Raw genomic sequence first — 72,089 nt, 5'->3', positions numbered from 1 at the left:
ATAATGTGATGTTTAGTTCAACTGCCACACCAATATCAATGTACCTTTCCAACCTATCCACGCACCTCTTTTCATATTGCATCAACTTCAAAGCTTCATATGTCATATCAAAATATTTTAAATAAAAATAATTAAATTAATATTCGTTTGATCAAATCAAATAACTAACGCAAGTCACATTTTTTTCTATAAATATTTAACACGTTTACACATTTAAAAAATTCATTCGAGATTTTAAATTCAAATAATATGATATAAGCTACTTCATTGGGTGAATAATGCCCTTTATATCTGCCTTCCTATATATATCAAGGAAAAAACATTTTCTTAATCTCATTTTTAATTAGGTCATTTCATGTTTTTATCAATTTAAAATATTTTTATTATTCAATGAAACATATAATAATTCAATTTAAAATAATCATGTAATTTCACAACTCAAAATAAACCGCTAACAATATTAAAGATTCAAATTAGATATATTTTTAAATCTTTTATTTTTTTCAAAATAATATTTTAAAACTATATTTACAAAGTTGTTTTTTAAAATATATTATTTTAAAATAATATTTGCGAAGGAGTTGGAAGATGAAAGAGAGAAGAATTGTGGTGGTAAGAGCACTTGTAAGTATTAAAGACACTAACGTTGATACGAACACAAAAATATATATAATTTTTAAAATATAAGATTTGAGACATGAATCTATATATTATATAATTATAAATTATATAAATTGATAATAAAAATTTATGTGTATAATTATGTTTTAATTTTTTTTTGAAATATAAAGATATATTTTTATGCTGATTTAAAAGGATTTATTTATTTTTTATAATTATAATAAAATTTATATAATAAATTTAAATTTTTTAAAAAATAATATATATTTTTTCAAATTATATTAAAATGTATTAAAATATCAGAAACTTAATAAATATTTTTAAATTAAACATTATATATCGTTATTTAAAAGAAGTATATATGACTCTAGTAAGCGTGATCAACGAAATCAAACAAACCTTGATCTGCACAGTAATCTAAATAGACTTAAATGAACCATTTTGTAAAATAATTATTTTCTAAAACACATCCACATATTATAAATTTTTATTTATTTATATATTTAATTATTGTTTTAATTTTATTTATACAACTTAAATTTTTTATTAATTTGTTTAAAGAGAGATTAGAATAAAGTGTTACCCGACATAAAAGCAGATTAGATAAAGAAATATATAATTGAGGTATTTGAAATGATAATGATGAATTTTGACAGCTTTATCCACGTGCAGTTTCCCTGGGGTCTTGCAGGGAGGCAATGGAAAATAATTGGAAAGGCAAGTAAAAAGGCATGCCTCAACTCCATTCCAACAGCTACCTACTCTCACTACCTCAAAACCTGCATTACCTAATTCCACCAAAACGACATGCCCCTCATTTAGGTCAAAAATTACTAATAATATATGCAAGTTTTCTCAAGTCAAATAAAACTACTCATTTTTTATACACACCAACAACAACTTTCATTACTAAAGAACATGATTCATAAGATAAGGGTTCATACTTTTCCCTAGGGAGATGCTACAGGTTGAACAAATACTAGGAGAGTTTTAAGAGTGATGTTTTAATTATTGGTTGAAGAATTTGTTATCTATTTTTCAAATTCATATTTTAGAAACATCCGTTTTCAGGAAATTGATTGAGATTTTTTATGAGAATTTCAGGATTCTAATCATCGTTTTTTTTGGAAATTAATCATTAAAAGATCGACTTCTCAAGTGTTATATTACTTAAAAAATATATCTAGGTATTGATTATGAGGAAATCAAACTTTTAAATTTATTGAACTTATTTTTAGGTGTCTGACTGAGATTCTTCTTTATGAGAATTTGAGGAATCGATCAACTAATTTGTGATTTTTAGAAACATTTTTCCAATATCCTAGAAAAAAATTTTCCTTAAAAAGAAAATAAATAAATAAATGATTTACTTATTTGTGATTGATTTAAGTATACATGATAACCCATAAATATCTTTAAACCAAAAGGTGAAAATTCATTATTATTACTGTTTTAATATTTAAAAAATTGTCTCCTCCTATTTGCATTCGATAAGTAGATAATAGGCATATCATTAATTTTTTTTATTATTTTAAATATTAATTAAATATGAATTTTCAAAATAAAAAACTATAGAAAATTAAACATATTATTATTAAATATTCCATGTTAAAAGAATACATGTTTCTTTCTTCAATGTCAAGTATAACAAAATTATAATTGCATAAATAATAAATAAAAAATAAAAAAGTAAAATAACAAAATAACAAAATAAAAATTGAATAAAAATTAAATAATAATAGAAATGAGATAAAAATGTCTAACATGTTGATTTAATGAAATTTAGGATTGTAATCTAAAAAAGAGAGTTATAATTACATAAATATAAAATCAAAGTATCAAATAAAAATTAATAAATATCAAATAATGATAAAAATAGTGAAAATAATGGAATATGTTGATTTAGTGAAATTGAGGATTACAATTCATGAAATGGAATACATTATTTGGACAAAAACACACACAAAAAAAATGATGTGTAATAAAAGTTGTGATAAATTTTTTTTAGCAAAAAAAATATTTTTCAAATGAAATAAAATTAGGGATCAAAAGAAGATAAAGAATATAAACTTGTTATATTATCCAAGATTTACGGGGGAACATTTTAAATTGAAAATCAAGCATTCTAATGTGTAAAAACAAATAGTAAATAAAATATTAAAAAACAGTATAAATAATCTAATGTTTTATAAACTATTTTATTTAATAAAATTAAAGTTTATATTTTCTGAAATGTTTTATAACAAAAATATGTTATCTGTGTACAAAATTTGAAATTTTCAAAAGAAATAATTGAATTATTTCAAATTAGATAAATTTAAATTCCACTAAAAAAAGTAATCATTTAAAATTTTGAATATTATCAAATTTATGAGCTTTTTCTTCTAATTTTCTTCTGAATTCGATTTTGTTTATGGTGTTGTCAACTTAACTAATATTAACATATTAATGTACTGTTAAAGATGACTACTTCTCATTGAAACCGGAAAATTTATGTTTTGAATGATATTAAATTAGATTTTTTAACAACATTTGGGTGGATTATTTTTTGTTGATGTTTGCAACACTTATTTACTATCATCAACGCTGTTATTATTTTTTTAATACTAACTCTGAGAAATTTAAGTCAACATTAACTAGACTTGTTTCTTTATAACCTAATTGAAAAAGAAATCAATCAACATTAATTTAAAAGGTAGAAAAAAACCTTCAACCAACAATGTTAGAAATATAATTTTAATGAATATTAATCTAAATAATTATAATTCGACATAAAAAAAAATCTCAATTGTCAGAAAAAAAATCGTCATATTAATTGAAAAAAATATATTCACGAGTTTTAACCCAAAAAAGTAATATAAACCAAATTAATTAAAACAAATATCAATACTTTAACAATTGCTTGATATTTAATATTAATGAAAATACTTTATCTATAAATTGTAAGGATCGAGAAAAATAGTTTTAGAATATAAGTAGTATAACTAATCTGAAATCTGAATATTTTATTATTAAATTTAAAAGAGCATATAAATAGAAATTCCAAGTTTTATTTTAAAAGAATTATCATCTCTCTAAAAACTCCATTTTTTTTTCTCTGCTTTCTATCTAAGATTCTAACATCCTTGCTTATCAATTTGACGATCAGAGTTTGCCATTGGACTTCTGGCAGTGAACTCTACAAGATTGTCTGATCAAAATCTCATATAGAGTAAGTTCATTCTTGGCTCCTTATTCTTTGAGTTAATTTTGATTTGGTTAGGTTTGTCTTTAGTTTAAGCTTGCATGTGATGCTTTTATCTTCAAAAATAGTCTCTGTTAGCTCATGGTCCTAGTGATATAGTATAGTTAGATTTTTTTAACAGGACTCTGTGGTGCAGGTTAGGCTACCCTTGAGCTTCTGGTAGTTTGGAGCTCTTAGGGAGCATCTGCTCAAGTTCAGGTAAAGGAAGCTAGTTTTAAATTTTCAATAGAACCTTAGACTAGAAGATATGAAAATATGGGGGTGACGTGGTCATCAATCTCAAAATTTTTCTTGCAGGATTGTCTCTTTTAAGAGTAAAGTAATATATTAAATGAAATGGTTGATTTTAAATATTATATAGTGATTTTTAAGGTGAATAAGTTGATGAAAGTGTTGTGATTGAGAATTGAAAGTGGTTGAATGATAATATAAATGAGTTGAATTGTATTTGTATAGTTTGTTAAATTACTTAAAATATGATGTTTGATGAGAATTTGTTGTTTGACTTTGGATGATGTTTGATTTAGAAAGCATACATGAGTAAGAATTGCCATTTTTTTAATGTGTAGATTATTAAAATTATGAGTTGAATGATAATTGATTTAGGAATATAATAAGATTATGCAGATTTCTATGCATATCTCGCTCAGACAAACTAATTCTCACTTAAGCAATAATAGAATGGAAAGATAGGGTGCTCTCGGGTCCATTTTCGCCCAAACGAGAAGGAATCTCGCTTAGGCGAAAATGGGATAAATTTTGGGGTTGTTCTCGGATTTACTCTCGCTCAAGCGAGACGATTTTCGCTCAAGCTAGACACTTTGTAAAAAAAGTAATTATTTTTGCTTTTGAAAGCCTAGTTTATTATTGCTTATTGTTTTTTCAGTGAAAATTCTAAATTTTATTTAAAAATATGACTAAAGAAGCTTAACTATATGTTTAAGTGAATTTTGAGATATGTTTGGATTGTTTAGAAAAGTTTAAAATATGATGTGGTTGAATGGTGTATTGATGTGTTACACGAGATATGGAATGATGTGAAAGTATAATCAAGACATAGTTTCAGGAAAGAAAATACCGTGTTAAGATTTCTTAGGATGTGCATTAACTAGGAATTTGTTTAGAATGAGATATCCTGACTTTTCTGAGATAATGGAATCATATAGATGAAGTTATTCATGTGGTGAGAGTCGAAGAAGGTTCATATGAATGGGTAAGTTGTTTGAAAGATAACTAACTGGACTTGTTATATGAGTCAACCCTGTCATACTAGGAGATAGGTGATATTGAGATTATTTATGCACATAGCTGTGTGGACTTCACAGGGAGATAGTATGATAGGTGCAAATCTCTAAGTCTAAGTTAATGCATAAGTCTTTCGGAAGTAGAGTCAAATGTCTATGTGTTGTGAGTCAATAAAATTTTGACATGAGAAAGATGAACTGTGAATTTTGATAGACACTTGATGGTTATATGCTTATGTGGAAATGCATGAGAATTGATGACTTTATGTGAATATTTAAAGTTATATTTATATTATAAGTTTTAAAAATAGCTAGTTTACCATTTGCTTTGTTTTGTGGTTATTTTTTTTAATATGTGATGATCGTGTATTTACATGAGTGCAAATGATGTTACAAGTGATAGAGTTCCTCAGTGAGAAGCTGGATGATGAAAATGTTTTTTTTTTAATATTTATTTTAATTTTATGTAAATATTTAAAGTCTTATGAAGATGGATATATTTTGAAACACTATATGAAATAGTTGTAAACATATTTATATTATGTTTATATATTTATTTTATTTTGATATTTCATGATGTACCGGGACGACCGAGTCACCTATGATGAGTCGACCAGGAACTTGATCATTCAACCAATCAACCACGATAAGAAGGTCACATGACGACATATGACCGACCGATCCATGGTGACGAGCCATAGGTTGACCAAGTCAGTAGGGTTAATCCATAGTTAAGAGCTGTTTAGCACAACCCTAAACATGAACCAAGCTCCTAATACGACCCATCAACAAAGGCCCATTAAGGTAATATAATAACACACATTCCAAGGAGAAAGGTACGTCATTATCTACAGTACTTTGATATCCCAGTGCTGACACCCTGACTGACTTGAGCGTTGGAGTGCCTTCTGCAGGTACCACTCCCGCCTGTGGAGCCAGACGACCGAGAGGAGGAAGGAGAAACAGGAAGCTTGGAGCGTCAGTGACTGACCGAAGGTAGAGCCATAAGGACTCGTTCTCTAGGCCCCAGACCCGTTCGAGAACAATTGGTGCCCACCGTGGGGCCGAGAGAAGATAGCGAGAAGAAGCAACAGTAGATGGTATCAACTCGAAGTATGACAAGTGAGAGGATTTCAGAGGCGGATCAAACGACAATGCTAATGGCACTCCAGAAAGAGCTGGCCGAGATGAAGAAGGCGCATGAAGAAGCCACAAAGATGAATGAAGAAGAGATCAATAACCTCCGAAAGGAGAACCAGGAGATGAAAAAGTTGATGGAGGGAGGATCGTCCCTAGCTCCGACCAACTAGGTCGATAGGTCTTTTTCCACCTCTGCCGGCCCTCAAACTGAGAGAGAGCCGAAGAACAAGAACCTCACTTTGGAGATGGATGGTGAATCCCATTCCAACAAATCGTTGAATACGACCAGTACTGCAGTTATCGATCGTCGTCACCTTTTCACTTACTTCGTCACAGAGGCTTCTCTGCTGGACAAGTGGAAGGGGTTTAATAGTGATTGTTATGATGGAACGATCGATCCTGATAAACACATGGATACGTACACCACTAATATGAGTCTGTATACGATCGATGACACAATCTTATGCCGAGTCTTTCCAACTTCTTTGAAGGGAGGAGCTTTGAGCTGGTTCACGAAGCTCCCTCCCAACTCCATTGACAGTTTTGAGACGCTGGTAGCCAAATTCGACGTCCAATTCGCTACCAGTCGACCTCACCACTTGACATTCATCGCCCTGGTTAGCATTCGCCAGGAGAAGGGGGAATCCCTGAGGAAGTTCATCGACCGGTTCGGGAAGGTCGCTATGAGTATTCGGAACCTCAGTCCTGAGGTGGCGATACATCATATGTCGACGATCCTCAGACCGGACCCTTTCACGGACAACTTGTGTATGCAACCTGCAACAAGCTTGGATGAACTTAGGCGCCAAGCCGCCAAGTTCATGCAGTTGGAAGAGTTGCGTGAATTCCGCAACCAGGCTCGGGCAAAGGCGAGCGGTGAGAAGAAGGACGAGAAGGATTCTGTAGGAAGCCCTGAGCGCGGAGCTGATACCGCCATCCAGAAGGGCTTTAAGTCCTGATGGTGCCGACCATAGCAAGAAGTTTCGGTATCATCAGAATACCGATCATTTGATCGAGGAATGCCAAGCCTTGAAGGACAAAATAGAATAGCTGATCTAGGTTGGGCATTTGCACCGCTTTGTACATGGTGGTCGCGCCACCTTCCCCGTGCAAAGAAGAAGCACCAAGGGAGAGAGATCGCACCCCTCCAGGACCGAGGAAGGACGATCGACGCCGAGAGCGCCGCAGGAGGAGGGACGAACCTCGCAGGGATGACTAGAGAAGAGGCTGCGAGGTTATAAACACCATCGTCGATGGGTTCGCCGGGGGTGGAAGCTCGAACAGTGCGCGAAAGAAGCACCTACGCGCTGTTCACCAGGTGAATTCAATGGTCGTTCGGCCAAGGATGCCACACATAACGTTCACAGACGAGGACTTCAAGGGCGTCGACCCATCGCAAGACGAACCGATGGTGATATCGGTCGACATCGATAACTTCACCATCATGAAGACCTTGGTTGATCAAGGTAGCTCGGTGGACATCCTTTATTGGAAAACCTTCAAAACTATGAGGATTCCAATAAAAGAGATGACACCCTATGACGACCATGTGGTCGGTTTCTCGGGCGAACGAGTAAGCACGAAGGGGTACATTGAGTTGTACACGGCCTTCAGCCTAAACAAGGCGAATAAAACTTTGAAGATCAGGTATTTGGTTATTGATGCCAATATCTCTTATAACATCCTGTTAGGGCGGTCGTCCCTCAACAAGCTCGGGGCGATCGTCTCCACCCCGCACCTTGCAATGAAGTTCCCCTCCTTGTCGACATTTTGACCATTCACGTGGATCAGAAGATAGCAAAGGAATGTTATGCATAAAGCCTACGATTGGAACCCACTCGGCAGAAGGTCACCGACAACCATTCACCCAGGAGTAAGATGCTTGGACGAGGAAGGTCCCCTCGAAGGCATGTGCAACCGGCTGAACATGCGGTCGCAATGGTCGACCTGGACCCGCGAGAGGTCGAACCAAAACTTGAAGCAAAGGACGAGCTGCGCCACATTCCCCTCATTGATGAAGAAAGGTATACGAGCATCGGCATAGCCATGGTGGCCGCTGACGCTGAACTCATACACCAGGCTTTGAAGAAAAACGTTGACCTCTTCGCCTGGACGACCGCTGAAGTGCTAAGGGTTAACCCTGAGGTCATCACCCATAGACTATTGGTCTACAAGGAGGCACGCCTAGTTGCACAGAAGAAGAGGAATCACGGTGAAGAGAAAAGGCTCGCGGCTAGGGCAGAGGCCGACAAGCTCCTAAAGGCAGGGTTCATTCGAGAGACCCAATACACAACCTGGTTGGCCAACGTGGTCATGGTTACCAAGTCCAACGACAAGTGGCGGATGTGCGTGGACTACAAGGACCTAAACTAGGCGTGCCCAAAAGATTCATACCCTTTGCCTAACATCGATCGACTCGTTGACGGAGCGATTGGGCACAAAGTATTGAGCTTCCTGGACGCTTATTCTGGCTACAACCAGATAAGCATGTACCCCAGGGACAAAGAGAAAACAACCTTCACGATCGACGGTGCAAACTACTTCTATGAGGTAATGTCGTTCGGTCTGAAGAATGCGTGGGCGACCTACCAGCGCTTGATGAACAAAATCTTCAAAGGAATGATCGGTCGAAGCATAGAGGTTTACGTGGACAACATTGTGGTCAATTATGACTCGTGCAACCAACACATCAAGGACCTATAAGAAGTCTTCGACGCTTTGAGAAGGACCAACATGCGCCTCAACCTCGAAAAGTGCGGGTTTGGGGTTGAGGGGGGCAAGTTCCTGGGCTTCATGCTAACCCATAGAGGGATCGAGGCCAACCCTGATAATTGTAAAGCCATCACCGAGATGAGAAGCCCACAAAATCTGAAGGAAATACAACAGTTGCTCGGTCGGTTGACAACGTTGTCTAGGTTCGTCCCTCACCTTGCCAAACGAATGAGACCTACGGCGCAAATGCTTCGCAAAACTGCAAAGTTCAGCTAGAATGAGGCATGCAAAAACATCTTCACCTAGCTCAAATTGTCATCACCGACCGTCATCCAGAAGCCAAGGCAGGATCTACCGATCATAGTGTACCTGGCAGTCTCTGAAGAGGCGGTCAACGCCGCCTTGGTACAAGAAATTGTTAAAGAGGAGCGCCTAGTGTACTTCGTCAGCCGCATGCTCCATGTTGTCGAGACAAGGTACCAGATGATAGAAAAAGTTGCACTAGCTCTAGTGTTGACAGCAAAAAGGATACGGTCGTACTTTCAAAACCACACCATTACGGTAAAAACCAACTACCCTATATATAAAATATTGTCTAAACCCGATCTTGCATGGCGAATGATAGGGTGGTTGGTCGAGTTATCAGAATTTGACATCAAGTACGAGCCAAGAGGTGCCATCAAATCTCAATGCCTGACAGACTTCTCGACAGAGCTAGCACCGCAACCTGACGTCCCCACCACATGGACGCTTTACGTCAATGAGTCGTCGAACAAAACCTCGTGCGGTGCAGGAGTCGTCCTGGAGGGACTAGGAGATCTGCTGGTTGAACAAGCATTGCAGTTTTCCTTTAAGGCAACAGACAATCAAGCCGAATATGAAGCCATCCTGGCCGGCCTCAATTTAGCTCATGATCTCGGGGCGCGCGAGGTTGTGTGCAGGAGCGACTCACAACTGGTCATCGCCCAGATCATAGGTGAATTCGAGGTTAAGGAGCCTCTCCTCCAACATTACTACCACACAGTCAACAACTCGGTCGCCAAGTTCGATAAGGTCACCATCAAACACATACCCCGACAAGACAATGAACGAACGGATGCACTGTATTGTCTTGCGTCCTCAAAAAAGCAAAGCCATCACCACTCGGTCATTCAAATCCGTTTGAAGCAGCCAAGCGTGGGGGAGGCCGAATGCCTGGCCATCACCGAAGTTGACACTTGGATGAGCCTAATCATCCAATACCTAGAGCATGGAACGTGCAAACCAGGCGATGAAAATGCCATCAGATTGCAGTGCGCCCGATACACCATGATCGACCAGGATTTATACTAAAGGGGATACTCAACGCCACTCCTGAAGTGTCTTACCAAGGAACAAGCACAATATGTGTTGCAAGAAATCCATGACGGAGCATGCGGTAATCATTCAGGGGCGAGAACCATGGCAGCCAAGGTCATCCGCGCGGGGTATTACTGGCGACCGTTCAAGGCGACTGTACGAACTATGTGAAGAAGTGTTTGAAATGCTAAGAGTTCGGCCCGTTACACCATTCAAAACTAGAAGAACTCCACAACATGCCATCACCCTAACCGTTTGCCGTATGGGGAATGGACATCATTGACCCTTTCTCACCTGGCAAAGGACAGACGAAGCATCTACTAGTCGCGGTAGATTACTTTACAAAATGGATAGTGGTCGAACCCCTAACGTCCATATCGGCCAAAAACGTCCAAAGTTTCGTATGGAAAAACATTATGTGTAGATTCGGGCTGCCAAACATGATTGTGTCAGATAATGGACGGCAGTTCATTGACCGAGGACTCCAAACTTTCTACGAGGACCTTGGCATCAAGTCCGTGACCAGCTCGGTCAAACACCCCCAAACAAATGGTCAAGCAGAGGCGGCCAACAAGGTTCTCTTGAATGAATTGAAGAAGAGACTCAGAACAACAAAGGGGAGGTGGATCGAGGAACTACCTGAGGTCCCGTGGGCATACTGATGCACTCCTCAGACTACAACACAAGAAACGCCGTACAACCTCACATATGACACTGAGGCCATGATCCTTGTAGAAGTAGGCGAACTGTCCATCAGGCGACAACTTTTTGACCTATCCCTCAATCAAGAAAGCCTGGCAGTCCGGCTCGACCTCATCAATGAACTTCGTGACAAGAGTAAAATTCGCGAAGCTGCATGCAAGCTTAAGGCAACAAGAAGATACAACACGAAGGTTCGGCCAAGAAGCTTCTACAAAGGTGACCTCGTTTGGAGGATGCGAAGCAACGCCAGGAAGTCGGACGACAAATTCTCATCAAACTGGGAAAGACCGTTTAGGATTTGAGAAGTAGGAGAAGGGGGAGCATACCACTTAGAATGGTTATCAGGAAAAATTGTACTAAGGACGTGGAATGCCACACACCTCAAGTTTTTATTTCAGTTGAACGATGAATAAAATTTACACACTTTTTCCTCGCCCGGCAACACCATCGGTCGGAAAGATTTTAACGAGGCGTTCCCTTCAAATAATGTGCAAGCTATAAATTCCACCACGAGTGTCAGCGAGGATGAAACCTTAACTAGTATACCCTCTTGACACTTCCCACATGGCTCGGCCAGGATGAAGCCTTAACTAGCATACCCTCCCGAGACCCAAACGCAGGTGTTGGCTAGGACGAAGCCTTAAACGACATACCCTCCCAATACTCCATCCACGGTTCGCCCAGGACGTAGCTTTAATCGGCATACCCTCCTGAGACCCAAACGCAAGTGTTGGCCAGGATGAAACCTCAAACGATATACCCTCCCAACACTTCACCCACTGTTTAGCCAGGATGTAGCCTTAACCGGCATTCCCTCCCGATACCCGTTCGAGTGTATCGGTCCACCCCGATATCACTAACCACAATCGAATGAGATATCACCCGAACGAGTAATTTAACTTGTGTAAATAAATGTTTTCCATCTTGATTATGCTTCAGAGGTCAACCGCCACTATAGCTCAATTCGTTAAACAAATTACTTTTTTTTTTAAATGACCAAGGACATTAACTCACGCCAATTGGGTTCATCACATTAGTTGCTCTTAACTCACACCCACATCGACCGAAAGAAAAGACTTGTACAAATTATTGAAAACGAAAACGAACGATTCTATTCATCAATAAAAGGTGGAGGCCACACCTCGACCTCAAGGGAACAAAATGAACGAAAGAAAAAAAAACTTAAAAGCTTAGGCTTTGGTCTTAAACATGCTCGTTCGGGTCAGGCCGGTCGATGCTTTGCAAATTCTGAACCTCGTCCGCAGGGACCAGTCGACCGTTAAAGACCTCTATCTCTTGGTCAAATTGACCAGAGGGTGGAGGCCCACCATACAACACCCCAGCCTGTCGAACGGCCAGGTCGAAGCTTTGAGTGATTAAGACCATGGTATCCTCCATGGTCTTCAGCACCTTAGCCTCCGTCGCCTCTTTCCCTTGCCGCAGAGAGGCAATCTCCCCTTCCATTGATGCTCCCTTGTGTTCGGCCTCCTCCAGGGCCTTCTTCAGTCGGGCGTTATCAGCTGCCCTTTTAGCGTTCGACATCTCCAATTTGGCCACCCTGGTTGCACCAAGCTCGAACTCAACAGCTTGTGCACACAACTTCTTCTCATAAGTTGTGTTGGCCTCAACGGAGGTTGTTGGACGCCTCCTGAAGTTGATGCTCAAGGCACGACAGCTCCTCAACGCACCGCCTGTGAGCCTCTGCTCCCCGGCGGGTTAGTATCAGGCCCCGACACATCATCTCGACGCTGTCGTCGAGTAGATAGTTGATAAGTGTCCAATTTCAGTAATATTTCATATTAAAATATAGGCACTTATGAAGATTTATTGCTAATTTACATATAAAATAATCCCTAATTTATGAATTTATACCTTTTTACATTTTTATGAGATTTATTTGAATAAAAGCATTTTATTCCCAAATTTGGTGTTAATTGCAGATTTCTAGGGAAGATTGAAGATTTGTAATAAAGGAGAATAATTTGAGCTAAAAAGATAAAGACAGAAGGTCCCAGAATGGAAAAAGATACAAAGAAAGATTGGGCCTTTTTTTAGTTTTATCATTTAGCCCATTAGCGCGACACAAGAAGCAACGTAACCCTAGAAAACTAGGATAAATAGAGGGCTAGAGGCTCAACCCTAGGTGTGCTAGATTGAGAGGAAAACACCATAGAGTGAATTGTAACCCAATTGGGAGAATGAAAGGTGATAGAAGTATGCGTGGCTAATTCTACCCTTTGGGATTGAGAGTAATCTGCTCAAACTCTTATGTATTAAGGTGATATCTTATATATTAATATTCAGTTATTGGTTGATTATTGGTATTGTTGTTTTACTTTTAACTTTCCGTGACAAATTGAGAATCTTAAATATGACCGGGAGGTATTTTTAGGGTTCGGACCTAAACAACAATACTTAACATATTTGAGTGTTAGGAATATACTTGAAATGTTAATTGCTATTAAACGTTTGAGCTTCGTTCTAAGTTGTTCTTATAATTATGCGAGAGATCGATAGTTAGGGGACATTCTTAAGGATTTTATATGCGAGGAATCGATATAAATGATTTTTATACGGGCATCAATTTCAATCAAAGAACTTAATATTGACATGCTAATCAAAATACTTGAGAGTGAGAGAGATGAAACTAATCCTTATTTTTCCAATTGAAACAACTAATTCTTTGTCTGTTTTCTTATTGATCATGCCACCGCAATTAATTCAAAACTCTTTTAATTGTTGTTATGTTTTTATATTTAGCGATTATTGTACTCGATAATTCACTGTTCCTTGTGGGATCGATATCCGTCCTTAGGGACAATTATTACTTTTGACAAACGCGGTGCACTTGCCGTAAAAAGTCAACAATAGTCCTTGGGGACCGACCCGATAAGATCTTCAATGCTGGGGGCAGGTTGAAGTTCATTGTCCTTGTAAAATAAAAGTCACCCCCTAACACCGCCAGGGACGACTCTTGGACGATCGCAACAGGCACGGCGACCGCTGTTGGAATAGGCCGGTTGAACTCGTGGGTTGGTGGCGAGCCAATGTTGGCAGGCGCTCGACTCGGAGGAGGGGTCGGCATCTCACCTGGAACCCGATAGGTTCGGGCGGTGTTGCTGCCCTCCCTTGCCCTCTTTTTGGGGTTCTTCGACGAAGACCCCACTCGGGAAGCAGCAGCTGGAGGGGGCCCAGTGCTAGCAACCCTCCTCTTCTCCTTTAGCTTGTCCTTAAATACCGCCAACATACCGACCGCCTGTAGTATCCCTCTCTTTGCGATTACTACAACAAAAACAAGATGTTAGTCACAAACATAGAATGAACGACTGAAGGTCTAAAGATGTCAAACATACCCTCAAAGGCCACTTCGCGATTGGTCTCTGTGTACAACGACATCAGTGGCCGAGCGGGGAGCTTCCTAGGAAGGCTATTGAATAAGGCGAAAACTTCCCGCTCGCCTTCGCTCAGATTAACCGGACGTGGCCAATCCTTTATCTTGGTTGGGCTCCTTGTCTAAAACAAAGGAAACCTTGACCGGCCGGCCTCATCAAAGAAGTGGGTGTGCCCGTCGGCTCCACGAACACCTGAAAGAACCTTTCTTTGAAGTTCTTGTAAGAGGCTGTGAAAGCCTTGAACAGGACGCTGCCCGCCTGACTGACCAAGGAATGCCAGTCGACCAGTTCAGAGGGGTGGGAGATATAGTAATGAAGGAAACAGGTTGGGAGTGGACGCACCCCGAACGTTTGGCATACCACGCAAAAGGACTGCATGTATGCCCACGTGTTCGGGTGCAGCTAACTTGGCGCCACATTGAGTGCTTGAAGGACACCCATCGTGAACGTGTCGAAAGGTAGCGACATGTGCAAGTCCGAAAAGAGACAGTTGTATGTGAAGAAAAATGGGGGTTCGGTAGATGATCGTTCCCTATACACCCGGTCATCCAGCGAACAGGGACCAAACGACAAAAAAGATTCCTCGGCCGAAGCCTTCAAGATAGGAACCTTATTCAAAAAATCAGCTACTGAGGCATCTATGTGGAACACAGACGCGATCCCACACACTTTGGGATCAACCCAGGCAGGGCCCTCGTGAGGGCGCGGTCACTCAGATGAGCTCGACCAGTCTGATGCGTTACCAACGTCATCACCCATCACTTCCTCCACTTGTGTGGCAATGGTTTGAATTGCCCCGATCGAGATGACTTTGTCGGAAGAAGAAGTGGATGAAGAAGATGAAAAAGACGAGGAGGACGAGCAAGAAGGAGGTTCAGGAAGATGGGACCGAGCGGGAGAAGAAGAAGATGTAGGACGCGAGTGGGTAGACATGACTAACCTTAAGACGAACGAGGAGTGCAACAAAGATCGCTCGGAGCCGTTCCAATATTGGAGATTAGTGAGTATCAGAACGCGTGAGAAGTCATTGTTCCCAGCCCCTATTTATAGCCTAAAGACGTCTCAGAATCCCAAATGTCACAAGATCTTAACCATTGGATCTGCCTGATCCAACAGTCCACGTTGCTTGGCGCCCAAAACCCCCCTCATAAATGCACGTCACATCATACGCTCAGGCGCCGCCTTCAGTCACTTCACCCATCATCACCCCCACCGACCGAGGCCTCCCACTAAGACTCTTCAGTTGTATCCGCTCTCAAACATGGGGGGCAAGTGTACCAGGACGACCGAGTCACCTATGACGAGTCGGCCAGGAACTTGACCATTTGATATAATTCCAATAGCAAGATATAGATGATTCTTTGACATTTTATGGAATCAACTTGAGTTGGAGAATGAAGAGGCACTTTTATAGAAATGGATCAATGTTCTATGTTTCAAGAACTCCAAAACTTGCGCCAAACACGAAAACTCACATGGAAGTCCCATTTCTTGTCAATTGAACCGATTAAAAGATGTAAGAATGTAATTGAACCGATTAAATTGCATAACAAATGAAATGCATCAAACAAATCAATGGAAAATGAAGAAGAACCGATTAAATCCAGCAAAGGAGAAGATGAACCGAACAAAACATGATTTAAAACAAAAGCACCGAATAGAATTGCAAGAAAGGAACCTAAGACATGTTTAGGAGTTCATATGAGCACGACAATGGAAGAAATAGATGGAGAAGAAAGATGACTTATGTGGTTGTAGTTCTTGGTTGATGAACACGCCACTTGAAGTGTGAAAGCTCCAAGATAAGTGTGAATTACCGCCACTTGAGGGAACCAAGGCTCTCAAGATGAGACTAGGAAGAGGAGAAGGCAAGTTCTCACTACACTCAATCACCAATTTGGGAGAGTTTTGATACTACAAATTCCAATTCTGAATTTCAAAGGACCCAAGCCCTCCTTTTATAGGAGCAAGGGCTGGTCATGAGCTTTACAAAGCTTGTACCACAAGCTACCCAAGAGTCTCCTAAGCTAACGCCTAAAGTGACTTATGAAGAGTCATCTTCTAGAAAATTCTAAACTAAAGCCTAAAGATGCTTTTACAAAGGAGGTATCTAATGTTTCCCTCTAAGCACCTTCCTAAAAACTATGTATTAAACATTCTACTTTTTATACAAAAGACACTATAAAAAGAGAAAACAATCTACCACTATTTCCTAATTCCTTAAACTTGCTCCTTGTAAGCCTTTGAGGTAAGCTAGTGTCTCCTTGAGCTTATTCAACTTCGGCCTCTACCTCCTCTTGTCCTTGATCTTCGACCTCTATTTCTTCTTGATCTTGATCTCCATCATCATTCAACCAATCAACCACCATAAGAAAGTCACATGACGACATGTGACCGACCAATCCATGGCGACGAGCCATAGGTTGACCAAGTCAGCAGGGTTAATCCATAGTTAAGGGTTGTTTAGCACAAACCTAAACATGAACCAACCTCCTAATACGACCCATCAATGAAGGCCCATTAAGGTAATATACATAGCACAAATTCCAAGGAGAAAGGTACGTCATTATCTACCGTACTTTGATACCCCAGTGTCGACACCTTGACTGACTTGAGCGTTAGAGTGTCTTCTGCAGGTACCACCCCCGCCTGTGAAGTCAGACGACCGAGAGGAGAAAAGAGGAACATGAAGCTTGGAGCGTCAGTGACTGACCGAAGGTAGAGGCATAAGGAATCGTTCTCTAGGCCTCTTGAGAACACATGAAAATTTTAATTATTAGCTATATGAGAATTTTAATTATTAGCTATATGAGAATTTTAATTATTAGCTATTAGATATGAGAAAAATATAGGGATGTTAGATAAATTAAGATTAAAATTCCAGAAATTTTAAGTTACGTTATTCAAACAAAATATTAAAAAATAAAATAATTGAAAATAAAATGAATTCGAAATTTTATTTATTTAAATGTTTCAGAAGTTATACATTTCTTATTTAAACAAAACGTTAGACTTTCTATTCTATCTTCTTTGTTGTTTGTGAGTTGCAAATTTATATCATTTACTTTTTTTAAAGTTCAACTTTATTTGTTGTTTTTTTTTGGTTGGGTGAAACTTATTTTCTTTCTTCGGTGTCTCTCTTTTTGACAAAACAATGTATTTCTTTACAAAATTGTCGTAGTTTTACAACAAAATCACAGCTATTTTTTTCCCTTTCAGACTCTTTTCTAGGCTTTTTTTTTTCTTTCAAGGAAAAGAGAAGACAAAATAAAATTGAGTTAAATACTATTTATTATACATTGACCCTTTACAGCGAAAAAAACGAATAATACTAATTTAGCACTCCGTACATTCATACTTATGAGTGGTGAGAAATTGAAGCTCAACTTAATTGTTCTTTATACTCTTAATAACATTCTCTCGAAAAAAATAAAAAAAAATATATGGAAATTAAACCAAATTCATGCAAATAAAAACAAAAGAAACTTCTAAAAATAATCTAAGCAAATTAGAAGATTAAAGAAAAAAGAAAAAAGAAAAAATGAAATAAAGATAATAAAAAAAACAAATTAAATACCTAATCGATATAAGGATTGATCATTAGTTATATTTTATTATAAAAAAACAAAGAGAACTCAAGAAACAAGTAGATAATTATTTTTAATTTGTAAAAGTATATAACTTTATCATATTAGTTTCTGGAGCAAACAGATTTTAAATACGTTTTTGACTTTATAATTCATTTACCATACTATTTCAAATTTAAATGATTAGAATAAAATAACAATTAAAATGAAGTTTAGGTGTTTATAAAGTATTAAAGATTTTTTGAATTGGTGTAAAGAGGGATATTAATATTAATTAGTGAAAAGAGAGAAAAAAAGAATGAATAGTGTCTGTGGGTGGTCGTAGTAATTGGACAGCAGAACAGTTGGAAAGATGGGATATGTTTTAATGAAGGAAAAAAGCTGAAACAAGAACACTGTCCTTCACTTTATCTTTTTATTTCAAATCCAACATTACTTTTAAACCTCTTCCTCACCAAAACCAACACCAACCCCCAACCTATACCATTCTCCAACTCTCTCCCTTCTCTTCCCTCCTTCCATGGACATCCCCAACACACCACACCACCACCACTCTCAGTTTCAGTTTCACTCTGAATCTTCTTCCACCATCACCACCACCACCACCACCACCAAACGCCCAAAACACCACCACCACCAACAACAACATGACCAACATGACCAAGAACATGTTCTCATCGCAGGTCTCCCCGACCACATAGCCCAATTGTGTCTTTCATCTATCAACCCTTCTCTTCTGTTCTCAATTTCTCATTCATGGCGTCGTTTGATATATTCTCCTTCTTTTCCTCCATTCTTCTCCCTCTACGCGATTCTCTCAGCTCCCAAGTCCCACTCTTTCATGGAATTTCACACGTTTGACCCCATCTCCCACACGTGGCGCATCCTTCCTCGCCCCCCACCGATCCGCCATCTCCTCCTCCGCCACCCCTCCTTCCTCTCCCGAAGCCTCTCCGTCCAGTCCATCTCCGCCGCCGGCAGCCTCGTACTCCTCGCCGCCACTACGCACAACCTCTCCCCCGCCCTCCCCCGCCCCCTTATATTCCATCCCCTCTCCGCCACCTGGTCCTTCGGGCCCATGCTCGCCGCGCCGCGCCGCTGGTGCGCGCTTGGTGCGCTCGGTCCCACTGTTTACGTCGCCAGCGGCATCGGCGCCCACTTCTCCATCCACGTGGCCCGCTCGCTCGAAAAATGGGACGTCCGAAACCCTAACGCCGCCGTCTGGGAGAAGATGACGGATCTCAAGGACGGGCGCTTCAGCAGAGAGGCAATCGACGCCGTGGGATGGCGGCAGAAGCTCTGCATGGTGAACGTGAAAGGCGACGCCGCAAAGGAAGGCGCCGTGTACGACGTGGCGGAAGACGCCTGGAAGGAGATGCCGGAGGGGATGCTCTACGGTTGGAGAGGACCCGTGGCCGCCATGGAAGAAGAAGTGATGTACGTCGTGGACGAAGCGAAGGGAGTGCTTAGAAGATACCTAGCGGAAGAAGACTCTTGGGAAGAGATTCTCGAGAACGAAAGATTCAAAGGCGCCGAACAACTCGTCGCAGAAAAAGGAAAACTCTGTGTCGTTTCGGCTTCCGGGATCTCCGTTGTGGATGTCGCCGCATCGCCGCCGCGGATCATACCGGTTCTGCTGCCGGAAGGGTTTGAGCCGGTGGCGGTTCACGTCCTTCCACGGATGCCGGTCGGTCACTGATTGAGACTTTTTTTAACGCATTTAATTTTTCTTTCTTCTGTTATTCTTTTGTAACAAGTTAAAATGTGAAATTGAATGAGAGATGATATGATTTTATTTTAAATTATACTTAGATAATTTTTTTATTGATTGATAATTAAACTCTTTCACATGCGGAATATAAGTGTATTAAATATATAAATATTAAATGTATTAAAATGGAGTGAATTATTGAAGAGATCAAATAGGACAAAAGTTGCCTTTTGGATTTTTTATTCAATACAAGTTCTCTAAAATGTATGATTTTTTAATTGGATTTTTGAATTATACTGAGGCACATCTCTTTCAAAATAAAGGATATTTATTTCATAGTTTGAGACTATGTTTGGTATCCAACAATAGTTAAACTCATAGAACCAATTGGGATGGAAACCGTGTAAGACATTCGTCATTATTATAATGCAAATCAATTTTTGATGGAAGGGTGGATTTATTTTAGGGTTGTTTCAATCTATAATTGACTTTTTAAATATTTTACACCAATTAACAATTCAGATACGCCCAAGTCCAAAAAACGACTTTTCAATATTTTATATTTCAGAAATATTGTGATGACGTAGCACTTATATAATTCTTTTGATACTGAATCAAATAGAAATAAGTAGAAAAATATATGCAATTGATTAAATTTCACAGAACTGCTCCCAAATTCATTATATTTTGTGATTATAGTTATTCTTGCCAAGATCCACTGGATCAGGTGGTGTGACACTCGGATGTTGAAGTCACTGTTACGTGTTAAATATTAAAGCTAATAAATAATTAATATATATATTTTTTATATATAATATTTTAATAAATTTTAATTATTTTTCTTACAAAATTGAATAACTCCTAGAAATCTCATTAACCGTTCGGTTAAGTTTATAAATTGTTAATGTGGATGAGATACTTAAAAATATACTTAAACACTTAAATAGAGTTGAATTTGTAGACAAGATTTTACGTATTGTTTAATTTTTGGATATTTTTGAGTTGTCTTGAGTTCTCGACTATATCTATATTATCATTTACTATTCGATATTCGATAATAATAAATTCATTCATCATCTCCAAACTCCCAAATAGTAGATATGTTGTGTTTTTTTTTTTTTTGCATTAGGTAATAAAAATTTGTGATTGATGGATTTTGTTTCCTTAATTTGACATCCCATAATCTAGATTTACACATAAATGATAAGGTGTCTTTGTTTCCATTTTGGTCCAACTCCACTTGCCACTTGATATTATGATTCGGTTTGAAAGTTGACTAAAGGACTTTCACCCCACTCCTCAACCAAGTGGTGGATGTCCATTTAACTCATGTCTGACATTTACAAAACCAATTACCAAAATTTAGGATTGTGAAATTTGTGAAGACATGAATAAGGAGGAGAATATGATACCTTGATTGATGTGAAATTGTGAAGCAAGCATGTTGTCTTGGCCCCCCAAAACCTAAAATCCTGGCTCATTAGTGCGTATCGCATTTTTTCTTAATTTTCCCAACCCCAGGTTTCTTCCTCTTTCTTCTTTATTCTTTTTCAACTGTAACATCGCACTTTATTTCTTTAATACCTAAATTAATATTCTAACTTATGCTCACATACATTTGGATCTATGTCATGGAAAACACACAATCTTACTATTCACGTTTTAATTTAAGGATTTAAGACCAAAAATATAGTTTTTTTTTTAAAATAACACTTTTTCAGTCAAGATTTTATGAGAAACTCTTAAAAATATACTGCAGTAGTTGGAAAAATATTTTATCAGACAATTATTTTAATAATAAAATAAAATTTTACATCTGAAAAAAATAACAGAAGTCTTTTTCTTCCAGAAAATTCTTTCATAATTTGAAATAATAAAAATAATATTAAAAAATTCTATAAATAGCAATTTTTTTCTCTCGTTCAATTCTTTATATTATTGGGAACTAAGACTTTGACATCTATCAAAAGTTTATATTCTTATCTTACAACCACTTTTATTAATATTTTATAACAATTTAATATTTTATTAATATAGAAAAATATTAAATGAAAATAAGATTAAATGTTGGTTGTCAAAATAGTTTTTTCCTTCTCTTATACTCTATTCCTCAATTGTTTTTTATGTACTCCTTCCTCTCAAAATATAGGTAAAAGAATATGTTATTAATTTTAAAATTTATATTATCTTCTTCCCTTTCTGTTTTAATATTGTAAAACTATATTATATATATGTATATATTTAAATAATATTTTATTTATATTGAGTTGTAAACTTACTTTTTTTATATTATTTTATTTATTTCTCGAAATAGACGGTTCACTTCTTTTTTTTTTCCGTTATTTAATTTATTTACGAAAATATATTTTTTATTATTTAATTTCTTTTAATTATATATTAATTTTTTTATTTATTGTAATATGTTGACATTTTTTTATGTTTTCAGTATTTATTTTACGTTCAGTAATATATTAGTTTTATTTTTTTATTGAATTTACTTTCATTAGTGCAGTGTCTTTTTTTTACCTTCTTTTATTAATATACTTATTTTTTATACTTTATTTTATTCATAGCTATGCTATTTAATTTATTTGAATGATATATTGGTTTACGTTCAATTATTTACTTAAAGTTGTTTTTTTATTTTTTATTTATTTTACGTATAATATTTAAAAAAAATATGTTATCGTAATATTTACTCAAATATTTAGATGATGAAAAAATAAAAGTGAAGAAATAATACAAAAATAAATAAGTTTAATCAAACAAAATAGATTATAAGTAATTATATATATATATATATATATATTTTGTATTCTTTTAATTATTTTTTAATATTTGTTTGGATTATGTGTATAAGTTAAGTTAAATAATTGTTATGACAATGTGTTATGTATTTTGTATATATAAATTAAAAATTGATGTATTATTATAAAATATTAGTTGAATTTAGGAAAAGTCTTAAACTTTTTTTGTGATTAATTAGTTATGATCATGTTAATGCATGAATTATGTGTTTGGAAATTGTGGGAAAAAAATTACAATTTAGTGATGAAAGATAATGACTTAATTAGATAAATAACTATCAAGTAAGTAATACTAAGTTAGTTTCGACTAATATACTAAAATAATCATAAGTCAAACTATTTGACATCTTCTCAACACAAATAAATTTGGATAGTGAATATATATTATTTTTTTATGAACTAAAATGTTATTGATATTATCAATAAAAATGACCACCAATATTTTTTTTTTTGAGAAATGCTCAAATAATTAACCACTTCTTAAGTAACTTGCATTTAATTCGAGTCATAAATTTAAGTCTTAATTGTTTGTAATTGTGTATGAAGTTTATTAAAATAATTGGTAGAGATTTGCAAAAGCTTTTGTGCTTTGTATATTTTATTTTGCATATATTTGTGGTATGAGTAGAAAATAAACATGCTCCATATGATGTCTTCCTAGAAAATGCTCACTCCCTACTCAACTTGTTTTAAGTGATGTTGGGTTTAAAAATAGTCTATGATTACCTTTTATATTATTAAACAACAATAGAAAAAAACAATTCTAATATGTTATTTTTAATACTTTAGATAATTATTATCTTTAGTAACTATATGTTAGAAATGTAATTTTGTAACCCATAATACATTTTCTTGTTTTAATTAAAATTAAAAAGTAGTAATTTTTTAATTAATTAAATAAATATTTTTAACATCAATAATGTTACACCATTCACACCATGATAATAATTAATCCTTTGGAACATGAAATAAAAGTGTAAACAAACAAGAGTAACACAATAAATTGAATAGCATTTACATGTATTTCTTCACTTATTGAAGGATGCACGAATTCAACCTTCTTTCAACTATCAACTCCAACACCTTTCCATCAGTGCTAGAGTAATGTCCAGACGGTTTATTTGCAGAAAAAGAAAAGGGTTTATCTGTGAAAAGAAATCAAAATTAATAATCGATAATATATGTTACTTTCATTTAGGACACAATATTGTGGTGACATTACAATAGAGGTAGCAATGATATCTATTGAAGGCTATTTTATTTTCTGTGTTTTGAGTGTGACACACACTTTATATTTTCATACCTTTTGCACCTACAATCTTCCTATAGCCTTTGCTGGTTTTATACGTCACGTTAACTTAACTTTAATAAAATCCATGAACTGCAATGGCCCTCATTCATTGATAGAATGGTCATCATGAAGAAGGCCAATAGGTGATTTGAACTGAGTTATGGGAAGGCACACCTAATTTTTAAAATGATATTTTACCCGTAAAAGTGATTTTTGGGTTATTTGTTGCGGAAATCCCTCTCAACAAGCTATCCAGAATTTTTAAAATAAGATTTCTTAAACAGAATTGCAGAACAAGTTTTTCCGAAAAGAATTCCTCTAACTAGTTGTATATGTGTAATATAGTCTCACATCGTTAAGAGTTAAGATCAATGATAGTTTATATACTTATTATTTCTTCAATTCACCGAAACATATTTTAAGAACAAAATTATGATAAAATCCTAACATTTAAAATAGATAAATTGATCTTACAATACTTGTTCCTGTCGGTTGACTTCTTCGCCGGTTGACCTAGGATGAATGCACCTCCTTCTGGTTCTGGAGTCACGTCTCTCTTATCTGCTTCGAGTATGGCTCCGTTGTGATAGAGGGCGCCCTACCTGTTGATGACACTCCGATGCTCAAGTCAGTAAGGGCTCACAAAGCAACAATAAAACTCTATTTAGTGTGCAAAAACAACATACCTTCATCTGGGTCTCAGGCCCCTTTTATAACCACACATGCAACAGTTTCTCGCTTGAGAGAATAAAATCTTAACTACAAATATACTAAGCACATTTATCTTTTATCTCTAACAGAAAAAAACGGCCTACCACGTACACCAATCATCTTCAGGTGCTAATCGCAAGCTAACATTCTGTTATAAATGCACGTCCCTATCTTCTTTAGGGTTAACAAAAACTATCAACTGGTATTTACGTGTAGCAACAACAATATATCAACAAATATAATAACAAACATTATAATAACTACTATTATATATATCTACTAGTGCGAAAATAAGGGGTATCTCGTACGACAACCTTACCATGCGCTTTGGGCCTTCCATCGAAATTGGGCCAGTCACATAAATCTTAGCTCGACCCAACAGTCGAGTTGACCTCTTACCTTTTCCGAGCACCGAGCTATTGTTCACATATACTAGAGTGTCGAGCTCTGTAAACAAGGCCCCAGGCTCGAGCTGAGCTTGGTCAGGCAAAGAGTCTACTGAGCGCAAAAACACCCCGACCCTTTTGACGGGTTTCCCCTGTTCTGGACCCAAAAGCCTTACTAACGGGGTTTGAGGTAGCCAATGGGCAAGCTTCCAACCTTTACCCAGACTTGGACCTCTCCCAGCTTGATCCAGGCAAACAAGTGGTGGATGGACAAGTGATAGAAAAAAATACATTACTTAACATCTTGTAATTATAAACTATTCATTCTTCTGAATTTTGCTTTTAATTTTATGGTTTCGTTGCTCTTTATATATTTATGTCTCCCTACCCCTTGCATACTTGCCATAACACAACTTATTTATTGCAACTGTACTAGGTTTGGCTAACATCGGTTTGCACAAGCGTAATGACTACCATATATACGTAAAAGAGCTTTAACTTAAACAAAAGACTAATCTCAAACTAGGTTTAAACATCACGGAACAACACTCCACCTTAGCATGCCCAATTGTACTAGGAGAAAATCACCTACCTCGACTTACTGAGTACGACCCTTTCTAACAAGGGTGTGACCTTGTCGTCATAACCTTTTGCCGCCCTTCATGCGAGCGAAAAAAATATTTAGGCAGGATAACTTCATTCTACAAGAAGTCGAATTCGAGTCTACCCCACCATCTTGAGTGAGCTCTCTCTTCCCTGCACACTTACTCCACCCAGTATTTGAGCTCGGGTGAACACTCTCACGTCGACTTATTTCACTTATTACTGGTTAGATCGGGGTGAATTGCTCATACAACTTCGACCCCACAGAATGTCTAGACTTGGGTGAACACTCTCACATCAAATCAGTCCTTCTTATTTTGTACTGCATTGGATGATCAATCTGCGTAACTAGTATTCATCCCACAGTGCGTTTAAGCTTGGGAGAGCACTCTCGTGCCGAGTTAACCCGACCATGTTGATCCGGATGAATTACCTACGCGCTATTATTCATCTCACATAGCGTTTAAGCTCGGGTGAACGCTCTCACACCAAATTAACCCGACTGTGTTTAAACATCTACACACCATTACTCATCCCACAAAGCGTTTAAGCTCGGGTGAACTCTCTCACACCGAGTTAACCCGACTGTGTTGGTCAGGGTGAGTAATCCACAAAAATAGGCAATGCCACAGAGCATTTAAGCTCAAGTGAACATTATCACACCGAGTTAACCTGAATGTGTTTAAACATCTACGCGCCCTTACTCATCCCACAAAGCATTTAAGCTCGGGTGAACGCTCTCACATCGAGTTAACCCGATTGTGTTGATTAGGATGGGGCACCAATTTTACCTACAAGGCGACTTCGGTCGACTTACCTGGCAGTGGTATTTATCCACACCTAGGACTTCTACTTGGAAAAATTTCCAAGGAAGGTCGCTGAACAACATATATCACACATAAAAGAAAGCAACGATGCATCATAAATACCTTTTTATATCGGGGAAAAAAACTCTCTTTAGGAAAAAAGAGCTTACATCACATTGTTCATCAACAAGCATCAGATACATCAACTGAAGTAAAATTTGAGGTTGGCAGCGTTCCATGACAAAGGACCAACTGTAAGTGCCATTCCCGAGCACCTCAACTACCCGGAAAGGTCCTGTCCACTTAGGAGACAACTTATTCTACAATTGGTAAGGATGAGCTTATCACACCACCAAGCCAGCTACCCGGAACTGCCCAGGCCTGACCTTGGTCCTTTGTCAGCTTAATCCTTCTTTTCAGCACCTCTGATTTGATGTGGGCCTGTTCTCGGACTTCATCTAACAAGTCTAGGTTTACCTTTCTTCCTTCATTGGATTCTTCAGTAATGAAATTCTGGAAACGGGGAGAGTTCTCTTGGATTTCTACAGGAAACATGTCATCTGCCCCATACACCATACTAAAAGGAGTCTCCTTGGTAGTCGATTGCGGTGTAGTATGGTAGGCCCATAGAATCCGGGGAACTTCCTCCGCCCACATTCCCTTTACCTTCTCTAATCTTCTTTTTAAACCCCTGAGTAAGACCCTGTTAGCCGATTCAACCTGACCATTTGTTTGGGGGTGCTCCACAAAGACGAATATCTGCTTTATCCCAAGCTCGGAACACAACTTGCCCAATTGTTGACTGACGAACTGTGTCCCATTGTCGGACACCAAGTGTCTAGGGATTCCAAAGAGACACACTATGTTCTTCCATACAGAGTGTTGTACCTTGTGTGTGGTGATATGTGCGACAGGTTTGGCTTTGGTCCACTTTGTGAAGTATTTGATGGCTACCACAAGATACTTCATTTGGCGTGTTGCCAAAGGGAAATGACCAATAATGTCTATTCCCTAGGTATGGAACGGCCACGGGCTGTAAATCGACCGCAACTCTTCTGCAGGTGCATGGTGCCAGTCAGCATGCCTCTGACATTGCTCACACTGCTGGGCATACCCTCTGCAGTCTTCCTTAACTGTTGGCCAACAGTATCCAGCTCGGATGACTTTTAACGCGAGTGCTCAACCGCCTATGTGACTTCCACATATACCTTCATGTAATTCTGCCATTACACTAACACATTGATCTTCGCTTATACAAGAAAGGGCGAGATGAGCGTAGCCGTGACGAAACAACATGTCGTTAATCAAAGTATACTTCCCTGCATTCTTCTTAACCATCTTTGCTTCCGTGGGCTCAACTGGAAGTAAACCATCTGCTAAATACCGCTGATACGGGGTGATCCAGGTCTCCGTTGTGCCACCCTGTGAGGTAGCCATTACCTCGCCTTCTTGTACCTGGCACATCACTACCCTGGGGACCTTCAATGTCTCCTGGGTCAATGACCGATGACTTCTTCCACCCTTAGGTGATAAAGATCAAGTAAGAGAGGATTTTACTAATGGAGGAAAAGGCCATCCACCCAAACATTTAAAGTTCTTCCTTCTAGTCTTCTAAAAAATTAAAGAAGAACTAAAATAAAGAGAGGACCAAGCCTAAAGCCAAAAGAAGACTACAAGCATTCAAGAATGAGCTCCAATTAATATCTCTCTTTATAGTTTCTTTTGTATAAATTTGTAAATAATATAGAATAGTGTTTAGGAAGGTGATAAAGAGGGAAACCTAAGACACCTCTTGTGTAAAAGCATCTATAGGCGTTAGATTTAGGAAAAGTCTAGAAGGTGCCCCTTCACTCTCTATTTTAGGCGCTAGAAGTGGAAGAGTTATTAGGCAACCTTGGAAAGCTTCTCTTGTAAGCTTCTTTGTAAATAATGACCAGTCCTTTCTTCTATAAAAGGAGGGCTTGAGTCCTTGAAATAATAGAATTGATATTTTGAGTAAAGAACCTCTCCCAAATTGGTGAGTGAATTGAGAGAGACTTGTGTCTTCTTCTCTTCTAGTTTTATCTTGAGTGCATTCTTGGACTCTCAAGTGGCGGCAACTACACTCATCTTGAAGCCTTTCATCCTTCAAGTGGCGTGCACATCTCCAAGAGCTACAACCACATAAGTTTCCTAGTTCTTTTTGCTGAACCAACTGATGTTCAAGCTTTGAAGAATCCAAACCCTTTGAAGGATGCTGAAGCCTTGGCTGTGCTTGCTGTTGCTGTGCTGGTTTAGTATAGTTCTGAGGTAGTTTGAGTGTTGTAATCCACCCCTTGATCGAATCTAAAGCATAGGCATTCTCAATCTTTGTGAAAGTAAAATGTTTTCAAACTAAGTTAAAACAACCGATTGTTTTGTCGAAACAACCGATTGTTTATACTTAGATGTTTTAAGAAAAGATTGAAAACTGTTTTTCAAATGGTTGAATTGTTAGAACCAAATCAACCGATTAATTCGAGGAAACAACCGATTGTTTGTTTTGGGACCATAACATAAAAACTGCTTTATCTTTGACTGAGCTTTAAATGATTTAACTGCTTACGCTCCAGTCATTAAATTCTTTGACCAATCTTTTAATGCAATTTAAGAGTTTGTTAAGATTTGATAACAAACTACATCTTTGAATATATTTAGAAAAACATATTTGAGAATTAATCTTTGACAAGTTTTTGCTAAGAGTTTTTGAGTTTTTCAAAGAGCTGAGATTACTGAAAGTTTGTGATTGATCAAAGTTTGTGGAATAGGATTTTGCTTGTATTGATTTCAGATTATCTTCTGTAACAAGTGTAATCCTTGTACTCTGTGAAACAAGTTTTCGTTTCTGTGTTTGCTGAGATTGGCTGTGTGTTCTTGAGGGGATCAAGATCAGCAATCTTAGTGTTGGTGTGTTGGCCAAGAAGAGTGTGTGTCTTGAGGTGTTCAAGATCACTTTCTTGGTTGTGGTGTAAGTGATCAGGTTGTGATTGCTTAGTGGATTTCCTCAGGGTTTCTGAGAAGACTGGATGTAGCTCTGGGTTTGGAGTGGACCAGTATAAACATCCGTGTACTTTTTCTCTATCCTTAACTCTTTAGAATCCAGTTTTGATATTTGTTTACTGGTATAAACAACTGATTGTTTATGCGAAACAACCGATTGTTTTCCCAGTGCTGTGCTTTGTGTTTTGAAAAACTGATTTCTTAATCAAGGTATTTGTGAAGTATTTTCATTCAAGACTCAATAGATTGCGAAAACTCTCTTTAAACAATTCACCCCCTCTAGTTTAAAGCCATATATTCTAACACTTTTCATCTTCTTCATCCATTTCCATTCTAAAACAAACTCTAAAACATGTCTTTGATGTTTCTAGTCATTTCAATCGGTAGAACTTGCTTATTTTGTGTTTTTGTTCGGTAGTTTCTTCTAGCTTGCTGTTCTTGTGATTGTGTTTGAGTTTCCTTGTGTTATAATCGGTTCATTTGAGTTTCCTTGTGTTTTAATCAGTTCATTTGCATTCTAGCTTGTTTTAATCAGTTCATTTGCCATATTATGGGTTTCTATATAAGTTTGGCTTCGTTACTTGTGATTTGGTGAGTTCTTGAATGTTAAGAACATTGATCGAATTCTTAGAAAGTGCCTAATCTTATTCCAACTCTTGTTGAATCCATAACATGTCCATATAATATCTCTATCATGTTATTGGAATCATATCATTAGGCCATATATCCAAGATCTCCGCTTGGCCTGCCTTTGGGGGATTCTCCCCTGCTGTTCTCGGAGACTTCAGAGTCTCCGGTATCACCGACCTTTGCCGATTTCCCTTCCCCGAGCTTGCCAACTTGGCCAACAGATCAACCTGGAATTTTGCTCCCTTAGCACATGGACGAGTTCAAACATGGTGAAAGCTTTCATCAGAATCATGACAAACTGGTGGTATGCAGCCAACTGCAAGTCTTTGGCTTGGTACGTGCCGGTCACCCGTTTAGTAACAAGTAACAAATCGTTCTTTACCAGTAAACTTCTAGCTCCCAACTCCTAAGCTAGCAACATTTCTGCTATCAGAGCTTCACACTCGGCCTGGTTATTGCTAGCCTTAAATGCAAATTTCAAGGATTGTTCAATCAATAATCCACTGGACCCTTCAAAACGACATTAACACCGCTACCCTTCTGGTTGGAGGACCTGTCTACCGAAAAGATCCATTGGAAATCTCCTGGATTGGAATGAGTACCCTCCGATACCAATTCCACCACAAAATATGCGCAGACCTGCCATTTTATCGGCCCTCTCAACTCATAATAGATATCGAACTCGGGCAGTTCCACTGACCATCGCACCATTCGACCCACAATGTTGGGTTTTTGCAAAACTTTACAGATAGGGAGGTCAATCATCACTATCACGGTAAAACTTTGAAAATAATGCTACAACCTCTGAGCTGTGAACACTACCGCCAGCGCCGCCTTCTCAATTGTTTGGTAGCGCTCCTTTGGTCCCTGCAACACCTTGCTAACAAAATAGATTGGTCTCTGGACCTGTTCCTGGTCTTATACTATTACCGAGCTAATTGCTCGATCTGTGATGGTGAAGTACAAGCGCAGGGGAATACCAACTACTGGCTTCCCGAGGACAAGAGGGTTGGCCAGATACTCTTTCAACTCTACAAAAGCCTCCTCGCACTCGGAGGTCCATACGAATCAATTATTTTTCTTTAGGCACTGGAAATAGGGTAACCCTTATCTCCGCTTGCTGATAGAAAACGTGAGAGGGCCGCCATACGTCCTGTTAACTATTGGACCTCCTTTACCGTGGCGGGGCTCCTCATCTCTATAATGGTTGCACATTTGTCTGGGTTGGCCTCTATGCCCCTCCCAGTCAACAAAAATCCAAGGAACTTCCCAGCCTCTACCCCAAACACACACTTCTCGGGGTTCAACTTCAAGTTATACTTAGCAATGGTTGCGAACAGCTCTTCCAGATAGACCATGTGCTGTTCCTTCTCGACAGAGGTGACGACCATGTCATCTACATAGGCCTGCATCGTTCACCCGAGTAGGGGGCGAGAATCCTATCCATCAAGCGTTGGTAGGTGGCACCAACATTCTTAAGGCCAAAAGGCATGACCTAGTAGCAGTAACTAGCAAATTCTGTCATGAACGCGATTTTACTTTCATCGTTGGGATGCATCTGAATCTGGTTGTAACCCGAGAGCACGTCAAGAAATTATATGATTCCAATAACAAGATAGACATGTTTCATGGACATGTTAAGGATTCAACTTGAGTTTGAATATGATTAGGCACTTTTCTAGAATTGGATCAATGTTCTTTCATTCAAGAACTCACCAAATCATAAGCAACCAAGCCAAAACTCATTTGGAAACCCATTTCTTGTCAAATGAACCGATAAGATTGAACAAGAAGGCAAATGAACCGATTAAAACAGTCAAGAACTCAAATGAACCGAACAAAACATGCTAGGAATCAAATGAACCAAACAAAAGTAAGAAAAGATGCAAATGAACCGAATACAAAGACTAGAAATGCCTAAGAGATGTTTTAGAGTTTATTTGGGAATGGAAATGGATGAATAAGATGGAAAGGAGAAGAGAACTTATGTGTTTGGAGTCCTTGGAGAGGAACACGTCACTTTAAGGATGCAAAGCTTCAAGATGAGTGTAGATGCTGCCACTTGAGGTTCCAAGATTGCTCTCAAGATAAGACTAGAATAAGAGAAGACACAAGTCTCTCAATCACTCACCAATTTGGGAGAATTTCTAAACTCAAAATATCAAATCTGTATTAGAAAGACTCAAGCCCTCGTTATATAGGAGAAAGACCGGTCATGAAAGTACAAGAGGCTTACAAAAGAAGCTAACTAAGGTTCCCTCGTAACTCTTCCACTTCTAGCGCCTAAAGGTAAGGAGGAAGGAATACCTTTCTAGAATTTTCTAAAGCTAATATCTAAAGATGCTTTACACAAGAGGTATCTTTAGATTTCCCTCTTAGCACCTTCCTAAACACTATATTAAGCATTTTTAAATTTTATACAAAAGATACTACAAAAAGAGAAAACATTTGACCACTACTTCCTAATTCTTTAAATTTGCTCCTTGTAATCCTTTGAGGTAAAAAAGATGATGAGCTGATAATCCTCTGAGCATCTTCATCTTCGGCTTCTTTCTCTTCTTGATCTTGATCTCCATCAAGAAATCTCAGCAGGCGACAACCCGAGGCGCTGTCTACCAAAAAGTCGATATTCAGCAACAGGTAGGAGTTATTGGGGCAGAATTTTTTTAGGTTGGTAAAATCGACGCACATCCTCCACTTTCCATTGGACTTCTGTACCAGCACCACATTTGCTAGCCACTTAGGATACTGGATTTCCCTGATGTGGTTAGCATTCAATAACTTTTGAGTTTCCGCCCTTATGATCAAGCGTCTTTCTTCATTAAACTTCCTCCTCCTTTGAACCACGAGCCTGACCCTCGTGTCCATGGTCAACCTGTGACAAAGAAAATCGGGATCTATCCTCGACATATCTGCTGAGGACCACGCAAATGCACTTTCCGGACTATCACCTCGGCTATTTGATCCTGTAACCTTTGATCTATCGAGGCACCGAGCTTGAACATTTTTCCGTCAATCTCCTGCTCCTGAACCTTGCCAGTAGGTGCAGGTCACTATCGGTTGCCGGCCTCGGTCTCCAGCACCTCATCCACCTTCCCCTCATGCACAAAGGAGGTTGAGTTCAACCTCTTTCTGTTCTTCAGGCTGCTCTCATAACACTTTCGAGCAGCTTTCTGGTTCGACCTAATCGTGATCACCTTCCCCTCCTCGGACGGTAGCCTCATCTTCATGTGCTTTGTTGAAGCTACTACACCCAACCTGTTTATAGAGGGTCTCCTCAAAAGCAAGTTATAGGCAGAAGGAGTATTAACCACAACGTACCTGATGACAATGGTCCTGGCAGTCTCCTCGTTCGAGAACGTTGTCCTTAGGTCTACATACCCTTACACCTTCACGTGGTCACCTGCAAAGCCCACTAGGCATCCGTCATGAGGCCTCAAATGGTTGGGGGACAATCGCAGGTTGACGAACGTTGACCAGAACATTACATCGGTCGAGCTTCCTTGATCGATAAGAACTCGGTGTACTCTCCTTCCTACTGTGATGATCGATATCACTACTGGGTCATTGTCGTGGGGAACTACGTCCGCCAAATCGGCCTTTATGAAGTAGAGATCGGGTTCAGGAGCGTCATCTTGATCCCCTGTTTCCAACGACATCACAGCCCTCACGTACCGCTTGCGTTTGGTGGTCGTGCTACCTCTTACAAAGAACCCTCCTGATATGGTGTTTAACTCGGCATGGATGGGGACTTCATGCGTTTGGTCTCTCCTGATCAGAGAATCGCAGAACGGTCCAGAAGCAACCCCTTGCTCAAAGGCGGATACCATGACATTATTGTCGTGAGTTTGGAGCTTCACAGTAAAAGCCCAGAATCGATTCAGATAGTCTTGCAATGACTCCCCCTCCCTTTGTCGCACGCTAAAAAGACCGTATAGCATTAGGGGCTTCACCCGATTGATATAAAACTGCTCTCTCAACAGTTTGGCGAATTGCGCAAACGAAGTAATGTGGCCACTTTGGAGTCCACTAAACCACTATATTGTCGTACCTGTAAAAGTACTCATGAACATCTTACACCGTATTGCATATGATCCTTTCGAGATGATCATTTGAGCATAAAACGCTGTAAGATGGGTCTCTAGATCCTCTACCCCCATGAACGTGATCTTGGGGTCACGTAGTGCATGGGCACTACTTCATCCATGATAGCCCGAGAGAATAGTTCGGCGTTGTCCCTTTCATGCAAACTCGCCTCCCGTTCTCTTGGGGGTCGTCGGTCATGTTGCTGGAGATCCCTGCGCAACTCCTCGTGAGTTTTGCGCAGTTCTTCCCGCAACCTTTCTTGCTCCAACACAAACCGCTCATTGGCTTCTCGTAGTCTCTCCTGCTCTTGTCTCGACTGCTCGTTGGCCTCCTGGAGAGCCCTTAGGCTCTCCATCAGTTGCTGCAGTGTGGGAGCCATACCTCCATCTTGTCCCGTTGGTACTTGTCTCGTGTTTCTCATCTTCATCTCGAAACTTGAACTTAACGGCAGACGTGGATGGGATCAAGTTTTAGCGTGCCCCACGGTGGGCTCCAAATGTTCCTACCGGTTGACTTCTTCGTCGGTTGACCTAGGATGAACACACCTCCTTCTAGGTCTGGAGTCACGTCTCTCTTAGTTGCTTCGAGTATGACTCCATTGTGACAGAGGGCGCCCTACCTATTGATGGCACTCCGACACACAAGTTAGTAAGGGCTCACAAAGCATCAATAAAACTCAGTTTAGTGTGCAAAAACAGCGTACCTTCATCTGGGGTCTCATGCCCCTTTTATAACCACTCATGCAACAATCATCTTCAGGTGCTAACCGCAGGCTAACATTCTGTTATAATTGCACGTCCCTATCTTCTTTAGGGTTTACAACAACTATCAACATGTATTTACGTGTAGCAACAACAATATATCAATAAATATAATAACAAACATTATAATAACTACTATTATATATATCTACTAGCACGAAAATAAGGGGTATCTCGTACGACAACCTTACCATGCGCTTTGGGCCCTTCCATCAAAATTGGGTCAGTCACATAAATCTTAGCTCGACCCAACAATCGAGTTGGCCTCTTACCTTTTCCGAGCACCGAGCTATTGTTCACATATACTAGAGTGTCGAGCTTTGTACAATACAATACTATGTTTCAAACTTGAAATATATTTATGTTTATATCAAGACTTAAAATATATTTATGTTTATATCAAGACTTAAAATATATTTATGTTTATATCAAGACTTAAATTTTAAGTATAACTCAATCTTATTGAATTTTTTTTTAAGTATAACCTAATCTCTAGTGCCATCTGTTTCTATGGGTGCCCTAAGTATTCACGTGCCATGCATGCATCTACCTTTGGGAACCCTAACCCTAATGGTTCTTAGTGCCTCTAATGATTATTTTCACGTGTCGCGCCTGTATGCGTTGTACACACCACGTGCATGGATCCTTTGTGACTTAGGCTTCCCTCATATCTAATGTTCTAACTGATGATTTAGGATAGTTCTGGGACCCTCCTTACGTGGTTCAACATGACGTTCAGACCACCGATGTTTGATCTCTCCTTCTGTTGGTAAGGACCGATGTCGATCTCCAACATCGGGGTCTTATGTTATTGATGCCCGAAGTCTCACTAATCTTCTGACAGGTGCATCTGGGACCCAGCTTACGTGACCCCTTCCACTTATCAGGCCTTGGTGCGCGATGTCTGAGGTTAGTTACTGGGATCGATGACCGAAAACTGGTCGGGACAGAAATAAAAAAAATAAAATAAAGTGATCCATACAAATAAATGAGAAATATGATATAAATAAAAGTGTTTGGTACGAAGAAATATAGAAAAAGAATGAGAGAGATTAAAAAAATGTATTTACCTGTCATTTTTTCTTGTTCTTTTTAATAAGAATAAATAAATCATATTTGTGTCTGTTTTCTTACTCTTTTTTTCCTTCAATCGAATTGTGTTATAAGTAAACCAATTGAAGGTGACAATTCTCATATATAAAATATTTTTACACAGTTTTTATGAAAGACACTGAAGCAGGATAATACTTTAAGAATCTAATCAATGAGTAAGTTACACAAACTCCTAGTAGGCATAAAAAACCTATTCCTCAGAAGTCAAAACTTGTTCTAACAATGTTCATTACTTTGCTTGTAGCACAATATTCATTAAACTAGTCAACCTTTTCTACACATTGCAATTAGATGGATCAGATAATGAAATGTACATATATTTTCTCATTTGTATCTCTGAAAAACCTGTGATTGTATTAAGAGTTTAAACTACTATTGTTGGTTTAATACTTTAATACCTTCTACAACTTGTATTTCTTTATGATAACTAGGCCTGCCATGGAACCTTCCATTCTTTTTAAAGTTCAATTTCTTCTTACTTATTAACCATTTGGCACTGTAACAGATGCAATGGCCATTAGTAAATCCCATTGGCTATGATGAAAGACTTTTGTGTGTGGAATCGTGGGATGTTTGTTATGGATAACTCATTATTTCTTGGATTTATTTTCCTGGCATATACACAAATTATCTGTATTTGGCAATTGGTTATTCTCTTGATTTGAGCTTTTCTTCCGTTGGGTTGACATGATTTTAATGATGGTATTCAAAAAAGGTGCTTCTTCTATTATGTCATCCAATTACCAATTTATATAAAGTGATCTAAGAATAGCAATACCACCATCAAGCAGCCTCCAATTTTCATCAAAATGAAGTATTTTTCTCTCGTGTTACTTGCATTTTGGTCTATATATGTCCACCTCTTTGTTCTCTATTAACGTTAAACTCACAATGGATTATCCCAAAACTGGTTGCATCAGGCATCAGAAAATGAGACTGATCACATGCCACTGCTTGAATTCAGAAAATCCATACTCTCTAATCCACACATGGAATCTTTCTCTCTTGGAATACTTCTACTCACTTTTGTAAGTGGCATGGAATCAATGTAATCTATTATAAAATGAACTTTAAACCTAACTCAATCTTTACAAAATCAGTTTATAAAGTGAGGTTTGCACCCACTTATATATTATGAAATGCTTTAATTTTTAGTCGATGTAGGATCTCCAACATAATTTAAAGCATCAAAGAGTTTCAGAGTTAAACTTGCAGGGATACATTGGTAATCTATCTTATATGAGAAGCATCAACTTCTATGGTGAAATCCCACCAAAATTGGGGCGATTGTCACAACTGCATAACCTTTCTGTAGGAAATAATTCATTGGTTGGAGAAATCACTACAAACTTGACAGGTTGCACTAATCTCAAGTTTTTACATCTAGGTGGGAACAATTTTATTCACAAAATACCTATAGAAATTGGCTCACTTCGAAAGCTTCAACACTTGATCCTTTCAAATAACGAGTTTACTGGAGGAATCCCATCATTCATGGGAAATCTTTCATCTCTAACACTTCTTTCTGTAGAAGGAAACAACTTAGAGGGATCTATTCCACATGAAATATGTAGTCTCAAAAGCTTGACATGGATAGCATTTCACCTCAACAAACTGAGAGGCACATTTCCTACCTGTCTCTACAACATCTCATCTCTTAATATAATCTCAGCTACAAACAATCAACTTAATGGCTCTCTTCCCACCAACATCTTCCACACTCTCCCCAATCTTCACAAACTTCTAATTTCTAACAACCAAATCATAGGTTCAATCCCACCTTCCATCACAATGCATCTTTCCTTTCAATTCTTGATGCTGATAATAACTATTTAACAGGACAAGTTCCTAGTCTGAGCAAGTTACAGGATCTTCGATATCTATCTTTTTCTGGGAACAATCTAGGTGACAATTCTACTGATGATTTAGACATTTTAAAATCATTGACAAACTGTAGACAGTTGCAAATGATAGATATAGGCTTCAATAATTTTGGAGGTCATTTGCCAAATTCTTGGGGCAATTTATCTATGCAACTCAACGAACTATATCAGGGAGGCAATCATATAGTAGGAGAAATCCCTTCTGCGATAGGAAACCTCATTGGTTTAGTTCTCTTGTCCATGACTGGTAACTCCATAGATGGAACTATCCCTACAACTTTTGGTAAGCTTCAGAATATGCAAAAGTTGAGGTTAGGTAGAAACAAGTTATCAGGGGGAATAGGAGCCTTCATTGGGAACCTAAGTCAATTGTTTCACTTGGATGTGGAAAAAATATGTTACATGGAAAGATTCCTCCAAATATAGGAAACTGCCAAAGGTTGCAACACTTAGTACTTTCAAGAAACAACCTTACAGGAACCATTCCCGTAGAGCTTTTCAGTATTTCCTCTCTAACAACCTCCTTGGATTTATCACAAAACTTGTTGAATGGTAGCATACCAGTAGAAGTGGGAAACCTTAAAAACCTTGGTTACTTAGATATGTCTGAGAATAATCTGTCTTGTAACATTCCTCTATCTATAGGAGAATGCATAGTGTTGTAGTACCTCAATTTGAAAGGGAATTCTTTAAATGGAATCATACCACCCTCTTTGGCATCACTCAAAGGACTTCGAAGTTTAGACCTCTCACAAAACAGCTTGGGTGGATCAATTCCTAATGATCTGCAGAAAATTTCTGTCTTACAATACTTCAATGTGTCTCTTAACATGTTGGTTGGTGAGGTACCGCAGGGAGGTGTCTTTCAAAATGCTAGTGCGTTAGTGGTCACTGGGAACAAAAATCTCTGTGGAGGTATTTCAGAACTGCATCTACCACCATGCCCTGTCGATGGTAAGAAACTTGCAAAACTTCATCCATTCATGTTGATAGCAACGATAGTTAGCGCAGTCGCTTTTCTTCTCATCATTGCAAGTATTCTAACTATCCATCGGATGAGGAATAAGAAACCATCTTCGGATTCACCAGCAACTGCCTAAAGTTTCATATCAAAGCCCACACAACGCAACCAATGGGTTCTCAATCACAAATTTGATAGGCTCTTGGAATTTTAGCTTTGTCTACAAAGGAATTCTTAGGCCAGAAGAGAGTTGTTGCCATAAAAGTCTTGAACCTTCAAAAAAGAGGATCTCAAAAGAGTTTCATCGCTGAATGCAATGCACTAAAAAATATTAAACATCGAAATGTAGTTCCAATTTTAACATGCTGTTCTGGAATAGACTACAAATGTCAGGAATTTAAAGCTCTGATTTTTTAGTACATGAAAAATGGAAACTTAGAGCAATGGTTGCATCAAAGCACATTAAGTGCAGAACATTCAAGAACATTGAACCTTTATCAAAGATTAAATATCATGATTGATGTTGCTTCTGCTTTACATTATCTTCATTAAGAATGTGAGCAGTTGATCGTTCATTGTGATTTGAAGCCAGCAATGTCCTTCTTGATGATGACATGATTGCTCAAGTCAGTGATTTTGGCCTAGTAAGGCTTTTCTCAACAATCAATGGTACCAGTTCTCAGCTCACAAGTACAATTGTCATAAAGGGTACTCTCGGCTATGTTCCTCCAGGTTTGTTCTAAACTCTTGAACAAACGCTTCTTTGAAATTTGAATTCCTCTATCTTTTAGTGAAAACTTGATAGATATTCACTGATAACAAAGTATGAAAATGTTTGCTATATTTTCTTGGAGTATGGAATGGGTTCTGAGGTGTCTACAGATGGTGACATGTACAGTTTTGGGATTCTTCTTTTGGAGATGCTTAAAGGAAGAAGACCAATAGATGAAATATTTGAAGATGGTCAACATTTGCATACCTTTGTGGAAAGCTCACTTCCTGATAATCTTCTACAGGTTCTGGACCCATCCATTGTACTAAACCAAGAAGAAGAACAAAACAGTCAGAATCTTACTCCAACAGTTGAAAAGTGTATAGTTTCACTCTTTAAAATTGGACTTGTTTGTTCAATGGAATCTCCCAAAGAAAGAATGAAGGTTGATGTTACTAGGGAGGTAAGTGAAATCAGAAAAACTTTTCTTGCAATGTAACATGACATAATTTCCTGCTTATATTTTGCGGGAGAACAAACGTTGTAGCAAAACAGTATACTTTATTTTTTGAATTATTTCACTGATATTAGTTTTTCTTTCCAAACGTAGCAATATAAAATTGAGGGTTCAAGATGCTTAACTTCACATGATTATGCAGTTACAATTACAATTTCATTTTCTGCTATTTATGCTATAGTTGATCAACATTACACTAAATACATATTTATTTGTGTTTATCATATAATTATTATATCTCAAACTCTAACTTAAACATCAGAATATCTAATCTTCTATATATAACATACTAGAGATTGAATACCCAAAAGACATAGATCGACAACCAAAGAACCGAACCAATATTGATCGGTGGAAGAGAACTTCCTGCCCAAGCAAAACCAAATAGATATTCCACAAAAAAATTCTCATCTCAAGAACTTAACGCTTTTGCGCATTAACATCAACAAATTGATTGATAGATTTGACGTTCCACACCTTCTAAGTACAAATAAATTACTATTTTTATTTTAAATTTTATACTTATAACTTTATTATTTGTTGTTTTTGCTGAATTTATGTCTAACTTGTCCTCTTTTAAGAAGCTTATACAAAATATCATATCATTCTAATTGGATTTGGATAAACCTGTTCAGTAATCATTATCACTCATTAGGTTTATTATTAAATTTAGAGATTAAGACAAACCAAATAAAACAATAAAAAATAATGAAAACCATATAAATGTCTAATTTGGTGGGATAATTGGTTGATTAGTTTTTATTTCAAAGTGTATATTAAGTAAAAAGCAACAAAATAAACGGTTAAGACCTACTTAACACAAGCTATTTTGTTTATTGTAAACTAGTGAAAACACATACGCTCAAGCACTTACGTATTTGCTTGTATCTCTGCATTTTTTTTTTTATTAGTATTTCCAAAGTCATAATAATATTACTATAACAATAAAGAAAAAAAAACGATTGAATATCTTATATTTATTAATAATTCTCAATTTAGTTGAACAAACAAATAAAAGGAAATGAGATACAATTTGATAAAGAGGAATAAAAAATGAAAATGTCAAGAAGAGACAACATTGCTCCCAAACAATGACTTTAAAGGTCTGATTGCGAAAAACAGGACAAACAACAGGTTACAATTGTAAATCCAAGTTATGAAGACTCAATCTTCCATAATAGTCATTTCTCCATAATGCAGTGAACTTTTTCAATATCTCGCGCGAGAAAGATTGCGTAAAAAATCATAGACTTAAAATTGTATTGACGAATTTGGAGAAGTTTCGATGTCACATTTGTGATGAGAAGAATAGGTGATCCATGAAGAAGGATGTAATTGGAATGAAGAAGAATAAGTTGTTTTGCTCATCGTTCACAGTCACAGATTGAGTCATCTGTGAAGTCATTCATTCATATTTTTTCAAAGAAAAAAATAAGAAACTAAATGATAGGAAGGAATAACAACTACGATTTTTAAGAAAGATGAAGATATGAGGAAAAAACTGCTCCACCTCGTACAAAATGTTTAATAAACTGCTTCACATTCAATTTAAAATTGGTAACTACTTTTTAAAAAATGATAAAATATTAGTTCTAAAAAAAGGTTTTTAATTAATTATAAAAATAATTAATTATTTATTAAATACTTAAAAAATATGAAATGATTGAAATGTTAAAAAATAAAACAATAAAATAAATATTAATATAAGGATAAAATTGATAAATAATTCCTATATATATAAGTATAGGCAGGAGACAATTCAATCCATTTTAATTATTCTTCATTTTTTATCCAAAATTTTAAAACATTGTTTTAAGAAAAATGAAAATAAAAAAAATAGAAGTAAATATTATCCCACCCCTTAAATTTTAATATAAAATCCAAATATGTTAATAAAGAATTAAAAGGAAGTACCTGCTGACATAATTTTGTACTTTGTTCAATGCAAGGAACGAGCTAGGCCATAATTTTTCATTAATTGTAAATATTGCTTTCTCTCTATTTTTATTTTTGAACTTATTTTTAAAAAATGGTGTTTGCTTCTCATTTGGATCCCGATATATTAACACTCTTTGCACCTAACACACTTTTGACGCTGCATAAGTGGCACGGCGTTGCATAGGCGTGGCATCGAGGGGTGACATGGCAAAGTGAGTTTGCGTTCGATGACGTGGCAAGTGTTTTTAGGGGAGTGCTTTACAGCGGTTGGTAGTGATAACCGTCGTAGCATTTTTGAACTTGTTTGTGATGCGCATACACCGGGTGGTTGTGAAAACTGCTGTAACATTTCAAATTTAGGTAAAATTAATTGTCGCTGCCTTCTCTCTTTTTCGAGTGCAGTGCTTGAGGTTGAGTTGTTTTCACTTTTTCCGTTTTGTTGGATTTCCTAATGGGTTGTGGGTGTGGGGTTCCGATTCCCTTCGTCTTTGTTCTGACAGTGATTTCGTTTGGGGTTTGTTCTGTTTGCTCACTCTGTAATACATTTCAAATTTAGGTCAAATTAAGCGTCGCTGCCATCTCTCTTTTTCAGGTGCAGTGCTTGAGGTTGAGTTGTTTTCAGTTTATCCGTTTTGTTGGATTTTCGACTGGGTTGTGGGTGTGGGGTTCTGATTCCCTTCGTCTTTGTTCCGACAGTGATTTCGTTTGGGGTTTGTTCTGTTTGCTCCCTCTGTAATACGTTTCAAATTTAGGTCAAATTAAGTGCCGCTGCCTTCTCTCTTTTTCGGGTGCAGTGCTGGAGGTTGAGTTGTTTTCAGTTTATCCGTTTTGTTGGATTTCTGATTGGGTTGTGGGTTTTTACTTCCGTTTCCCTTCGTCTTTGTTCTGACAGTGATTTCGTTTGGGGTTTGTTCTGTTTGCTCCTTCTGTAATACGTTTCAAATTTAGGTCAAATTAAGTGTCGCTGCCTTCTCTCTTTTTCGGGTGCAGTGCTTGAGGTTGAGTTATTTTCAGTTTATCCGTTTTGTTGGATTTCTGATTGGGTTGTGGGTGTTTACTTTCGTTTCCCTTCGTCTTTGTTCTGACATTGACCTCGTTTTGGGGTTTGTTGCGTTTGTTGGTGTTCGTGTTCGTATTGTCTTGGTGAGTATGTGTTCTTTCCTTTGTTGTGATGTGTTTTGGTTCGTTCATTTGGAGTTTTTGTGGTTCACCATTTGTTCTGTTTGCTCATTTTTTGTGTTGTCCATGTTAGGTTTCTTTTTGAAGGAAAAGAAATGGCAGACAAGTATGGTGTGAACGAAGTTAATGTATGTTTATCTTACAAGGTATATATTGTTTCTTGTTCTTTTGTAAAGCAAGTAATCAGTTTATTGTTTACAATTGCACATTAGGGTGAGACACAGGGTATGTATAGAACATATCATTCAGATTAATGGTATGTTATCTTCTTCCCAAAGTAAGAGGATTGAAAGTACACCGTTTAAATGGTTGCTCTGATTGGAACAACCATTAAATATTTCAAGTACTATTTTGAAGGAGTTGGTTAGGAGGTGGTCTGCTGAGGACCAATGTTTTAGGATAAGGCAACATCTTGTGCCATTTAGTACTTTTGATGTCTGTATTAGTTCGGGATTAGGAATTAGTGGTATAAAAGTTGAATTACAAGATGATGAAGGGGCCTTGTTAAAATATTATTTGGTTCTGAGGACATTACAATTGTTGGTATTGTGAGGAAGTTGAATGATAGTAAAAAAAAAAAAAGAAAAAGATGTTGATGTATTTGTAAATTGTATATATTGCTTGGGTTTGCTATTTTATATTTTCCTCGAACATCTAGGTCTTTTTGTAGTTTTCCGTTTACTTTGTTAGATAAGTTAGATTCTTTGAGTATGTACAACTGGGGTGAAGTCGTCCACAGGTTACTTGTTATCAGTCTAGCGCGTGCTTCTGAAACTTTGAACAAGCAAAAAAATTCAGCCAGAGTATACCTAGCTGGATGTGTTGTTGTGCTGTAGGTTAGTTGAAGTGGTTTATCCATATTTTCATTGTGGAAGTGAAGGAGAAATCTTGTATTGTTGAAATTGAAAATAATTTAAAAAAAAAACTTTTCTCATTGTAACAGTTGTGGACAGTTCAACATGTGGGTGTTGGTGATGGGAGTCCAACATGTTCTTTTCAATGTGTTCTTGCCTGACCATGTGTAAATGACCGATCAAGCAAAATACATGTTGCATTTGCTTCGAATAAGGTATTTTGAACTTTTTTATGAACTAAATGGTTATTCTTATTTCCTCATTTTGAAGGTGTGGTTTTCACTTTTGTAAATCAGTTTATTGGAAAAAAAATTTAGATTATATGGGATTGGGGTCTATCAGAGGAAGAAGAGGTGTTGGACGTAGTGGTTGAAGCACGAAATTTTGGTCGAGAGTCATCACCAAAATTGTTTGAAAATGAAGAATCCTCCTTCACTTGCATTGATTTGGACAGGATTTTGTGTGAACTACGAAAGTTCCAACAAAAGTGCAAAGAAAAGGCTAAGGAAAATGACAATCGCATTACCGCCATTGAAGACAAAATAAGACTTCTACAAGATCAAGTTTTTAAGGGCGACGATAATGTGGAGTCATCATCATACAAGACACCAACTCCAAGAAATACCGGTAAGACCCATCATGGTGTTGATTGTCAACTTATTTACCAGACTTTGACCTGTGGTTTTGATGGAGACAATAATAGGTTTGTGAATATTAAAGTGTGAAGTTTTAGGGTTCTGTAGTAAAATCATGGTATGTTATATAATGTTTTTTTTGTGTGTGTAGAGTTGTCGTAGAGGTGAATAAGCAGATCTTGACACAAGCTGACATCCATTCCCTTAGGCCTAGAGGGAAAGTCGACAACATGGTAAAATTTATTGTAAACATTTCTCATATAAAGTTTGATATAAAATTAACCGATGATTATTGCTTGTAGGTTATGTTGTTTGCATGTAGTACAATGATGTATGATGAAACAAAAAAAAGTGGAAGTGGCAAGGTCAAACGCTTTTTATTTAGTCCTTTTTTGCAGTATGTGTAATATATTTGTTCTTTCATTCATAGATTTATAGTGTTTTTGTAATTTTGTCATTCCATTTCATTACAGAGTACTATTATTGAAGAAATGAAGAACCCAAAATCGAAATTGTGGGTTTGGGTTGCAAAGGATTACAAAGTTTATTTCCAGAATGGCATCTTTGAATTCCAACATATATCACATACTGAATTTGTGACTGCCAGATTCCAACATATACATAAAAATTAGATGATTACGTACTTTATAAACATGGATGGTGACCATTGTTTTGCTGAAACGTAGGTCTTTGTACCATTTGTGCATGATGACCACTGGTGGTGTTATGTGGTTAAGTGTGACAGTAAGGAGTTCTTTGTATTGGATTCCCTTGGGCACAATGATCGGTCACGCAAACGTATTAATAAAGCTATGGAATGTATGTTGCTAAGTAAACGTGTATTGTTCGTGAAATGTAAAATATTAATTCATTTTTGTTGTATGCTTTTTTTGTGTTTTTGAAATTGATTGTATTTGGCCAGGCACAAAGACTTCAACATATGTTTAGTATCATTGGAATGGATGTTCCTCCCAACATTATTGAACCAAAGGTTCCATTACAACCAAATAAGTGAGTAGTTATCCATTTTGTAGTACGATGTAATTAAGGGTACATACGTTTATGTTGAACTGATTGTTGTCGTTGTGGTTGACATTTTTCAGTTATGATTGTGGGCTCATGGTCCTTAAATATATGAATTTATGGGATGAAGTCCAGAAGTTTGACAACAACAATATGCCATAAGATACTTCAGGTGATTTTACTTTCATTAGATTTATATATGTTTTTGTTTGTCTTTTAAGGCACAAGTGTATATATTAATTTGAGATGTTGGCTGCTCAGGTTGAAATTCAAAGTTTGCGGCAGAAGTTGGTTTGCAAATGGGTGCTTCACGAAGACAATATCCATCGTCAACAATTGCTGTCAAATATAGAGTTGAAGGGTTGAAAAAAGTGACACACTACAATGTTTGATTATTAGGATAGGATATAGAGTTCAAGTTGTCATTGAAATTTGTAACTTGTAATAAGTAAATGTTTTTGTACATGGGTTTGCATTTTATTCAGAGAACTATACATATGTAAAACTTACAATGAGTATTTCATGTTATATATGTATAACTTTAATTATTGATTTTGAAATATCATTTGTGATTTCATGTTTCATTACTTTGCCTATAAATAAGACAGAAGTAGGTGAAAACGAAATAACTTACAAATATGTAATGAATATTTGAATGACAAGAGTGTGTGAAGGGCAATGTTGAGTGTCCGGAGTGTGAGGGTGCCATTTCTGTGCTGGGGGGGTGGTGAGGAAGTCATTCGTGGATGATTGGATGCAGGTGGTACTGTTAAGGGTTCATGCCAAGCAAGGCAACACAGCTAAGTTACACACACAGGGGTAACCACTTTTTCCCTAACACTAATTGTGGACGAAAGAGGGGGTTGGGCAAGTCCTTGATTGGTCTCAGGGTGTGTGAAGGGCAATGTTGAGTGTCCGGGGTGTGAGGGTGCCATTTCTGTGCTAGGGGGTGGTGAGGAAGTCATTTGTGGATGATTGGATGCAGGTGGTACAGTCAAGGGTTCATGCCAGGCAAGACAACACAGGTAACCAGTTACACACACAAGGGTAACCACTTTTTTCCTTGAGACTAATTGTAGACGAAAGTGGGGGTTGGGCAAGTCCTTGGTTGGTCCAAGGATGTGTGAAGGGCAATGTTGAGTGTCCAGGATGTGAGGGTGCCATTTCTGTGCTGGGGGGTGCAGTAGTCATTCGAGAATGATTGGATGCTAGTGGTACTGTCAAGGGTTCATGCCCGGCAAGGCAACACGGGTAACTAGTTACATACACAAGGGTAACCACTTTTTTCCCTGAGAATAATTGTGGATGAAAGTGGGGGTTGGGAAAGTCCTTGGTTGGTCCAAGGGTGTGTGAAAGGGAATGTTGAGTGGTCGGGGTGTGTGGGTGCCATTTCTGTGCTGGAAGGGTGGTAAGGAAGTCAATTGTGGATGATTGGATACATGTGGTAATGTCAAGGGTTCATGCCAGAAAAGGCAACACAGGTAACCAGTTACACACACAGGGGTAACCCGTTTTTTTCATGAAACTAATTGTGGACGAAAGTGGGGGTTGGGCAAGGTCCAAGGATGTGTGAAGGGCAATGTTGAGTGTTCGGGGTGTGAGGGTGCCATTTCTGTGCTGGGGTGGTGAGGAAGTCATTCGTGGATGATTGGATGCAGGTGGTACTGTCAAAGGTGCATGTTAGGCAAGGCAACACAGGTAACCAATTACACATACAAGGGTAACCAGTTTTTTCCCTGAATCTAATTGTGGACGAAAGTGGGGTTTGGGCAAGTCCTTCATTGGTCCAAGGGTGTGTGATGGGCAATGTTGAGTGTCCGGGGTGTGAGGGTGCCATTTCTGTGTTGGGAGGGTGGTGAGGAAGTCATTTGTGGATGATTGGATGTAGGTGGTCCTGTCAATGGTTCATGTTAGGCAAGGCAATACAGATAACCAGTTACACACACGCGGGTAACCACTTTTTTCTTGAGACTAATTGTGGACGAAAGTGGGAGTTGGGCAAGTCCTTGGTGGGTCGAAAGTGGTGTGAAAGGCAATGTTGAGTGTCCGGGGTGTGGGGATGCCATTTCTGTGCTGGGAGGGTGTTGAGAAAGTCATTTGTGGTTGATTGGATGCAGGTGGTTCTGTGAAGGGTTCTTGTCAGGCAAGGCAACACAGGTAACCAGTTACACACACAGGGGTAACCACTTTTTTCCCTAAGACTAGTTGTGATCGAAAGTGGGGGTTGGGCAAGTCCTTGGTTTTTCCAAGGGTGTGTCAAGGGCAATGTTGAGTGTCCGGGGTGTGAGGGTGCCATTTCTGTGCTGGGGGGTGGTGAGGAATTCATTCGTGGATTATTGGATGAAGGTGGTACTGTGAAGTGTTTATGCCAGGCAAGGCAACACAAGTAACCAGTTCACACACATGAGTAACCGTTTTTTTCCCTGAGACTAATTGTGGACGAAAGTGGGGGTTGGGCAAGTCTTTGGTTGTTCCAATGGTGTGTGAAGGGCAATGTTGAGTGTCCGGGGTGCGAGGGTGCCATTTCTGTGGTGGGAGGGTATTGAGGAAGTCATTCGTGGTTAATTGGAGTTGGTAGTACTGTGAAGGGTTCATGCCATCCAAGGCAACAGGTAACCAGTTACACACACAAGGGTAACAATTTTTTCCCTAAGACTAGTTGTGGACGAAAGTGGGGGTTGGGCAAGTCCGTAGTTGGTCCAAGGGTGTGTGAAGGGCAATGTTGAGTGTTCGGGGTGTGAGGGTGCCATTTCTGTGTTGGGAGGGTGTTGAGGAAGTCATTCGTGGTTTATTGGATGCATGTGGTATTGTGAAGGGTTGATGTCAGGCAAGGTAACACAGGTAACTAGTTCCACACACAAGGGAAACAATTTTTTCCTTGAGACTATTTGTGGACGAAAGTGGGGGTTGGGCAAGTCCTTAGTTGGTCCAAGGGTGTGTGAAGGCCATTGTTGAGTGTCCGGGGTGTGAGGGTGCCATTTGTGTGTTAGGGGGGGTGGTGAGGAAGTCATAAGTGGATGATTGGATGCAGGTGGTACTGTCAAGGGTTCATGCCAGGCAAGGCAACACAGGTAACCAGTTACACACAGAAGAGTAACCACTTTTTTTCCCTGAGACTAATTGTGAACAAATGTGGGGGTTGGGCAAGTCGTTGGTTGGTCCGAGGGTGTGTGAAAAGCAATGTTGACGGGGTGAGAGGCTGCCATTTCTGTGTTGGGAGGGTGGTGAGGAAGTCATTACTAGATGATTGGATGCAGGTGGTACTGTCATAGGTTCATGCCAGGCAAGGCAACACAGATAACCAGTTACAGACATCGACGTAGCCATTTTTTTCCCTGAGACTGGTAGTGGACGAAAGTGGGGGTTGGGAAGTCCTTGGTTGGTCCAAGGGTGTGTGAATGGCAATGTGGAGTGTCTGGTGTGTGAATGTGCCATTTCTGTGGTAGGGGGTGGTGAGGAAGTCATTCGTGTATGATTGGATGCAGGTGGTACTGTGAAGGGTTCATGCCAGCCAAGGCAACACAGGTTACCAGTTACACACACAGGGGTGACCACTTTTTTTCCCTGAGACTAATTGTGGACGAAAGTGGGGGTCGGACAAGTCCTTGGTTAGTCCAAGGGTGTGTGAAGGGCAATGTTGAGTGTCTGGGGTGTGAGGGTGCCATTTTTGTGCTAGGAGGGTGGTGAGGAAGTCATTCGTGGATGATTGGATGCAGGTGGTACTGTCAAGGGTTCATGCCAGGCAAGGCAACACAGGTAACCAGTTACACACACAGGGGTAACCACTTTTTTCCCTAACACTAATTGTGGACGAAAGTGGGGGTTGGGCAAGTCCTTGGTTCGTCCAAGGGTGTGTGAATGGCAATGTTGAGTATCCGGGTGTGAGGGTGCCATTTCTGTGTTGGGGGGTGGTGAGGAAGTCATTCGTGGATGATTGGATGCAGGTGGTACTGTGAAGGGTTAATGCCAGGCATGGCAACACATGTAACCAGTTACACACACGGGGGTAACCACTCTTTTACCTGAGAATAATTGTGGACAAAAGTGTGGGTTGGGCAAGTCCTTGGTTGGTCCAAGAGTGTGTGAAGAGAAATGTTGAGTGTTCGAGGTTTGAGGGTGCCATTTTTGTGATGGGGGGATGGTGATGAAGTTATTCGTGGATGATTTGATGAAGGTGGTACTGTCAAGGGTTCATGCTAGGCAAGGCAACACAGGTAACCAGTTACAGACACAGGGGTAACCACTTTTTTCTCTGAGACTAATTGTGGACGAAAGTGGGGGTTGAGCAAGTCCTTGGTTGGTCCAAGGGTGTGTGAAGGGCAATGTTGAGTGTTCGGGGTGTGAGGGTGCCATTTATGTGCTGGGGGGTGGTGAGTAAGTCATTCATGGATAATTGGATGCAGGTGGTACTGTCAAGGGTTCATGCCAGCCAAGGCAACACAGGTAACTAGTTACACACACTGGGGTAACCACTTTTTTAGGGTGAGTGTGGTGTTCTTAACAAATTAATAGACACTGAATGGCAAGCAATAAGTAAATGAAGTCTATTAATATTGTGAATTACTACATGCGATATTAACCTAACATAATACTAAATTATTCAAAATATTAAAAAATTCAAGACATATTAGTCACAAAGCATAACTCTGATGCGTTCATTTGGGACATCTATTTGGAACTCAAAGATAATGTGGTCCCCTTCTTGAATTTTGTTTAACGTACAAAACTCATTCCATAGAGGTCCAAGGTAGAAAGTGTTGGATGAGGTTGGTGATGCCTCGACTACAAATATTTCATCAGTTAGTGGTCCACATACGATGTAGTGTCTGAAATCTGAATCCCGGATATAATTTCCAAGACCTTCTCCAGACACAATCTGCCCACACATACAAACAATTTGCAATCATAAACTTGTGGGATAAAAGTTGTATATTTTTAAGTAAATTGAAAAAGTATAACATATATTACCATATAATCGTCGTTATAAACTTATGCATTCAGGGTAAGCATGTAATGAGCAAACTGACCCTGGAACATAGCTTCTGTTGATGCAATGTCACACAAAAATCGTTCATAGCAACTTCCCCATCGTTTGGCACTAACATATCCAATTAATATGTGGTGGTGACCAAGCAACCTATAGAAGTTCCTTATTTCCATCCACCCGTTAGTCAACCTTGGATCCAATAAGTCTTCATTATATTCAAGATGATGAATGATTCCTGCCGCATCCGCTAGCACCCAATGCCTTTCGAGGTTGGCTTGATTGTTTATGGCAAACAAACGATCTACATGGCCATATTCCTTCAATAATTCCTCATGAAAGCACATTAGATAGACTTCATAATTATGTTTACATTGGCAATTGGGAAATGAATACAACATCAGCACTTAATTAACGTACCTCATTTGGGAAACTCATGGTGGTGAAAACGGCTATGGGGTCTCTGTTCCAAATTATTCGTGACAGCTCCGGATTGGAATGCGACATTTTTGCAGATAATGGAAAGAGGTATGTTGGACAGAGGCAAATTGAAACTGTGAGAGACAACGTATGTGTGAATTGAGGACGTTGAAGTACGTTTTAAATAGATCAAAGGGGTTGGTCTTGGTGTTGCTCTCAGTCAATGAATTGCATGGTCTCCCACACCGTTCAACAGGAACAATTCTCAAAAGAATCCAACAATCTTCACGAAGTGATGCATGCATGGGGTTTGTTCAGTTTAGTACGATTTCGATAGGAAAATCATTTATTAAATGAAACGTGTGAATTGTGTCCGTTTCACTTCTTCATGGGACTTAATGTCATAGGAGAAATTAACACACAAGTAGGTGAACAACAAACAACGGCAAACACAATGTCACTTTCGTGCTTCACTGCTTGAACGAAGTGCTTCACTCGTTCAACGAAGTTAATGTGATTGGCGAAACTATAGTCAAACTGTATTGGGTTATATTATACATACGTTACCCTCAAATAATTTACATCGGGTAACTGTCGTAACCGATGTGATGTTAAAGTTTTTAGTTAACAAACAATATATGACATTGGTTAATAATAAGAATCGCTGTAATGTACTATTTTAAAGCCCACTTAAAATCCTGTTTCGAACTTGTCATGTCATTCGCGCTATTACTTGTGTTTCATCGTTGTCCTTCGTTTTGCAGCGGTTGTGCTCCAGACGTTGTGATTAATCTTCTTTTCTATTTCATTCTCCTGCCTTCATTCCGGCACCGTTGGTTCGTACTTCATTCGCCTGCACTCTGTTCACATTGTCATTCTTCAGCGATCACAAGTCTGCGCTTGATGTTCCAAGGTGCCATTTTTATTATTAAATTTTCGAACTTTCTATTTGAAATATACTGTACTGTAATGAAGGTCTTCGTATTGGGTTCGGGGGTGATCGACCTAGGCATTTTGTATTTTGTATACAGGAAATGAATCTCAGTTCATACTCCTAAACCACTTTTTTGTATTTTGGTAACTTTTGATATTATGTAGTAGTACTCAGTCATCAGACTTTGATAGGTGACCGTTGTATTAATAATTTTAAATATGTTTTTATTCTTTGTAGGTGCGTGACATGGCTGAGGGTGAGTCAAGAAGGAATAATAGGGGTCTTACAGGATTAGAAGATGTTGTGCTTAGGCCTGATAATGATAAGGTTCTAGTTCAGATTGACCCAAAAACAGCAGGCCAAAAGACCCTAATAAGGCTAGATTTGTAACCTTTTTAGGATCCTTAGCTCGAAAGGAGGTCTCCATATTGACCCCCAGCTGGAAAGAGGTATCACAAGTACAGAGGAATCTGATATGGGAAAAGATTTGTGTAAGTAATTTATTTTAATGTTAGTCAATAATGTGTATTGAATTTGACGTGAATAAGGTGGAGTGAATTTAATGTGAATGATTTTGTTAACATAATTTGTAGTCAAAATATGCATTTGAGACTTCCCATGATATTCAGAAGAAGATAATGTGTTCAGTCAGTACGAAATGGAGGCAATTTAAAACGTATCTCACATCCCATTACGTCTTTGGTCGTTACAAGGACAAGTTTCCTTGTGTGGGTTATCCAATAGATCAAGAGACCTGGTCTGAATTTGTTAAGACTTGAACCGATCCACAATGGCAAGTTGGTCAATATTTTATTACATGTGTTATTTTATCTAATCATGGAATTGATCAGTTATATGTGCCTGATCTTATTGCAGAAAATCAGGAACAAAGCCAAAATGATTGCGCAGGGAGAAATGCTACCCCACACCGCCTTTCTCGAGGAGGTTATGACTTGCTTGAGAGAAGAATAGTAGAGGAAAAGATGAAGAGAAGACAGGCTGAATCACATTCCGCTGACGATGTGTCTTCTCCATCCCCTCCTAATCGATGTGACCTATGGGAGTTGGCGAGAACTACACCCACGGGTAACATGACATCTGAGCGTACATTACAAGTTTTTGAGCGAATTGTAAGTTCATAATTACATCTGAATTTTTCAGTCGTTTAAACTTATCATTACATAGTATTGTATTAACAAATTCTATGAATTTTGACAGGCTGAGCTAAAGTACCAAAGAGACTAGGGAAATTTTAATCCCACGGGTCGAGAAGACATTTTGACCTTGGCTCTTGAAACCATAGAACACCCGGGGCGTGTTAGGACAACTGGTTTTGTTGTTGGTCTAAGAGAATATTTTGGATCAGTATCTCAACGTAGGTCTTCTGCAAATGTGAGTCAGGAAATGATGGATGAATTGGGTAACACCATAAAACAACAAATGACTGAAGAAATGAGGAAGACCATACAAGAACAACTGATTGAACAACTGAGGAACACCATTAAAGAACAAGTTTGTGAAGAAGCCAGAGCTGAATTCCAGGAACGATGTAATGTACCTCAACTAGTTGAACATGATGACACTGATGCAACTCCTTTAAGCCCTGAAGTCCAACCAGAAGTTCAAAAATCATTAAGCCCAATCCAAGACTTAATCAAAGTTTGTAGTGAAATCTTTGACAATCCTTGTCCGATTCCCTGGGATGCCGAATTATTTGGTGTTAACAATGGTGGACTTCCATTATGCGTAAGCATGCAAGATCTGCTTGAAATCATCCAGGGTAATCAATACCTGAACATCTCAATTATTCAAGTATGGATCATGTAAATACCTTTAATCAGTACATGCTATTTATTGAAATGATGTTTGATGAATGGTGTGAATGAATGATATTTATATTAACAATGTGGGTATATAAATGAAATCAGTAACAATGGTGAAAATGATGGTACTTATGGCTTCCTGAACCCACAATCAATACAGCTGTCTGGAAATGGAGACCAACAGTGTCTAAAATACGTTCGAATTTGGCTTGTGGAAATAAAAAGAAGGATTTATTTCGTTCCTTTCATAAATGGGTAAGTGAAAGATTTTTACACAGGTACTAACTTAATTAAAAGAAACACTAATGAACTATTTTATACCAGATCTCACTGGCAATTACTGCTTCTTTGCCTTATGGATAAAACTGTTGTGTGGTTTTGTTCATTGCACAGGTCGTCCAATGCACATGCCAACAACATTGCGAGGTACAATAATGTAAATTATTATACAATGTGTTATGAATTAATAATCACTCTTGTTTCTGTTTTTAGGCAAATGAATAGACGAGGAAAGGTTCGTTGGATTGTTCTCAAGGTTAGTCAATTATTGATTACGCTTATTAAGTTTAACATTTGTCGAATGAGACTAAAATAATTATCACTCTTTTTCATAATAGTCTAATAAGCAAGAAGGGAATTTCGAATGTGGTTACTATATCATGCATTGGATGTGGACGATAGCGCGGGGGACACTTATAGAGTACTGGGATCAGGTATTATGTCATAAGGGTATATGGTCTATCTTTTTTTATTCATTAACACTAACATGTATTGTTCCATTTGACAGTTTTTTCAGAGTCAAGAGGCACTGACAACTAAAGATCTCAAAGAACTCTGTGAGAAATGGGCAAAGTACTTTATGCAAATTAGGAACAAAATGATCGAATAGTTTCGTAGTGGGTAACCCATGAACATTTCTATTATATGTAGATCTTAGAATTTTGAATATATGAAGATTTTGATTATGTGTAAATGGTACAACTTTTAATATAAATCTTCATAATTGTCTATATATCAATTTTGGCGCCTGATGTGGTTAACTGTTTTGTTGTCAGGTTTATAAATTTGGGTTAAAAAATTTATTGTTGAAATGTAAGTATATAACCGCGGTTAAGTGACTAAATTGCTGCAATGAAGCAGTGTATGACTTATTTTATGTCTTCTCATGCAGCGGTTAGATGAACAAGCCGTTGCAAAACAGGAATGAATCATCTCTTCATTGTTTATATCTTCTAATACTTTTGTGTTATATATTTTAATTTTGAGTTCGTAAAAATATGACATTACAACGTATTTTATTGTTAAGCGATGTCATATGTTTTTTTTAACCAATAAGCATGCACATGACATTAGTTAAGACATTTATCTTCACATACTACAGGTGGAGACTTGGACGCAAACGGATAACCACTTTTACTTTTGACCCTTGTTTTTCGATCCATGAACAACGTATTTCTTTGACCATGAACTCATGCATAAGTATATTTTACGAACTTCCACATGCTTTATCCTTTTAACACGGCGTCAGCATAAACATAACACGAGTACATGAAAAAACATGGAACGTCAAACACAGTCATAACACATGCAACTTCAGCAATATGACAAAACCTTTTACACATTGTATCATACCTCTCAATATGCGCCTCCTCTTTTCCTGCGGTATAGGATGCTTTAATGTATGTGTGTCTTCTTCTCAGATTTTTGGACCACCTCATGAAAACATATTTCGACAGGACCTTCTCAAGTCTTTCTTGGGCTACGACAACCAAACAATGTTTGCATAAAATTCCCCTTAACTCAAACAACATGCAGTTGCACTGAACATCATGGTTTTCACGATGAAAAAATACAATGAAAATTTGATCTTCAGTACGTTCATTCTGCATGCACTCCTCAAGAACCGGGTACTTACATCTGTATCCATCAACACTAACATCTTGTATGAGACAATTCATCTTGGCCTTGAATACATTTTGCAATTCAACAAACTTGCGATGTGTGTATTCTGCCTGGAATTGTTCTCAATGGATGAATTAGACCCACAAGGAATAACATTGTTTAAGGAGGAAAAATCAGCCTCATACTCATTTTCAGCTTTTTGCTGTAAAGCATTGTCATAGTGATGGACAAACTGTTGGAGGGTTCTGCTGGGGTTAATATATCCATCAAAGAAAGCATTCATGCCTTCACTTCACTGAGTTGTGGACATTCCAGCCCAAAATTGTCCCTTCAAATAACAGGGGACCCATCTTTGACGTTCCTCATAAAGTGTCGCCAACCATTCGTTAATCCAAATGATGTTATAAATTTTTCCCAATTACATTCAAATTCAACCACAGTCATGGATTCATAGACAACAACCTTCATTTGATGATTGATATTCTTGTAATCCTGATATGCTGCCAACTTCTCTGCTATTTTTTTCATGATGTCCCACAAACACCATCTATGACGTGTTTGAGGGAAGACAACAACAACAACAACGTTTTTCATGGCCCTGCATTGGTCAGTAACAATGCCAATTGGGGCCTTGTAGAATATACAATTTAACCAACACTTAAATAGCCATATAAATGTCTCAGTGTCCTCAGAGGACAAAAGTCCACAACCTAATAGGATTGACTGACCGTGGTGATTAATACAGTGAACGACATGTCATATTTATTGGTAAGGTACGTTGTATCAAATAATACGACGTCTCCAAAATGCTCATATGCAGCCCGACTTCTAGCATCTGCCCAGAAGACATTTCTTATATGATTTTCATCATCGATGTCAATTTCAAAGAAGAAATCCCTATTCAATTCTCGCATGCATGAAAAGTGGGCCAATAATGTCCGACCATCACCATCCTTCCCCAAGGCACGTCTATGCTGACTTACATAGTTTCGGACATCACGCTAAAAAAATGACATGTTCTCGTAACCTCCAACAACACTTACTAGAGATCGAAAACTCTTATTGACTTGTACTCCTGCATCATCGTTCAGGTCAAGGGTTCTTTTCGGACTAAGACTAATTTTCCTATTCCCACGGAATAACCTTGACTTTGTTGGACTTAGGTCATGGGAATGTTCGTAAATGAAAAACATGATATTGTTAGAATGTATGGCTTTAAACTAGAGGGGGTGAATGGTTTAAAGAGGGTTTTCGAAAACTTTTATGCTTAGAATGAAATTACCTCGAGAATAACTTGATTAAGAAATTAGTTTGTCAAAACACAAAGCAAAAAGCACAACACCAGAAAAACAATCGGTTGTTTCGTAGAAACAATCGATTGTTTATACCAGTTCACAAATATCACAACTGAAATTAAAGAGTTAAAGGATAGAGAAAATGCACACAGAGGTTTATACTAGTTCACTCTAAACCCAGAGCTACATCCAGTCTTCCTAGAAACCACTGGGGAATCCACTAAGCAATCAACCCTAGATTACTTACAACACAACCAAAGAAGTGACTTTGATCCCCTCAAGACACACACTCCCTTTGGTCTAACACAACTACACTAAGAATGCTGATCTTGATCCCCTCAAGAACACACAACACTTCTCAGCAAACACACAAAGTTTCTTTCAATGGATACAAAGGATTACACTTGTTACAGAACAAATCTAAAATCAATACAATACAAGATGAAAATCCTATCTCACTCTTTGATCAAAAGCAATCTCTAAGCAATCCTCAACTTTTCAAAATCTCAATCTCTTGAAAAACTCAAATCTGTTTTTTGTATATAATCAAAGTTGTTGTTTGTTATCAAATCTTAACAAACTATTAATTGCATTTAAAGATTGGTCAACACATTAAAAAATGGAGCGTAAATAATTAGAAAATCATTTAATGCTTAGTCAAAGCACAAAACAGTTTTCTATTATGGTCCCAAAACAAACAATCGGTTGTTTCCACAATTCAATCGGTTGTTTTGGTTTGACAACAAGTCAACCATTGAGAACAGTTTTCAACCTTTCTAAAAACACCTAAGTATAAAACAATTGGTTGTTTTTCACTTAGTTTGAAAAACCCTTTTCTTTTAAAAGGATTGAGAATGCTTATGCTTTGGATTCAATCAAGAGTGGACTATACATAAAATCTACCTCAGACCCTATCTAAAAGACAGCTCAGCAACAACAAGCACAACTAGCCTTTCATCATCCTTCAAAGGGTTTGGATTCTTCAAAGCTTGAACACACTTGGCTCAACAATCTCCCCCTATTTGATGAAGACAAATCCCTGGTGCTTGTGTTTGATCTGATTGAATCTGAAGCAGTACCTGCAAAAGTAGCATATATACAATCCAATGCTTCTTACAACAACAGGTTAGATTTTCACACATTGAAAGCATATTTCCAGATAAACAATCGATTGTTTACACGAAACAATCGGTTGTTTCTATCAGCAGCAGCAAAAACAGTTTTAATAACAGAGATTTAAACAGATTTAAACAATTTCAGAGAAAGATACACAAGAACCAATCAATTCTCCCCCTATTTGTCTTCACAAATAGACTTTAACATATAACAAAATAGATTTAGGAGAGATTATTAAGATCAAGGATACCTAAGTCATTTCTTAGAAAGAAGAACCTCTCTTTTGGTAATGGCTTAGTGAAGATATCAACCAATTGCAGCTTTGTCTCTACAAACTTCACTTCACAATCCCCATTACTTACATGATCTCTGATGAAATGATGACGTATCTCAATATGTTTGGTCCTTGAATGCTGAATCTGATTTTTGGTAAGATTGATGGCACTTGTGTTATCACACATCAAAGGAACTTTGCTGATTTGTAATCCAAAGTGTGCAAGTTGTTGTTTGAGCCACAAAATCTGTGCACAACAGCTTCCAACAGCTATATACTCAGTCTCAGCAGTAGAGAGAGCAACACATGTTTGCTTCTTGCTATGCCATCAGATAAGGCTTGAACCAAGAAGGTGGCAAGTGCCACTTGTGCTCTTCCTATCTAGCTTGCATCCTGCAAAGTCAGAATTTGAATAACCAATTAAATGAATAGGAGAGTGAGAAGGATACCATAACCCAACAGTTGATGTTCCTTTGAGATATTTCAGAATTCTTTTTGCAGCTTTGAAGTGTGACTCTTTAGGATTTGCTTGATATCTTGCACAAAGACACACCACAAACATAATGTCCGGCCTACTTGCTGTTAGATATAACAAAGAGCCAATCAATCCTCTGTATTTGGTTTGATCTACTCCCTTTCCAGCAGCATCTGCATCCATGTAGCAGCTTGATGGAGTGTTTGATTCTTTGCAGCTCTCCATTTCAAATTTCTTGAGAATCTCCTTGCAATACTTTGATTGGCATAGAAAGATCCCATCACTTGTTTGCTTAACCTGCAATCCAAGAAAGAAAGACAATTCTCCCATCATAGGCATTTCAAACTCATCTTTCATGGCAGCCACAAACTCTTCACATAAACTATCTTGTGTAGCACCAAAGATGATGTCATCAACATAAATTTGCACAAGAATTATTTCTAAATTTGACTTTTTGATGAAAAGAGTCTTGTCTATCATTCCCCTTTCATAGCCATGTGACAACAAAAAGTTGTTAAGTCTCTCATACCACTGCCTTGGAGCTTGCTTCAGTCCATACAAAACCTTCTTCAACTTGAAGACATGGTTGGGATGTTGGTGATCTTCAAAGCCTGGTGGTTGATCTACATACACTTCCTCATTGATGTAGCCATTCAAGAAGGCATTCTTGACATCCATTTGGAAGAGTTTAAAACCACTCATACATGCAAAAGTCAGCAGAATGTTTGTTGAACCAAGTGGTGTTCAAGCTTTGAAGAATTCAAACCCTTTGAAGAATGTTGAAGGCTTGGTTGTGCTTGCTGTTGCTGAGCTGTCTTAGTTAAAATCTGGGGTAGTTTGAGTTTTGTAATCCACTCTAGATTGAATCCAAAGCATAGGCATTCTCAATCTTTTAAAAGAAAAGTGTTTTTCAAACTAAGTGAAAAACAACCGATTGTTTTGTCGAAACAACCGATTGTTTTATACTTACATGTTTTGAGAAAAGGTTGAAAACTGTTTTTCAAATGGTTGAGCTGTTAAAACCAAAACAACCGATTGATTTGAGGAAACAACCGATTGTTTGTTTTGGTACCATAACAAAAAAACTGTTTTAGCTTTGACTGAGCTTTAAATGCTTTAACTGTTTATGCTCTAGTCTTTAAATGTTTTGACCAATCTTTAAATACAATGAATAAGTTTGTTAAGATTTGATAACAAACAATATCTTTGAATATATTAAAAAAAACAGATTTGAGAAATAAGATTTTGAAACAAGTTTTTGAGTTTTTCAAAGAGCTGAGATTGCTTAGAGATTGTGATTGATCAAAGAGTGTGAGATAGGATTTCTGCTTGTATATTTCAGATTTGCTTATGTAACAAGTGTAATCCTTGTATTATGTTGAACAAGTTTGTTTATTTGTTTGCTGAGAAGTGCTGTGTTCTTGAGGGAATCAAGATCAACATTCTTAGTGTTGGTGTGTTGGCCAAGAGAAGTGTGTGTCTTGAGGGGGTCAAAGTCACTTTCTTGGTTGTGTTGTAAGTAAACTAGGTTTGATTGCTTAGTGGAATTCCTCGATGGTTTCTGAGAAGACTGGATGTAGTTCTGAGTTTAGAGTGAATCAGTATAAACATCTGTGTGCATCCTTAACTATTTAAATTCAGTTTTGATACTTGTTTATTGGTATAAACAACAGATTGTTTCTACGAAACAACCGATTGTTTTCCTAGTGTTGTGCGATTTCTCAATAGGTTTTTACGAAGTAATTTCATTCAAGGCTTAAAAGTTTGCGAAAACCCTATTTAAACAATTTACTCCCCCTCTAGTTTAAAGCCATACATTCTAACCTTCCTAAAAAAGCTTTCCCTACAAAATTTTCTCTCTATTATATCACATTTACAAAACTATCTTTGCCACATTTTAATTTCGACCACATTTACAAAACTATCTTTGCCACATTTTAATTTCGACCACGTGAACAGCATCAAAAGTGTGTAATGTGCATAAGGACTTAATAAAACATTTTCCTTCTCATTTTTTATACAAACATTTGAAACCATAGTAGACCATCTTTCAATTCATTTACATGACTAAATTCTTCAAACATGTCAGATTTTTTTTATTAAAAAACTCCTTTTCACGTAATAATTCGTCAAAACAAGACAAAGATCAAGAGAAAAGAAATCTTAACTTTGAAAAAAAAAGATATTGTTCACAGGAAACATAACACAGCATGACAATAGTAATAAATACTTTCTAAGCTGCAGTATGTGTGCGCCTACAACACTACAACACACGTAAATGACAGCATCAACAACACAGCATTTATCAAATCAGCAATCATACATTGTTGTTCCAAACACATAAACATTAAGTAGCTCATCTTCATACATTAAGCAACTCATATAGTGTGTTGTTTTATTTCAGTCTACATTTATTACCCCAACACTGATCCTGTGCATGTCTGTATACGCTTACTGAAAGCACGCATTAACAAGTTTATGCCAAAGTTATAAAAGGGATTAGCTTCAAATCTGACAAGCATTGCATTGATATTCTCTGACGGGCATCCAAAAACACTATCAAACACCAACCAAATCCCGGAAAAGTTAATTAGCTTTCAGAGCTATAAGACATCTCTCCAGCAGATAAGTCTAGCTGTCGATGTCGCTTCATCTCCTCATAGGCCCATTCTAGTCCTGGACAGTAATGAAGCGGAGGGTTAAATCTGCTATCATTGATATCAGGTGGCAAAAAGGCTCCATTCTCTATCAAGAATTTCACAGTATCCCTCCTCCTTTCTTTGGCTGCAATGTGGAGCGGTGTCCCTGGTTCCAGAGAGAACATACTCATCAATGTAAAAAATTCATATTTTGAATCTGCATAGACATTGTACTATTACAGTAATTTTTACGAACCTATCTTGACTTCCTCTTCTCCGTCAAACAGATTTTAAAAATATAAATAAATAGACTTTCCATTACACACTATCCAGGAAATTTTAACCTAATAGCAAACACCTTAAGCTTAAAAAATTTAAAATTACCAAAAAGCTGTCATAAAATTGGAAAACCTCTTTTTACTTCAAAGTAGTTCTTAGGCAAAAAAACACCAGGCCTCAAGTCTAAACGGCAAGAATAAATCACTTACAGCCACAAGCACCCTTGGTTCTGGCATCAATGTCAGCACCACGCTCAAGTAGTACATCCATCACTCCAATGTGACCACCTTCCGCAGCAAGGTGGAGAGGGGTCACTCCTTTTGATTTAGGGCCCCATGCAGACACATTGACATTCATTCCTTCATCGAGAAGTTTTTTAACCTGTTCAGCAACACCATAAGATGGCCCCGTGTGACTAAATTGACACAATTGACAACCCTTTTGTGACAAATGATAAAAATTTAACTCTTAAAAACAATACATCATGAATAACCCAACAGGTTTGCAAACCATCAACTACATGAGGCAAAGTATTCAAGTACTACAAAGAAAATTCGGTAGCATCATAAGATTTGAAAACACTGAAACTCAGAAAAGAATTCATATAAAGGGTGGACCAGTGAACAAGGTTTTTGGCTCCCAACAATGTGGTGGGTACATTAAGTCAAATGTGTGAATCCATACTCCAAGAGAGAAGAAGCTGTTTAAACCACTAAGAACAGTGTCAACTGGTCACAATTTTTCATCCTCATTACTGACATGGTGTTGTGCGAACACTTATGGTGCTCATCCATAAAAAAACTCTTCACAACATTTAGACAAAATAAATATTAAAAAAAGGTCCATTTGAGATAGATCATGTAGGCTCCTTATTAGTGAAAACCATATTGGTTTCTAGCCAGCCATTATACACATTGAGTGGATTTGTTAGCCACTCAAGAAACACCAGCCCCCACCACTCTCCAAGTGTGAACTCGAAAGGTATGATAAATACCGAGTAACACTTCAAGTCAACAGAATACCCAATCCCATTTACAAATATCACATTAACCAGTAAAATAATCCCATTATTCATCACTGACCGTCATTATTGAGAATGCATTCAGGGATCAGGTAAGTCAGAGCCAGCTTCTACTAAATCTAGAAACAACCACATATTTGCATTAAATTCATCCACATTCCCGAAAAAAAACCCCATTTTTTATGGATTTCACACTAATAAATATTTTTTTACTGCTTGATTATATATAATAAGTTAAGAACCTCGTTATGCATCTCAAATCTCACATTTTTTATGTATTAATCAATGAAATGCTGCACCTATTAGTCTCTGTTCATGCTATTCCATTCCCACCCAAGAAAAAAGGAAGTTAAACTTACTGAAAAATATTCCGCACAGAATATCTTTAAGGAATAAATCACGTATTAAAAGGAAATTGTCATTTCTTGAAGGTTGTATCGGTGTTTTCTATCAAGAATCAAACCTAATTCATTACAAAACAGCAATTAGTTGATAGCACTGTTAAAAATCACAGACAGCCTTGGATGCAATGAGATTAGGGTTTCGTAACCCCACAGGGATAAATTGATTTCAAAATTACCAGATGGTGTAGAATATGAATATACTCCAAAACTAGAGTTAATCGATACCCCTCCACAGTAAATTCAAATAGGAAATCATTCAAATTCCACACAACATTTTTGGCAACTTCGAAATAAAAGCACCCTTCTGTTCAAACAGGTCGTTTGGGTCAAACTAAGATGATGAAGATTGTGCAAGTTCTATAACGGTCATTTTTTCCCTGATTCGGGCATGGACATCAGCCTATAGCAAACACATGACAGGACCCTAACAAGGATAACAAAATTGAAACCTCCAAACAAACTAAAAAACGAAATTGAATAAACCAATAACCCGAGTGCAACCATAACATTTTTCCCATTTCAAAAACCCCAAATAACAATTTCCCTGACAAACAGCACCCTCCCTCCCATTCTAACCACAAAATTCAGCGATAAAACACATAAGGCGGATATGAAAATCACATTACCAATTTGATATCGCCTTTCCTAGCGAAAACATGAAGCGATGTCCAGCCCCTATCATCGGTATCAAACCCAGGTCTCAAGCGCCTCCGGGAAGGGCTCCTCCTGAACAAAACAGGTTGTTCCTCGAGCATATCTTTTCCTTTCTGACCGACCAACCAACCAACCAACAACGCAAAAACGACGACAAAGAAGAAAAAAAACCACGACGCTTAATCAAAGCCCCAAAATCGAGAGAGCTAATCTGGAACAGTGTGCTCAAAATTTACATGTTCAAAGTGAGAAAAAGAGGAAACGAAAGAACGCGCGGGGAAAAGAGGGGAATTGTTTAGCGAGCGCGGAGGGAATGATTGGCAATGCAATAGGGGGCGAAGGGATTCAAACCGGGACCGAAGACGCGAAGGTTATGCGCGGCGAAAATGGAGTTCATGGCAATGATCATAACTGGTTTAGGGTTGGGAGAGGGTGGAGAAGAAGAGTGGGGGAATAGGAATCAAATAAAACCTGGTTTCATTGGAATAATGAAGATAAAGATGAAGATGAATATGCTCTGAAGCTGATGAAGATGGTGAAACCCTAGCAGAAGAAACGCACCGATGAATCAATCTCAATCTCTCGCTAGCGGAATAGGCTAAACGTTTTCTCGTTCGTATTTAAAGATAAGATCGTATATAATTAAAAGACTGAAGCTATTGAAAAATAATTGAAACTAACACTAAAATTATAATTAAATTTTTATTTTTTCAAACCGATCAGTTAATTTACTATCATTAGTAACTATATTAAAAGATACGACATATTTTGGTATTCTATGTTATCTTTCTAAATTTTTATTCATTTTAATATCTAAATTCTTAAAACCACTTCTACTCTTAACTGCATCATGCGAATAATCTATTTTGATTATTTGATATTTATTATTTTCTAAGCTACATAGGAATAAGAATTTTCTCTTTTATCTCCTGGTTAAACATTAAAAAAATGTTTGTAGTGTTATATCTAGATGAGATGTTTTTCTAAATGTTTTTAGTAATTTTAATTTATTTAATCACTACTATATTTACTCAATTTTTATTTGATATGCATGTGAATTCTTAAGATAAGTTTTCAAAAAAGATAAATTCAGTCTATACATTGAAAAAAAATCATTCAATATAAAAGCACAATTTCATGAATTAGTTTGTATTATCCAACAGTTAAAAGATTTTGTTTCTATCTCTGAATTTAACTTTGGATCCAAATAGTCATATCAACAATCTTAACATTCTCTTCCAATTTTTTAACCACTCTCCTATTATAATTTTAATTTCAATATTTAGAATTAGAATCAGATAATCTTAAAAATATATTTTAAACGGTAGAATCCTAAATATTTTTTACACATGACAAATAAGTTGGCTAATGAATTGACAAATAATTTATTCACTTTTTTTACCAAACAACTTCTATTGAATTTGCTAATGAATATATATTATTTTATAAACTAAAATATTATTAATATCATGAATAAAATAAATATTATTACATCAATATAATTTTTTTAGAAATGTTGAAGTAATTAACCACTTTTTAAATAACTCGCATTTAATACGAGTCATAATTTTATGTCAGTTGTATATTTCTGCAGTTTTCATTTTAATTATTTTCATCTTTGATCCAAATACAGCAACCACTATTTAACCATACATACTCAACTGATAATTATTTTATATGTAACATTTTCATGAATCAATATTTGGTTTTTATAATTTATATTTGCTTGGATATCATGCTTTTGTTGTTAAATAAGGCCTTTTCATTTATGCTGCACTAGTTGGTACAAATTTAATTAAATAAAGAAGTTTAAAATTACTTAGTTCTTTTCATTGAAACAGATAACAAATAAGTTAGTTATTCTGATTAAATGAAGTCGTATTTTAGGATTTTGTTTGATAGCTGTTACATAACTATAAAAATAAATTTAATTTGAAAAAATCAAAATAAACTAAGTTAAAAGATGGTGATCTAAATTAATAAAATCATTTTTTGTCTGTACAAATCTAAAATCTAAATGAGTTTAAATCGAGTTGATTTATATACAACTTCTTTTTACAAAATAATTATTATTTAAAAAATAAAAGTAATATCAATTTTTTAAAAAACATATACATATATTATAGTTTATATTTATTTATACTTAAAATAGTTATATTTAAAATTAAAATTCAATAATATGACTTGAATTTTAAAAATATATATTAATTTTTTTTATTTAAATTAATTTGATTTTTTTTTAAATAAGGCAAATTGGTCAATTAGCACAATATAAAATAGCATCAGACAAAATAGCATTTCATTCCGTGCCTCTATGGTTTGCAGCTGCATAGCATAGAGATGGTGAAATGTCAAAAATACCTCCAACGCATGTTTATAAAATAACTATATTTTGAACTTGGGTTATAATTATGAAAGATTATAGAAAGATGATAGATTGAAGTTATTTTAAAGTTTTGTTTACATTTTTTAATGTATATATTTCTGAATCTGATCCTAAAAATACATATTTCAGAATATATATTTTTAAAAAATAAAATTATAAATTTAATTTTATGGGAACAGAATGCAATGGTGGTGATAAAGAAAAGTATAATCCATTTAAAAATCACACCAACCTAATCCCATACAAATCTATTAAGTTGACTTATAGTTCAGATTGACAAACCTGCATTATAAGTCTAAAATCGTATCTTCTAGATAGAATAAGGCAATTTTTTCATGATGTATCTTCTTTTTCTATTTTTTTTAATTTTAATAATATCTTTATTAATATAATTGAGAATGTGTGTTTTTTTTTTACGTGATGGTAATTAACCGTGTGAACGTTGGTGGTTATAGTAAGTTTTGTATTTTAAGGTGATTGTGTTTTTATTAGTTTTATTTTTTACTTTTTTAAAGTTACAAAATTTAGAAAAATAGAGTATAAAATTAAAAAAAAAATTATTTGCATACTGAAAAATGTTGAATCCAACAAATATTCTCGCCAACTGTCTCTTATATACTTAATTAATGAAATTGCTCTCTTAAAAGTGACTGAAAAAAATTGAAAGTGTGGTGAATAGAAAGAAGATATGAGAGTGTTGGATACAATTGACATTATTTAAAATGATAAAATTATACTTTATATCAGATTATTTAAAATATTTGTTCAAAATCATCTTAAACAAAACAAGGAAGCCCATAAGCTGATTTGGGCCTGAAGCCCAAATTGAATTAATTCTATAGAAAAAGTAACAATTTAAAATTTAAAATTAAATTTGCAATAGAAATTTAAATTTAGTGGTTGCTAATGAATAAGCTGATTAAAATATTTATTAAAGTGTATTGTAAACAGACCATTTGATGAATACTCTTATAATCTGCTCCACTTTTGAAGATTGAGAACATTCTAGCAACTAAGAAAATCTTGAGTTGGCGGTCATAGCACATATTTTGACAAAGAGGAAACCTCTGTTTCGAACATTACATCATCACTTCCAAAATTTCAACTTCTTTAAATACCAGAATACAGTGTCAGTGCAGATAAATACACCAGAGTGTTTTTATCTTTAATAAATAAAAAATAGTTCAAAATATTAAAATATATTAAATTAGAGTGAAATGTGTAATAGATTTAAAAGACAAAATTTCTTTTAAGTATTATTTTTAATTTGGTTAATTCCAAATTCAGTTGCATCCACCCAGAGACGGCGTAACCCTTACACCGACAACGGAGAATGGGAAACGTGAATTAAATGAAGGGACAAAAGCGTAAAACTGTTTCCCGTTTTGAGGAGGCAGATTTTCACACGTAGGTATCGATAGTCAACGATTCCTGTCTTGTCCACAAAGCAAACTCGGAAAACGGAAAAGTAATTGAAAAAAGAACGAAAAACAAAAAGGATATTTTTTCCGAGGCTTCCACCAGCTCCAGTGCAGCATTTCCATTCTTGAGTTTTCGCATTTCCAAAACCCTAAACACGAATTCACATTGAAACCACGTCGTGGTGGCCAAGAGCTCAATGTTCGGTGGCGGAGGGGAGGACGCGTTGGCGGCACGGCTTGGCATGGTCACGCCGTCGCTGCTGAACCCGGCGACGCCGTTGGTGATGTCCGGAGAGGTGTCGGCGGTGGTGAGGGAGGAGAGGGCACCGGCGCAGCCGCAGTGGAGCCAGCAGGAGACGCGGGAGTTCATAGCGATACGCGCGGAGCTGGAGAGGGACTTCACTGCGTCGAAGCGGAACAAGACGCTTTGGGAAGTGGTGAGTTCGAAGATGAGGGAGAGAGGGTTCAGGAGGAGCCCTGAACAGTGCAAATGCAAGTGGAAGAACCTCGTTAATCGCTATAAGGTCTTTCTCTCCTTCTATTTCTTATGATTTTGTGGCTGTTGTCGATTTCGTTTGTTTATTTGTGGAGTTTTCATTGTTCATGATTTTGGAGCAGAGTTTGGCATTGCTGTTATCTCGTTGAATCTTTTTGTTGATGTTCAATTTGACTGTTTTGCTGCCAACTGGAGTAATGAGTGATATAATGTGATTTTCATTTGAATTATTTCAGACATGATAGAATGTGATTGGAAGGTAAATTGCTAACTAACACGCCATTTGGAGTGTATTTAGGTGGAAGGGAGAGATAGGAGTGAGAGAGATGCAAAGTGTTCGATAGATGTGATAGTAAAGATGAGATAGACATGGAAAAGGAAATGGAAGAAAAAGTAAATATATGTTTATTATGACAACTCTATGATGCTTGTGACAACTAAGTATGATCTATTGAATTGTTTAAGTTCATCTATACGAAACTCTGTTCATATGCTCAAAGGGTCGGGAGGGAATATGTAAAGTTCGTGGCTTAGATTCAACTGAATGGCCCATATCCAATGGATCGTGTTAATGGCCCATATCCAATGGATCGTGTTTGATGCAGGGCATTATATGTTGAGAGTTGAGTCTTTGCTAAAAGTTTAAGCTTTTGGTATGGTCATAATCGCTATTGATCATATAATTTATGACGTATGTGGTTATAGGGTGTGCAATGTGCTAGCTAGAGTTTAGCAGCGTGTTTGTTTTTCTGGCTGAATTGGTCCTGGACCCGTGTTTATCTAAAAGCTACAATTTATTGCTTCCCAGTAAACAGTGATTTAGAATGTGAGCCAGCGAAATACAAGTGTATCCAAATATGCTGTAGGCCAAACTTTAAGAAACCCCACTCTTACTGTGGTCATGTGGAAAAAAATCCTATAGGGAGTTTGTATGTATGGTTGAGCGACTTTATTTTGCTTTGCATTGGTGCAAACAAAATTCCTTTGAAAATGCAGAAAAGACATATCTCAAAGATGGAAGTGTTCACTTTACTCAGTAAATTAAGTGGTAATATTTTTGCAGGGAAAAGAGACATCTGACCCAGAGCATAGCAGGCAATGTCCATTTTTTGAAGAATTGCATGCAGTCTTTACCCAAAGGGCACATAATATGCAACGATTACTTCTTGAATCTGAAACTCGCTCAGCTCAAACCAAGAAAGGAGTGAAAAGATCAAGTGGAGACCGATCTTCAGAGGAACTCTCAGAAGATGAAGACGAGGTTGAATATGACAGCGAAGAGGAAAAACCTTCTAGAAGCAATACCCGCAAAAAGAAAGTTGACAAAGTTGGAATAGATAAGTCTTCTTCAAGGGCCTACAATTCATCGCATGCTGTCAGTAGTAGTACTAGTAGTATTCAGGAAATGCTAAAGGAATTTTTCCAGCACCAGCTAAGGATGGAGATGAAGTGGAGGGAGATGATGGAGAGACGAGCTCATGAAAGACAGTTGTTTGAACAGGAATGGAGGCAGTCGATGGAGAAGCTTGAGCGGGAGAGATTAATTATTGAGCAGGCATGGAGGGAGAGAGAAGAACAGAGGAGAATGAGAGAAGAGAGTAGGGCGGAAAAAAGAGATGCTTTATTGACGACCCTTTTGAACAAACTCATTAATGAATCTACCTAACTGAAGCAAATGGCTTGGGTTCCTTACTGATTACTTTGTTGTTTCTATTTATGTATGATTCTAAGTATAGCACAGAATGGACCAAATTTTACAGTAGCTTTCGATTAAGGAGAATTTTAGAAAGGAGAATATGGATGATGAAAGGAGTATTTATAGGGGTATATGAACATTTTATCTTGAAAATTGATACAGAAAGTTTTTATATGAACTTTCATTTAGGGATACTTCTGTTTGGCATTATGTTATGAGACATGTAACTAAAAACAGGTATTGTTTACAGTTTGTTGTATAATAGTTGATAAATTTTATTTTATTTTTCTATGGAATTATCCCGATGTGATTGAGATGAAATTTTAACATCATGATCATGAAAATGTATATGTTTTTAGCTTTCAATGTTTAACAATAATACCTCCTAAGTTTTGGTGTTGGATATTGTTGCCCGTAACTGCCATATAGCATGTATTGTTCATCATTGCTTTTCTCCCTGTATTATGCTCTGAAAAGAATTGAAGGTGCTAGTTCTGACATAGAATTTTGTGAAAGTGGTAGCTAATCTTTCCTATTTGTCAAGATTCACCCTACAATGCAAAAGCGCCAAAGTAAACTCCCCAACGGGCTGGTTCGTCCTGCACTTGGCCCGTCTCGCATAAAATTTGCGGGTTGATTTTTCTAGCCCGCTCCGCATAAAGGATGGCTCGCGGGCCAGCCCGCATTAGAGATATTTATTAAAAAAATAATTTTTTTTATTTAAATGCATTAAGTAAATGGTCTTATAATATTATTTTCATGAAACATGTGTAGTAAGATGTTATTAAAATTTTTGGAATGTAAAATATAAGGATACATGAAGAAAATATGGGGTGTAGAAAAAAAATATACATCTTAAAGTTATGTGGATTATGCGGGCCAACCCTCCCCGTCTCTCACTATGCAGGACGGAACTAAGTGGGCCAACGGGTTGAAATAAGCAACTCGTCCCACGTTTTTTTTCAGCGGGCCAGCCCGTCCCACTTTGCCACACCTACCTAAGATCCTCATGTCAAGTAATTAAAATATTAAAAAATATGTAAAATCCGATTTAATTTATTGTAATTGTTTGTTAATATTTTTTATTCAACTCTTAATAAAAAAAACTATACAACTTTGAAATTGAAATGTATAATTTTAAGTACATAAATATGCTCCATTAATTTTATGAGAAAAAACCACTTTGTTGTAATTTTTAAGTTAAAAAATAAGTATAATTTAAATATTATTTTTAATATACTTGTACTTGTATAGACAAAGTGAACCTAGATAATACCTGAAACTAGTTGTACGATTGCTGAGGTGTCACTTTCTTACTCTTCACTCTAAGTCTCCTTTCTCAATTCACTGGTGCTCGGTCGGGATTGACCTACAAAATATAATACATTATATTCCAAACATAATATATTGATGGATAAGTTTTTTTATATGTAGTCATGGTCGTAGTTGGATAAATGAGAGTCGTATCAGTGATATGTATGAAAATGGTGTCGATGAATTTCTATAGTGATATTAGCGTCGTCCAAAGACAGGTGCAACAATAAAAAGGGAGACGCTAAATTGTATTAAAGGTCGGCTCACCATCCCAATAATAATGGACTCTAATTTAATGATGGCTAATACATTAAAGTTAGTGTACTATGAGGACACAATTGGAATCGATTTTCTTGACACAAATTGGGAAGATAGCATTGGCTAAGTTGAAAAAAAGCGAAAGAAATTATTTTTAATTAAATTCTATGATATCTTGTGTTTAGGGGAGAGTAAGCAAACACTTATTATAAAAAATCTAGCATCAATTTGCAAAACGCTATAATGTAAACAAAATTAAACACTACAAGAAATTATTTATTTACATATTGATTATTACATACAAATACAAATCCGTATGTAAATTGCATATTACATACGGATATTTACATATGGATTTCATTCAATATGTAAATACACATTACATACGAATTTTCAGTATGTAAATAAAAAAAAAATTACATACAGATTTTATCCGTATATAACGTATTACATATTTAATTAAAAAAATGGAAATAGTTACTTACGGATTTTGTCTGTATGTAAAGTTAAGACATTGATATATTTAATACATTAAAAAAATAAAGTGTTGGTCTTACCATGCTTAGGGTTAGGACGTAGAAAAGGAGAAAGAGAAATAGAGAAGAAAAGAAAATGGAGAGCAGCGTCGCTGCCCCTTACCAAAGCCAATGGAGGAGGAGAGACCGACGACGAGCCTGCACTGCCTTCCGCGGT

At 37.2% G+C, this 72,089-nt stretch overlaps 5 protein-coding genes and 1 pseudogene across 5 annotated transcripts; 4 read left to right on the top strand and 2 right to left on the bottom strand.

Moving 5' to 3' along the window:
- The first annotated feature begins 6,494 nt into the window (after positions 1-6,494).
- LOC137809291 (uncharacterized) lies at positions 6,495-7,208 on the top strand. The gene has a single exon (XM_068610423.1). The coding sequence runs from the start codon at positions 6,495-6,497 to the stop codon at positions 7,206-7,208; it is 714 nt and encodes a 237-aa protein (XP_068466524.1).
- An 11,036-nt stretch (positions 7,209-18,244) lies between these two features.
- Positions 18,245-19,782, top strand: LOC137811129 (F-box/kelch-repeat protein SKIP25). Its single transcript, XM_068612730.1, has one exon. The coding sequence runs from the start codon at positions 18,501-18,503 to the stop codon at positions 19,677-19,679; it is 1,179 nt and encodes a 392-aa protein (XP_068468831.1). The 5' UTR covers positions 18,245-18,500; the 3' UTR covers positions 19,680-19,782.
- A 16,930-nt stretch (positions 19,783-36,712) lies between these two features.
- On the top strand, positions 36,713-39,965 carry LOC137809670 (probable LRR receptor-like serine/threonine-protein kinase At3g47570; annotated as a pseudogene).
- A 15,306-nt stretch (positions 39,966-55,271) lies between these two features.
- LOC137809290 (protein FAR1-RELATED SEQUENCE 2-like) lies at positions 55,272-59,308 on the bottom strand. Its single transcript, XM_068610422.1, has 4 exons — positions 58,907-59,308; positions 56,397-56,669; positions 56,104-56,298; positions 55,272-55,778 (listed from the first exon to the last, which is right to left on the bottom strand). The coding sequence occupies exons 1-4, from the start codon at positions 59,306-59,308 to the stop codon at positions 55,272-55,274; spliced, it is 1,377 nt and encodes a 458-aa protein (XP_068466523.1).
- A 1,799-nt stretch (positions 59,309-61,107) lies between these two features.
- LOC137811128 (phytochrome-interacting ankyrin-repeat protein 1-like) lies at positions 61,108-64,493 on the bottom strand. The gene is made up of 3 exons (XM_068612729.1): positions 63,798-64,493; positions 61,956-62,127; positions 61,108-61,633 (listed from the first exon to the last, which is right to left on the bottom strand). Exons 1-3 carry the CDS (start codon positions 63,924-63,926, stop codon positions 61,419-61,421), a joined length of 516 nt encoding a protein of 171 aa, XP_068468830.1. The 5' UTR covers positions 63,927-64,493; the 3' UTR covers positions 61,108-61,418.
- Positions 64,494-67,600: 3,107 nt separating this feature from the next.
- Positions 67,601-70,107, top strand: LOC137811127 (trihelix transcription factor GT-3b-like). The gene is made up of 2 exons (XM_068612728.1): positions 67,601-68,156; positions 69,192-70,107. The coding sequence occupies exons 1-2, from the start codon at positions 67,830-67,832 to the stop codon at positions 69,792-69,794; spliced, it is 930 nt and encodes a 309-aa protein (XP_068468829.1). The 5' UTR covers positions 67,601-67,829; the 3' UTR covers positions 69,795-70,107.
- The last annotated feature ends 1,982 nt before the right edge of the window (positions 70,108-72,089 follow it).

Source organism: Phaseolus vulgaris, chromosome 2 (genome assembly GCF_000499845.2).
Source record: "Phaseolus vulgaris cultivar G19833 chromosome 2, P. vulgaris v2.0, whole genome shotgun sequence".
NCBI lineage: Eukaryota > Viridiplantae > Streptophyta > Magnoliopsida > Fabales > Fabaceae > Phaseolus > Phaseolus vulgaris.
The sequence above is the reverse complement of the archived record's forward strand: the minus strand, read 5'-3'. Positions and strand labels throughout refer to the sequence as shown.

Excerpts from the sequence above, each read along its gene's own strand:
- LOC137809291 (XM_068610423.1), top strand. The coding sequence starts at position 6,495 with ATGGATGGTGAATCCCATTCCAACAAATCGTTGAATACGACCAGTACT.
- LOC137811129 (XM_068612730.1), top strand. The coding sequence starts at position 18,501 with ATGGACATCCCCAACACACCACACCACCACCACTCTCAGTTTCAGTTT.
- LOC137809290 (XM_068610422.1), bottom strand. The coding sequence starts at position 59,308 with ATGATAGACAAGACTCTTTTCATCAAAAAGTCAAATTTAGAAATAATT. Across the intron at positions 56,670-58,906 it reads GGCCGGACATTATGTTTGTG|CGTGATGTCCGAAACTATGT; the intron begins GTGTGTCTTTGT and ends TCATTTTTTTAG. Across the intron at positions 56,299-56,396 it reads TCACTGTATTAATCACCACG|GCCCCAATTGGCATTGTTAC; the intron begins GTCAGTCAATCC and ends ATATTCTACAAG.
- LOC137811128 (XM_068612729.1), bottom strand. The coding sequence starts at position 63,926 with ATGCTCGAGGAACAACCTGTTTTGTTCAGGAGGAGCCCTTCCCGGAGG. Across the intron at positions 62,128-63,797 it reads GGAAAGGCGATATCAAATTG|GTTAAAAAACTTCTCGATGA; the intron begins GTAATGTGATTT and ends GTTGCTGAACAG. Across the intron at positions 61,634-61,955 it reads AACCAAGGGTGCTTGTGGCT|GGACACCGCTCCACATTGCA; the intron begins GTAAGTGATTTA and ends CTCTGGAACCAG.
- LOC137811127 (XM_068612728.1), top strand. The coding sequence starts at position 67,830 with ATGTTCGGTGGCGGAGGGGAGGACGCGTTGGCGGCACGGCTTGGCATG. Across the intron at positions 68,157-69,191 it reads ACCTCGTTAATCGCTATAAG|GGAAAAGAGACATCTGACCC; the intron begins GTCTTTCTCTCC and ends ATATTTTTGCAG.